General features: G+C 35.0%; 5 protein-coding genes across 5 annotated transcripts; all 5 read left to right on the top strand.

Moving 5' to 3' along the window:
• Positions 1–2357: 2357 nt before the first annotated feature.
• LOC101955360 (olfactory receptor 4A47) lies at positions 2358–3296 on the top strand. Its single transcript, XM_005341525.3, has one exon. The coding sequence runs from the start codon at positions 2367–2369 to the stop codon at positions 3294–3296; it is 930 nt and encodes a 309-aa protein (XP_005341582.1). The 5' UTR covers positions 2358–2366.
• Positions 3297–12742: 9446 nt separating this feature from the next.
• On the top strand, positions 12743–13666 carry LOC101957983 (olfactory receptor 4A47). Its single transcript, XM_005341534.2, has one exon. It carries the CDS (start codon positions 12746–12748, stop codon positions 13664–13666), a length of 921 nt encoding a protein of 306 aa, XP_005341591.2. The 5' UTR covers positions 12743–12745.
• A 16865-nt stretch (positions 13667–30531) lies between these two features.
• Positions 30532–31479, top strand: LOC101957695 (olfactory receptor 4A16). Its single transcript, XM_005341533.2, has one exon. It carries the CDS (start codon positions 30532–30534, stop codon positions 31477–31479), a length of 948 nt encoding a protein of 315 aa, XP_005341590.2.
• A 12140-nt stretch (positions 31480–43619) lies between these two features.
• LOC144376643 (olfactory receptor 4C3D-like) lies at positions 43620–50040 on the top strand. The gene is made up of 2 exons (XM_078044900.1): positions 43620–43688; positions 49165–50040. Exons 1-2 carry the CDS (start codon positions 43620–43622, stop codon positions 50038–50040), a joined length of 945 nt encoding a protein of 314 aa, XP_077901026.1.
• A 6783-nt stretch (positions 50041–56823) lies between these two features.
• Positions 56824–57732, top strand: LOC101966724 (olfactory receptor 4C6). The gene has a single exon (XM_005329950.2). It carries the CDS (start codon positions 56824–56826, stop codon positions 57730–57732), a length of 909 nt encoding a protein of 302 aa, XP_005330007.2.
• Positions 57733–72089: the final 14357 nt, after the last annotated feature.

Raw genomic sequence — 72089 nt, forward strand, 5'->3', positions numbered from 1 at the left:
CTCCATCCATTGAATACATAACCCTGGTGCAGACTCAGCTTTAATGAGAATGTGACACTCTGTGATGCCTGGAAGTTTACTTAATTTGGCTGATGTTACAGAAGGTAGGTGCTATGTACACACTAGTTGGTTGAATAAAAATAAATAAATAAAAGAATAAATGCAGAACATACCTTTTTTCAATATTTCCTTTTATTTTAGAGATTGTGGTAATCACTCTAGTCTCTGAAGTTAGCATCTACTAAAGAGCAGATGCAAATACAGTGGTAGAAAATCATTATGAATATTTGAGTGAAAGACTTGAGCAGATGAGCATGAATAATTGTTAAGAAATGAATTCAGGTGGTTAGCAGGACCATGTAATCTAAAGGCAGGGAAGCCATGATTATAGGTTGAGCATGTGATAAAAATCCTGTAGGAATTTGGACAAGTGAGAGATTTGATCTTAATAAGATTAAACATATAATTTGTGTTGCTTCCGGAAATTGGCTTCCTGGGTTTCAAGATGAAAACAGGTAGAACTGAAAAGTGGTTCTTGCAGTAGATCAAGGATGTACTTGGTTGCCATGAGAATTATCAGATTTATAATATATTAGAAAGGGAGGGTCCTAGAACAAGGCAAGAGAGTTTCTTAAGTGTATGAATAAATAGCATGAAAGGAATAATAGATGGATGTCCATTATGTGTCAGAATGTCAGAATAGGGACTATAAAGTTATCTAGGAGGAAATATCATTTTATTAGATAAAGAAAACCTCAGAAGGAATAGATTTATCATGAAAAATTAAAAATTCACTTTTGTAAATACTAAATGGACATCTAGTTGGAGATGTGAAGTAAATAGTTGCAGATAACTTTTTAAATTAGGGGAGAGACAGTGGTGAGGACAACAAACTTCATCATTCTTTGAGGATTTGCAGGTTCGGAAAAGGGAGAATGTTCAAGCAAAGACCCTAAAAGGAAGGTTCAGTAACTTGGTAGGATATATGCTAGTGTGATGGCTATTGGTCACACATTGTGTCACATGAAACAACAACTGTTTTTTTTTTTTAATTTTTTGTTCCTTTCCTCCATACTTACATTTTCCTCAAACATATGTTGAGATCTTAACCTCCAGTACTACATAATATGAAGTGTGTGTGTGTGTGTGTGTGTGTGTGTGTGTGTGTGTGTGTGTGTAGGATCCTTGCAGAAGTTGACAAGTTAAATTAAGTTCATTAGGGTTGTCCTTGATCTAATAGGATTGATGTCCTATTAAAAGGGAAAATTTGGATGTAGGGAAATGATACATGAACACAAAACTTGTATCTATGAATCTAAGAGAAAGGGTCTTTGCTTTTCCTCAATGTCTTGCAAAGCAAGTAATACAGCACGGATTTTGATTCTGAATTCATTGCATGATAAATTCTCAAACAACAGATGTCCTTTAAATTAAGTAGTTTGCTAATTTATTACCGAAACTCTAACAAAAGAACATGTATTTTGGTACTGGAAATTAGGGTGCAGCTACACAAAATGCCTAAAAGTGTGGAAGTATTTTTGGGATTGGGTAACAGGCAGATGGTTGGAGAAGAGTTGTGATCCATGATAGAGAGAGCCTATATGAAGAGACTGGATGCAACTATGAGCATCAAAAGGTGATTCTGGTCAGGGATCTGAAAGAGAAAAAGACAACTGCACAGAAAGCCTCACTTGTGCTAGAGAACACACACATCATCATGAGCAGAATACTCCTAGAAATATGAATGGCAAGGAACTTCTGATTGAGGTTCAGTGAAATAGAAATCAGTGGAGAGTGGAGGAAAAGCCGTCATTGTTGTTGATTTACAGTCATAGAACTATAAATGAATATACTGACTTTAGGTCTGTAGTTTTACATTTTATTTTTGCCACTCTGAATATGAAAATGACCTTAAGTGATACTTTGGTATTACACCTTATAACTTTATGTTTGGTGCATTTTCTCATGAAATTCACTTTTCATTCCTTCTTGTTGTTTCACATCTCCTTTAATCACATAAAGTATGGTTTCCTGTGAGAAGTTTTCCCACAGTCCAGTGTATTTATGAATTCCAACACTGTGAATTGATAGCATGACATACATAAGACACTTATTATGACAATGATCATGTTGACCTTTAAATCCTGATCCCATCACTGCGTATGGAATCACTTAGGGCAGAAAATGCTGTCTTATTTCACTATTCCTGATATGTGCAGTAGATAGCTTGACACAGGTTGATGCTTCTTATACACAATTCAGAGAATGAATGGATTAAGATTGAGATTATAATACTTGTAATAATTTTTCATTGTTTTGTAGGTGAACTGCTTTATTATCTGAAATCAGCACCCATAAAAGACTAGATGGATCATAGGAACAATGTAACTTACTTTGTCCTCTTGGGCCTCACGCAGAACCCACAGGAGCAGAAAGTACTTTTTGTTATGTTCTTGCTTTTCTACATCTTGACGATGGTGGGAAATCTGCTCATTGTGATGACCATAACCTTCAGTAAGACCCTGGGCTCACCAATGTACTTCTTTCTTGCTAGCTTATCTTTTATGGATGCCATTTATTCTACAGTTATTTCCCCCAAAATGATTTCAAACTTATTCTTAAGGGAAAACATCATATCCTTTGAGTTTTGTATGACCCAGCTTTTTACAGGACACTTTTTTGCTGGGGCAGAGGTTTTTCTTCTCTTAGTGATGGCCTATGACCGCTATGTGGCCATCTGTAAGCCCCTGCACTATTTGGTTATCATGAGGCCGTGGGTATGTGTTTTACTGCTGGTAGTTTCCTGGGTTGGAGGTTTTTTGCACTCAGTAATTCAGTTGGGCACTATTTATGGACTCCCATTCTGTGGCCCCAATGTCATTGATCATTTCATATGTGACATGTACCCCTTACTGAAACTTGTCTGTGTTGACACCTATGTCACTGGCCTCTTAGTGATGGCCAATGGTGGACTCATCTGCACAACTGTGTTTCTGCTCTTACTCGTGTCTTATGGGGTCATCTTCCACTCTCTGAAGAACCTGAGTCAGGAGGGGAGGCGGAAAGCTCTCTCCACCTGTGGCTCCCACATCACTGTGGTTGTCCTCTTCTTTGTCCCCTGTATTTTCATGTATGTACGACCAGCCAAGACTTTCCCCATTGACAAATCATTGAGTGTGTTTTACACAGTCATAACCCCCATGCTGAACCCCTTCATCTACACTCTGAGAAACTCAGAGATGACAAATGCTATGAAGAAACTCTGGGGAGGAAAAGTCATATCAGCTAGTAAATGAGTGAGTTGCCCACTATAAGGCAGGATATTTTATCACAAATCTGTGTTTTTAGGAAGCATAACATTTGTGAAACTTGAATTCTAACTTCCTTTCCCTCAAAAGTATCCCTGGGAAATACAACTGAAGGATCAACTATGCATTTGTGCCACTAATAGTTTCCCTACTGTAATGTAAACTCTATAATGTCTGTTTATCACTACTAGAAAGTTCTAACGCCCATGTAGTAGAAAGTCTATCAAAACATGTACTAACTTAATGAATAAATTTTTGGAATCATTACACTGATGTTACTTAATTTTTGTATTTGTCCTTATTACTTACTTTGTTGTTCCTTATCTTATTTTTATACTTCTTTTTATGATGCTTCTTTTTATTAGATTTAAATATTTAAGTGCTATGTAAACTTACCTTCATTTTATTTTAGTTGTATATATAAATTTTAATCCAGTAATTTTATTTTGTAAAATAAAAAATGGAATGTTTAACAGATAGTAATATTAAAAGTAGAACCCACACAACTTGGTAAATTGTAGAGTGGGGCACAGTGGTGCACTCCTGAAATTCAGGGGCTTGGGAGGCTGAGTCAAGAGAATATATGGTTCAGAGCCATTCTCAGGAAAAGTGAGGCACTAAGCAAACTCATTAAGACAGTGTTTCTAAATAAAATATAAAATAGGGCTGGGGTTGTGTACCTTAGTATGCCCCGCATAAAATTTTATAGAAATCTACCCCTCCATTATAAGGGTCTCTCAGTGCTAGTCTCAGATGAAGGCAGTAAATTCTTTTTCTGTTTCTTCAGATAAAGAGTCTTATCATTTGTGACAACTTGGGAGAAATTAGAAGACATTATGTTAAGTGATGTAGGCTAGACACAGTAAGACAAATACTGCATAATATCATTTATATATAGAATCAAAAGTAGCCACAGTGCTGGGGCAGAGAGTAGAATGTTGGTTGTCACAGGCTAGAAGGAGAGGAAACAGTGATGATTTTTAAAAATTGTAAAATACATTAGACTGGAAAATGTCTTCTGTTATCTATGTTATTTCTGGTGTAGTATTAACTATAGCTATCATGCATGATAATGATAGTACTATAAATATAGTTAATAATACTGTATAGTTAATAATATTATATACTTGACTCTTGATAAGAGCATAGATAAGTGTTCTCATCATAAAAATATCATATAACTATAGGCACTAATGAAAGGATTGAAGACAATTAAAAAGGGTGTTAAAGGAAGTCATTCATATGGATGGAAAATTATACCAGTTAGAAATATGAGTTTATGAACAGAAAACAGATTACCAGAAATAATAAGTGCATGAGCAAACATGAGTTTTCTGATTTCAATTGCTTTAAAATATGATTATTAAAATAATAGTAATGTAACCATATTGTGGAATTTTAACCCACCCCCAAAACTTAAATAAATAATTATGTTTAATAGGTGATCAAAGGAAATAAAAAGGAAAAGAGACATAAATAATCCAAAATAAGTATAAAAAAGGAAAATAATAAAGAACATGCAGAACTCTTAAAAAATGATGATGTTTGAATTAAACATACCAATAGTTACATCAATGTAAATGGTCTAAATATTACATTAAAATGTAGAGATTACAGACTGCAAGAAAACTAAGACTTTCTTACATGCTGCCTCCATAAACACATCTTACATATAAAGTAAGGAATAGATTTAAAATTTTGGTAGTTTCCAATTTCCTGGGGAATCATTCATATAATTCAGATTATAATTTATTTTACTTAATCCAGATTCCTATAATTTTAGAGTTGGTAAAATTGCTAAATGTTTAAAAAAATCTTTTTTGTGTTCTTTGTGTCAAATTTATGTCAAATTTGAAATTTGTTCCTCCATTATTTTTTGTAATTAGAATTGAGAGTAATTTATTCATTTTCTCATATTTTTTCTTATATTTATCCAACCAATAAAACCATAGGTATTGTTGTATTTTGAATATGGAGTGCTCTCCACATGCTTATTTGTTAAAGACTTGGTCTTCAGCAGTGTGCTAATGGAAGGTGGTTAAAACTTTTAGAGGTGACCTAGGTTTTAGGTCATTGGGAGGCAAGTTCTAAAAGAGGATTGTGGAAACTGATCTCTTAATTTCTCTCCTTTTCTTTTTTTTTTTTTTAATGAACTGAACAGTTTGCTCCAGCACATGGTCTCCACAGGCCCAAAGCAAAAGGACCACTCAGTCATGGCCTAAAACATTAAAACTGTGGTCCAAAATAAAATTTTGGTATTTGTCACAGTAATGGAAAACAGACTAGCGAACATATAATAGTTTTGATTATATTTTCTAATGGAGGAAACCTATTTTATCTCTATTTCTAACAGTTTTAATTGAAATGATATTTAATCTTTTATTTCTTTTTAAACAAAATAAACTCTTCTAAGTTTACTTAGAGCACTGAGCTAAAACCCCATTGTTTTAAATAATCTTTCATTTGAATCATTTTACATAGTTTAGATTTTAATTTCTATTACTCTTTTACCAAAGAACTTTTAAAAACAGGACTTTGAGAAGTAGCAAATAGAAAGTAATAATTTGTTTCTACCAGAAATCTCACTCAAGACATATTTAATTTATCTTAAAACATTTAGGCATGGTTAATACTCTCATTATAAAAACAAACTAAAAAGCCTATTATACATTACTATGGATCTGACAGATGCTGTGTGAATAGTTTATACATTATGCTGTGTTATCAAAACTTCTTGATTTATAAATTATTCCACTTAAGGCAGAAAAAGAAGAGGATTCTGTATATTTAAAGTAGCTTTCTCCAAGTTACAAAATCATACATAAGAAGTCTAACCCTAGTCACCTCTCTTGCAACTATGTGTGATCTTGCTTAAAATCCACATTAGGCTACATTGACAACGTTTTGATCATTTAATCTCACCTCGTATCTCTATCTGTTTGTAGACCTCATCACCATCTATATGGCTCTGGGTCATCTAGTTTCCTAATGCTGAATGTCTCACATGGTTTTTAAAAATAGGAAATTTATTGATTTTTTTAAAGTAGTTTTAGGTTCACTGAAATTTTAGCAGAAATTACAATCTTTTTATGAAATCTCATCTTCTCCAGTTTCTCCCTTGGTCCATTTTCTGGTGTTCTAATGGAATAACTGAGACTAATTTTATCATGGTTCTGGGAGCTGGGAAGCACAAGTATTGTGGGGTGTCCAGCATCCTGCCAGGGTAAGTTCCTGATCAGGAAGTGTGAGATGCCTGAGAAATAATAAAAAGTCAGAACCAATTAGTAAGAAATGGAGACAGCCAGAAATTAGATGTAAAAATTGGAGCACCTGTAGGTCTTCCAACCCTGATAGGAGCTGAAACTGAACAATTGAAAAAGGGTCTCAATTCTTTATTTAAGTGGTGTACATCAAAGGCAGAGAGAATGTTTCAGAAGGAGAGGTCTTGCTTTTCTATGTGCTAGGGGTCTTGCAGTAAAAGGTTGATTGGCATATTGGCAAATCACACCCATCTCCTAGAGTCTGTGTGGCTCCAGTAGGTCACCCCATCTCCAATGCTGTGCTGAACTTGCGATGGAGCTGGGTAGAGAGCTACAAGGACCAAGCATTCTCAAACCAGCAGGGTTGCTGCTAGGAGTTCTCCATACCAGGTTTTTCTGCCTAATGGCTTAAACATTGTTTTAGTTCACACACAGTTCATGGATGGGTTCCCACACCCAAGAACATGGCACTGACATATGGAGATCGTCTGTATAGAATGAGACAGCAAGAGAGGACTCAGCTCACCTTTTTCAGAATCTTTTCCCTAAGATAACCCACTCACTCTAGGACAACAACATTAATCCAGATTAATCAAGACTCTTTTAAGAATCTCACCTCTCAACACTTCTGCATTATTTCTACCACCTGCCATTTAGGAGACACATTTAAACCATAATACACACTTTCAATTTCCCACACCATATTGCTTCCCTTTACAATGCATTAATCAACAATGAATGACATCATCCAAGATTTTCCAGTTTATATTTTTCTGTCTTGGCTTTCAGTGTTGTACTTTCTAAAGTTTTGGAAGAAGATGTAATGATGTTCTTGCAGCATCTTACAGACTAAATTGACTGAATTAAAAATCCTGTATGCTTCACAACTACTAAAATGTTTACTTTTTTCACAACTTTGGACTTCTCTGAAAGTCATACAGTTGCAAACACACAACTTTTCAGACCAGTTTCTTCACTTGGTAAGATACTTTTGAATTTTCTCTAGGTTTTTCCATGGCTCAGTATTTCAATTCTTTTTAGTTACAAATAATATTTTATTCTGTAATGGTCCTTACCTTATTGTTGAGCCTCTAAATGCCATCTTTATTGCTTCTGAGTTCTGGCAGTTACAAACAAAGAAGACAAAACACGTGTGCAGTTTTCTGTGTGAGCATAAGCTTTTGGTTCATTTGGATGAACACCAGGGATCCCAATTGCTTGATTGCAAGGTAAGAGCATTTTAGTACATGAGAAACTGTCAACCTGTCCTCTAAAATGGGCAATATATTTGTCTCCTCTGAGATCACCTTCTATTCTCTTTCACCAACACTGAATGTCTTGATTACATAGCTTTGTGGCAAATCTTGATGTCAGGTAGTGTTCATTGTCTAATTTTTTTTCTTCAAAAAACACCACCCTTGGCGTGGTGCTACCCCTTTGGTGTGTTTGCCTCAGAATGTAAAATTCATAATTAGTTTGTCAACATCTATAAAATAAGGTCATATGATTTTGATTGTAGAAAAGATCAATCCTGGGATAACTTACCTTGACAATGTGCATGAGCAGGAGATGTGTTTTCACATAGCATTGTAATTGCCCTCATAGAGGTCTTGTACATATTTTATTAGGGCTATACCTAAGCATTTAATTTTGCAGAGTACTAGAGTGTTACAGTGTTTTTAATTCAACTTTCACTTCTGCATTGTTGGTATATGGGAAAGTCATTGATATTTGCACATTATCCTTTTGTATTTCAGCTTTACACTAATTATTTATAGAATTATTTGGGATTTTCTGCTTAGATGATGTCAACTGCAAACAAGGAAAGTTTTATTCTTTTAATTAGCATAACTAATTTCCCCTGTCTTTTTGTGTTGACTGGGACTTGAGTATAATGTTGAAAAGCAGTTAAGAGGATCATCCTTCCCTTGTTCCCGATTGCTATGGTTTAGATATGAGGTGTCCTGCCCAATCTCCTGTGTAAGACAAGGCAAGAATGTTAGGAGGTGCAAAGATTAGCTCATGAGAGTCTTGATATAATCAGTGGAATAATCCGTTGACATGGAGTAACTGGGCAATAGCTGTAGGCCAGGTAGGGTGTGTCAGGAAGACATAAATTTGGTGATAGCAACACAAAAGCTGACTAAAACTGACCTCACCAGGAAAGCTCCTAGACTCTCACTATTAAAGATGATGCCAGTTTTTCTTTGCTTTGAAATTGCTCTTTTTTGAACTTTGGAAACTTTTCTTCTATCCATAGTTTACAGAATGTCCTTATAGTGAAGGTGTGTAGAATTTTATTAAATATCTTTTCTGTAAATATTGATATAATCCTGTGATTTTTCTTTTTTTTTTATCCTATGATATGATGGAATAGGTTAATTGATTTTTGAATGTTGAACCAGGCTTGTTTATCTGAAATAATTTCAGTTAGTCATGATGTGCAATTCTTCTTCCACTTTGCTGGATTTGGTTTGCTGATTGTTGAGAATTTTTGTTGAACAGGAAGTTCTCTTTACTCTCATTTGAAAAGAGCTTTAAAAGTAGTCCAGATTCCTTAATGAGACCTGTGATGTCACTCCAGGCTTTGGCTCTTGCTCATATCTTAAAAACTTCACATTGTTCTGTCCTCTCCCTGTCTTCCTCCCTTCAGGTTAAATGACAGCACAGCATTGAAATCGCCCAGCTCTCTTCCACATTGCATCTTCCCACAAGTGACCACGTACCCATAGGGGCAACTGACTTCTCATCCTTGGACTTTAGTTTAAATATCACATTTAAAAAGGCCTTATCCAATCACTTTATTCAAAATTGTGTCATTCACTTTTTTTCTGTCACAATAACCTATTATCCAATCAGAGATTGAAGCTCCTATTTTTAGTTACTATTATTTTGTGGCTCTACTAGAAGATGTAAAGCTGATGCAATTAGGATTACATTTGTATTCTTTCTTATGTTTTATTAACTATTTTATCATCATCTAATGTCAGGTTATCTGAAACCAAATAGTCAAATAGATGCTCTTTAATTTTGTAGAAAAACAAAGAATAAATAGAATAAGTGTATAAATAACTAGTTGCTACAGCTGCGTAAATCTTTTAAATACATTTAATCTCAAACTCATAGGGAGACAAATGAAAATTCAATAAAGAAAAATTAAAAATTTTGCTCTGGCACAGAAAAGGAATAAGTGATAAATTCAATCTCATTGAAATAAACTAATGGGAATGATATTTTATCTTAATTATCCTTGCCATAATGTTTCTGAAACTCTTTTTCCTGGTTATATCCTTGTTACTCTAGTTAGGTGTTTTCTGTATTGCATCTTGACACATAAATGTTATTTTAAGAGTATATGGAGATCCCCAGGGAGTGTAATTAAGCAAGAATCAGCTTGGACATGTTCCAGTTTCAGGGATTCATAATTAACGTGTCTATGGTATAATATCTTTAGTGATCTTCGTCCCTGCTAGGTGAAAGCAACGTTCTCTTAGTAACAGTTATAATTTAAAAAAAAAAAAAACATGGCTCATTATTCTTAAGCATTTGAAAAGGCTCAAGAATACTCCATCCATATATGAAGCACAAGTGTTTGGCATTACCAGGACAAGAGGAGACAGATTAAAAAGCTGAATGGTATTTATTAAAGTTACCAGAAAAGACCTATAAAACTTTTTTTAAATTCTAGATATGATATTCCTATGTTGAAATTATTTGTTTGCATTTTTAAGTTAAGCATCTTAATATGAAAATTTTAATTTAATTCCTTTGAACACTACCACAATTGCTCATTATTTTCACTGGAGAGAAAATGCATAAACATGATTGTGTGATTTTAAGTGTATTTTCCAAGAATAAGAAAGCTTTTATTTTTCTGTGTTCATGCTGGATGGAAGAGGGACTACTCAATATTTCTGAGTGAGACAAAATTTCCTCCTTCAAATTGTAGACAAACTCCCAAAGGTAAAACTTTATAGTGAGTAGCAGAAATCAAACTTGGAGATTGTGTGAATATTTCATTACACAGGAAATATATCTCTTGAGTATGTAAGAAAATGTGGATAAAAACCTCTAGAGGCAGAAAGTGGCTATTCAGATTGTATAAGATCACCACAAATATATTCAAAAAATGAAAATTTATGTTAGAAGCCATGTTATATTTTCAATACTTTTGCTTCCATTTGGGAAAGTAGAAGGCCCAAGGCAAAAAGCTGATTCCTCATTCAGCATGGACATTTCATGCTGTAATGACATGAATCTAGTGTAGACCCTGAGCCTTATTGAGCTAGTGGACACTGAGTGATGGCTGGAAGTTCACCTCATGTGAACAGTGTGACTGGATATAGCGTTCTATGAAAAATGAAAAGACAGAATGTATCACACACTTTTGTACAATAATCACTGTTACTTCCAAATTTGTGATGTCTGCTTCTGGTCTCTGAGATTCGAGTCTGTCCAAGAGCAAATGGTAGATGTGGCAGGTGGCTCTTGCAGTTGACAGGGGATGTAAAGGGATGGAATGAGAATGTTCACATTTAGAAGATGTTATAAATACAAAGCCAAGAGGACTTAATAAATGTATGAATAAGCAATGTAAGAAGAATAAAGGAAGGTTGAACACTGTCAGAATTTGACCTAAAGGATAAGACAGAAAGAAGTACCCTTTAATTAGCAAAATCTAGAATTTAATCTCAACAAAATCTAGAATTATTGTGAAAAATAAAATATTTACTTTTATAAATACTAAAAGGATATCTAAGTGAACAAGTCAATGAAATAGTTGCAGATACCAGCTTGAAAACTAGGAGATGTGATAATGTTGAAGATATACAAAGTGTTTTAGGTATTTATAGGTTAGGATAACATGGAATATTCAACCAAAGACTCCAGATTTCAAGGATTTGGCAAGCTGAGAATGTGGTAATTACTGTTTTTTTTCAGTTTCTCATATGAAATTATCATGGTTTTATTTTGTCCTACCATATAATTTATATGGTGAGGTCCTACCTACTTAAAGTACCACAGCTTTGTTTGGAAATAGGGAGTTTATAAAGGTCATCAGTTATAAAATTGTATTAGGTTGTGTTTCAATCCCATGTAACTGGTATTCTATTGGAAGAGATAATTTGGATGCAGGGAGAATGACACATGAACACAAGCTGGACATCTTCAAGCCAAGGACAGAGCTGGACTTTCCCTCATGGTCTTCTGAGGGATCCACCTCTGTCCATACCTTTATTTTGAATGTCTAGCAGCAAGGCTCTGAGACAACACATTCATCTTCAAAAACACAGTAGCTCTAGCAGATGAAGATAGTTTTGGTGCCAGGAAGTGGGTGCTCCTGCAATAAATGTCTAATATAAAAAAACTCAGCTTTGTGTGATTAATGGATACATGTTTGGAGATGTTTGAGAATCATCATAGAAAGAGCCCAGATGGTCTGGAAGAGTAGGTGGGTAGAAACGTGAACACAGATAGGTGATGCTGGAGAGGGCTCAACAAGGAAAGAGGAGAGCAGTGGAGATGGGATGTCCTTTGAAGAACAGAGACATCACTGTGAGCACAATGTTCCTGGAAATATGAATGGAAAGATGCTTAGGGGTGACATTTCCAGTGGACCTGAGGGCCAAGGAAAGTGTAGGAAGGGCAGCATTTTCTAAAGTCTCAGTACCAATATTGATACAGTGATGGTGGTTTATAGTCTTCCATTAGTAACTGATTTTATCTATTCTTCATATGAAAATTACTGAGAGTCTTCACTATTACACTCTATAACTTTTATACATAATGCAACTTTCGATCCTTCTACTTATTTCACACTTTAAAACACATCTGAATAGTAACTTTCTCTGCAACAATTTTCCAAATCTCAACAGGTTTAGAATTGAAGCACTGTGAATCTATAGCATGGAATCAATAAATATTTTATCAGCACATTTCTCAATTTGATCTTTAAAAGTTGAATCACATAGTTACATATCAAATCACTTAGGGAAGTAAACCTTGTATTATTTTACTTGGTAATCCACGTATCTACTACAGGTAGTCTGACACTAGTGGAGCCTTAGAACATATATGGTAGATGAATAAAAGTGCTATTATGTGTCTGAGGATTTTTTTCATTATTTTACAGGTAAACTACTTTATTCTCTGAAATCTGCATCAATGAAAGAACAGATGGAACATAGGAACAATGTAACTTACTTTGTCCTCTTGGGCCTCACACAAAATCCAAAGGAACAGAAAGTACTTTTTGTTATATTCCTGTTATTTTACATTTTGACCATGCTAGGGAACCTGCTCATTGTCCTAACTGTAACCTTCAGTAAGACCCTGGACTCTCCATTGTACTTCTTTCTTGCTAACTTATCATTTTTGGATATCATTTATTCATCAATTATTTCCCCAAAATTGATTTCAAATTTGTTCTTAGGAGAAGTTATCATATCTTTCAAGTTTTGCATGTTACAGCTCTTTGCAGAACACCTTCTAGGTGGGTCAGAGATCTGTCTTCTTTTGGTGATGGCTTATGATCGTTATGTGGCCATCTGTAAGCCCTTGCATTATTTGGTTATCATGAAGCCATGGGTGTGTGTTATGCTGCTGGTAGTTTCCTGGGCTGGAGGTTTTCTGCATTCAGTAATTCAGCTTGTCACTATTTATGGGCTCCCATTCTGTGGCCCCAATGTCATTGACCACTTTATGTGTGACATGTACCCCTTATTGCAACTTGTCTGTGTTGACACCTATGTCACTGGCCTCTTAGTGATTGCCAATGGGGGACTGATGTGCTCTATTGTGTTTCTGCTCTTACTCATGTCTTATGCTGTCATCTTCCACTCTCTGAAGAACCTGAGTCAAGAAGGGAGGCGGAAAGCTCTCTCCACCTGTGGCTCCCACATCACAGTGGTTGTCTTCTTCTTTGTCCCATGTATTTTCATGTATGCACGACCAGTGAAGACTTTCCCCATTGACAAGTCATTGACTGTGTTTTACACAGTCATAACCCCCATGTTGAACCCCTTTATCTACACCCTGAGAAACTCAGAAATGACAAATGCTATGAGGAAACTTTGGAAAATAAATCACATAAGGTAGGAATCATTGAGTCTCCCACTACAAAGAGAAACATTTCACTATTTAACTGTCTCTTTAGGATATATTATTCATTTCAAACTTAAAACCAATACTGATTTAATAAGGGATTTTTGTTAAACATAATTAAAGAATAAATTATGTCTGACAATAACATATTTCCCCAGTGTATTTTTCATTCTGTAGTGTCTTATTTATCAAGGGACCTAGGAATTTATGGTACACATATACTATGAAGTCAATAGAAATATGCAATCTATTTATTAATAAAATTTTTATAGTATTACAAGCATATTTAATTTTCAGTGTATCTTTAGTAATTATGTTGTCATTTCTCATTTTTAATTTTTTATACTTTTTTGAGAATTCAAGAACTTTATTAGATGACAAATTAGACAGAGTTGTACTATTAGAATATAAAGTAATTGATTTATATGTAATCTTATAAACATTATAATGATATCTAAGTTCTTCTCCCTTAAAATAGATTGTATTTCAGAACTATGTCTGAAAAGTAAAAATATAATAAAAACTTCATTCTGTCTTTTCATAAATATGGTTGAAATTTTTTTTTAATATTTGAAAGAATCCATCACTTAAAAGACAGCTGATGGTGTGGCAGGCATATACATTAAATTCATATCATCAAACTCAGAATGATCTTCTTATGTCTTCTTTTTTTAAAATTTATTTCAATTAGTTACACATGACAGTACAATGACCTTGACATATCATACATTTGAATCAGATGGGATATAATTTCTCATTTTTCTGAGTATACAGGTTGCAGAATCACATTGGTCATGCATTCACATATATACACACAGTAATAATAATGTCTGTTTCATTCTACTGTCTTTATATTAAAGTAGTTAAGTGCTGTATGTGTTTTTTTCATTTTATTACTCACATTACATTAATAATTTTAGTTCAGTAGTTTTATTTTTTAAAAAAACAAATATGAATAAATAATAAGTATGAATATTACAATGTAGCCCTTGCAAGATGATAACCTGAAAAAAAGATATGATGAATTCCTCACCAGCATCTCCCAGTCCTGTTCCCAGATGCAGGTACTGTGTTTCTATGGTTCTTCAAGTTAAGAGAGCGTATCATTTGCACAACCTGGGTCAACTTGGTGGACATTATGCTAAATGATATAAGCTGAACATAGAAGACAAATACTGCAAGATGTCATTTATATGTGAACACTAAATCTTCACATTTACAGAGACATATAAAAGAATGATGGTTGTCATGGCTGGAAAGTGGGAAACTAGATATGTTGGTCCAAGAGTAGCAAGTTTCATATGCAAGTGAAATAATTCTGGAGTTAATAGCATGGCAGCTATTATGACTTTTGATGTATTGTATACTTCTGATAAGTTTTGCCCTACCACAAAAAGATTAAAGAAAACTTAAGTCATGTGACATCATGGGTGTGTTAATTATAGTCATCATTTCACAATGTATGCATATATCAAAATATCATGTTGTAAACCCAAAACATGCATGATTCTTATTTATCAGATATCAGCAGAAGTGGAAAAAAAATTAAAAAACAAAGATGATACTACTATTACTGCTAATATATGATTACTATTCTATGTGGTTCACTATTTTTTTGCAATTCTTTTTGCCTATAAGTTCTATTTTACTAGAGATTCACAGTTGGATTGTTACGGTTCAAAATTATTAGGTTGTCCATTTCTCTTTGTTTTTATGTCATCAACTTTATAATGATTATATTCATTGGGTGGTTCCTTTTTAAACTTAGGTATTGCTTCTTTCTTCTTTCTTGGTTTTCCTGCTATATTCTTTGGTCATTTTCATAATCATAACATTTCTTTCTTTTCAAATTCTAACACTGCTAATAAATTTCTCTTGGTGAGCCCGATGGACTGCCACATCCATTAAAATGTGAAATAATGTGATGCATCACAATTTGTTTTTATTGAAATTATAAAATCAAAATTATACATTTTTCTAAACATGTTTGCATTTATTTAGAATATTAATAATTTGCAGTTATTTAGGAGATTAATAACTTTTACCTTTATACATATTAATGTGATCAATTGTTATGTAGGATTTTATTGTACTTAACTATCTTAGCATTTGTAGAATAAATTATGTTAAGGTTACAAACATTGTTTTCCAATATCAAAGGATTATTATGGCTCTTTTCAAAGTTTTTTACATTGATTTTTATAATTCAAGATAATATATATATATATTTTTTTTCAACACTATTTTGGAATATTATATACCATAATTTTGATCATATTTCAAAAATTCACCCCAATATTTCTGATTCCTGTCACACTTAATGTTCAAGTAGAACATTTAAGGTTAGCACCATTGACTCACTTTTCTATATATTTTACTTTTAATTTTTATTATTTGTTTCTCTCTAGAATATAATATATGGATTAATCCTTGGAACCTATAATTGTGCAGCCCACAGTAAATAATTGTTGAAAGAGATTCTTTTATCATTTAAAATAATTTATAGTCCTTTACAAAATATTAATTTTTTAGGTGGACACAATATATTTTATTTTTATGTGGTGCTGAGAATTGGAACCCAGTGCCTTACTCATGCTAGGCGAGTGCACTACCACTTGAGCCACGTCCCCAGCCCTAAAATAATTTATATTCTGAGACAACTTAAGTAGCATTCAGATGATATTCTCTTTGAAGTTTATGAATAACAATGACACCCAGCATTTATAAATTGCTTTCCCTTTTCATGGCTTGGTCTGTGCATCTTCTGTGGGTTTCTTTATGTAACATTCCAAGTATTAATTCCTCCAATAATATCATGAGGTGGGAACTCTTGTTGGACCCATTTTACAGTTCCACAAGCAAGGGCTCATGGTGGCTGAAAATCCTGTGAAAGGTTATGACCATAGACTGATTAGACCAAATATAAGAAGTCTGGTCTGTGCCCAGATGTGGCAAGTTTTGTAATCTGGTAATGACAAAGTCTTCAGACCTATTTTCATATATTGGGTAAGCATCCATTGATTCTGTTATTTTTCGTGGTGTTTTAGTTCTGTATTTTTCATATATAGTTGTTTGTTTAAAAATATCTTAAGTGTGACATATTTTCAAACTCAGATAAAAGTTGGAAGACATCCTGGGACACTTCCCCCAGATTCCCCAAGTACTGAAATTACTTCACATCTGCTTGTTACTTTCTTTACTATCTTTTTGTATCACTATATATATATATATATATATATATATATATATATATATATATATATATATCTCATTATATGTGTACATATATCATTATAGACAAAAATAAAGACAGATATTGAATCACCACATCACAGTGGAAAATTAAGAGACAATACAATTATACAATCCACACAGCTTATTGCCACTTCACCACCTGTCCCAACTATAAACTCCTTGTGGCAAAAGAGAATACAAGCTCACACATTGCATTGTTTTAATTTTTTTTATTTTTATGTATTCTGATTAGTTATACATGACAGTAAAATGAATTTTGACACATTATACATAAATGGAGTATAACTTCTCACTCTTATGATTATACATAATGTTGAATCCCACCTGTCGTGCTACCATATATGTACATAGGATAATGATATCCAATTCATTCTACTAACCTTCACACCCCACCTCCTCTTCTCCCTTTACTCCCCTCTGCATAGTCCAAAATACAGCTCTTATTCCCCAACCTCCACTCCTATTGTGAATTAGCATCTGTATATCAGAGAAAATATTGGGCCTTTGGCTTTTGGAATTGGCTTATTTCTCTTCACATGATATTCTGCACTTCCATCCATCTCCCAGCAAATGCCATAATTTCATTCTTCTTTATGTCTGAGTAATATTCTGTTATGTATATGTACCACATTGTTTTTATCCATTCATTTGTTGAAGGGCATCTAGGTTGGTTCCATAGTTTGTCTCTGTGAATTGAGCTTCTATAAACATTGTTGTGGCTATGTCACTGTAGTATTCTGATTTTAAGACCTTTGAGTATAAACTGAGGAGTGGGATAGCTGTGTCAAATGATAGGTTCATTCCAAGTTTTCTGAGAAATTTCCATACTGCTTTCCAGAGTGGTTGCACCAATTTACAGTCTCAGTAGCAATGTAGGAGTGAGTGTACCCTTTCCCCCACAGTATTACCAACATTTATTGTTGTCTGTATTCTTTATAATTTTTTAAAAAATATTTATTTTTTAGTTGTAGTTAGACACAGTACTTTTATTTCATTTATTTATTTAATTTCATGTGGTGCTGAGGATTGAACCCAGGGTCTTGAACATGCTAAATAAGCACTCTGCCACTGAGCCATAATCCCAGCTACATATTCTTTATAATTGCCATTCTGAGATGAAATCCTAGAGTAATTTTGATTTGCATTTCTCTAATTGCTAGAGATGTTAAGTATTTTTTTTCATAAATTTGTTGATGAATTCTATTTCTTATTTTGTGAAGTGTCTGTTCAGTTTCTTAGCCCATTTATTGATTGTGGTTTATTTATTTATTTATTTATTTATTTATTTATTTTTGGTGTTGAGTTTTTGAGTTCTTTATATATGCTGGAGATTAATTCTCTATATTAGGTGCATGTGGTAAAGATTTCCTCCCACTCTGTAAGCTTTCTCTTCATGTCATTGATTGTTTTCTTTGCTGGGAAGAAGCTTTTTAGTTTGAATCCATTTAATTTATTAATTCTTGATTTTACTTCTTGTGCTTTAGGAGTCTGGTTAAGGAAATCATATCTTAGGCAGACATGGTGAAGATTTGTGCCTATTTATTTTTATATTGGGCACAGAGTTTCTATTGTAACTCCTAAGTCTTTGGTCCACTTTGACTGGAGTTTTGTGCAAGGTGAGAGATAATAGTTTAATTTCATTTTGTTACATATGGATTTTCAGTTTTCCCAGCATTATTTGTTGAAGAGGCTATCTTCTCTCCAATGAATCTTTTTCGCGCCTTTGTCTAGTATGAGAATACTGTATTTATGTCAGCTGGTCTCTGTGTCTTCTATTCTGTATCATTGGTCAACCTGTCTATTTTAGTGCCAATACCATGCCACTTTTGTATCAATGGCTCTGTATTATAGTTTAAGGTATTGTGATGCCTTCTGGTTCACTTTTCTTGCTAAGGATTGCTTTTCCTATTCTGGGTCTCTTATTTTTCAAATTAATTTCATGATTACTTGTTCTAGTTCTAAGAAGGATGTCATTGGGATTTTAATAGAAAGCATATTAAAGCTATATAATGCTTTTGGGAGTGTGGCCATTTTGACAACATTAATTCTGCCTATCCAAGGGCATGGGAGATCTTTCCATCTTCTAAGGTCTTCTCCAATTTCTTTCTTTAGTATCTTATAGTTATCATTGTAGAGGTCTTTCACCTCTTTTGTTAAATTGATTTCCAAGTATTTTATTTTGTGAATTGTGTAGTTTTCCTAGTTTTTAAAGTTCTCCACCTTTAGTGGATTCATCTCTGATATATAGGAATATATTTTATTTATGAGTGTTGATTTTATATCCTACCATATTGCTGAATTCATCTATTAGTTTTAGAAATTTTCTGGTGGGATTTTTTGGAATTTTAAATATAGAATCATGATATCAGCAAATAGTGATAATTTGAATTCATCTTTTTCTATTCATATTTCTTTAATTTCTTTCACCTAATAGCTGTAGCCAGAGTTTCCAAGTCTCTGTTGAATAGAAGTAGTGATAGAGGGCATCTTCTTGTTCTAGTTTTAGAGGGAATGCTTTTATTTTTTCTTCATTTAGAATAATGATGGCCTTGGGTTTAGCCTAGATAGCTTTTACAATGTTGAGGTATATTCCAACTATCTAATTTTTCTAGTATTTTCAACATGAAGGGGTGCTGTATTTTGTCAAAGATTCTTGTCTTTAAGTCTGTTGATGTGATGAATTATGTTTATTGATGTCCATATGGTAAACCAAACTTGCATACCTGAGATCAACCCACTTGATCATGGTGCACCTTATTAATATTTTTATGTGATTTGTCAGAATTTTATAGAGAATTTTTTCATCTATGTTCATCATGAATATTGGTATGAACTTCTCATTCCTTGATGCGTCTTTGTCTGGTGTTGGTATCTGGGTGATACTAGACTCAGAATGAGTTTGGAAGGGTTCCCTCCTTTCCTATATCATGGAACACTTTGAGAAGTATTGGTGTGAATTTTTCTTTAAAGATCTTGCTGAACTTGTCTGAGAATTCATGTGGTCCTGGGCTTGTCTTTATTGGTAGGCTCTTGATGGTATCTTCTATTTAATTGCTTGAAATTGATCTGTTTAAATTGTGCATGTCTTCCTGATTCAGTTTGGGTAGTTCATATGTCTCTAGAAATATGTTGATGTCTTCAAGATTTTCTGTTTTGTTAGAGTGATTTTCAAAATAGTTTCTAACTAAATTTTCAAAATAGTTTCTAACTATCTTCTGTATTTCTGTACTGTCCATTGTGATATGTCCTTTTTCATCACAAATTTTAATAAATGTGAGTCTTCTCTTTCTCCTTATTAGCTTAGCTAAGGGTTTATCAATTTTATTTAAATTTTCCAAAGAACCAACTTTTGTTTTGTCAATTGTTTGAATTGTTTCTTTTGTTTCAATTTTATTGATTTCCATTTTGATTTTAATTATTTCTTGTCTTCTGCTTTGGTGTTGATTTGTTACTCTTTTTTTAGGGCTTTGAGATGTAATGTTAGGTCATTTATTTGTTGCCCTTTCTTCTATTAATGAACGAGCTCAATGCAATGAATTTTCCTCTTAGCACTGCCTTCATGGTGTACCAGAGATTTTAATATGTTGTATTACTATTCCCATTTTTCCTGTAAGTATTTTTTGTTTCATCCTGCTTTTTTTCTGCTACCCATCCATTATTCAATAGCACATTATTTAGTCTTCAGGTGTTGGTATATCTTCTATTTTTTATTTTATTATTGATATCTAATTTCATTTTATTATGATCTAATAGAATGTAATGGCATTTCTATATTTTTTTATTTGCTAACAGCAGGTCTGTGGCATAATATATGGTCTATTTTAGAGAAGTATCCATGTGCTGCTGAGAAGAAAATTTATTCACTCATTTATTAATAAAATATTCTATATGTGTTCATTAAGTCTAAATTATTGATTGCATTATTTAGTACCATAGTTTCTTTGTTTAGTTTTCATTTGGAAGCTCTATCAAATAGTGAGCGAGATTTGTTAAAGTCACCCAGTATGATTGTGTCATGGTCTATTTGATTCTTGAAATTAAGAAGGGTTTGTTTGATACACATCGATACTTTACTGTTCAGGACATAAATATTTATGATTGTTATGTCTTTTTGATGTGAAATTTCCTTAAGAAGTATGAAACATCCTTCTTTATCTTTTCTGACTAACTTTAGCTTCAAGTTCACTTTCTCTGTTATGAGGATGGAAACCACTTCTTGTTTACATGGCCCATGTGAGTGATATGTTTTTTCCCATCTTTTCACCTTTGGTCTCTGGAATTTGTGGCCTATGAGGTTGGTATCTTGGAGACAGCATATTGTTGGACCTTGTCTTGTAATCCAATCTGCCGGTTTATGTCTTTTAATTGATAAGTTTAGGCCATTAACATTCAGGGTTATTATTGAGATGTGATTTGTATTACCATTAATTTTGATTTATTTCTGGTTTTTAATTTGAGTTAGTTTCTCCTTGGATTATCTTTTCCTGTAGTACAGTTCCTCCCTTTTCTGGTTTTCCCATTTATTTTTTCATTTGTTTGTTTGTTTTCTTCTCATGGAATATTTTGCTGAGGTTGTCCTGTAGTGCATGCTTTCTGGTTTTGAATTCTTTTAACTTTTGTTTATTATGGAAGATTTTTTTCTTTCATGTTTGAGTCTGAAGCTTAAACTGGTGGATATAAAATTCTTGGTTTGCATCTCTTTTAAAACTTGTTATATGTTTTTCCAATACCTCTTAGCTTTGAGGGTCTGGGTTGAGAAACCACCTGAGATCCAAATTGATTAGCCCCTTTATGTATCTTATACTTTTATCTTGTGGCTTTTAAAATTCTATCCTTATTCTGTGTTAGTCATTCTCATTATAATGTGACATGGTGTGGGTTTGTTGCAAATTTGTACATTTAGGGTCATGTAAGCTTCTTGTAGTTGATTTTCCATTTCACTCTTCAGTTGTAGGAAATTTTCTGATATTATTTCATTAAAAAGATTGTGCATTCCTGTGGTTTGTATCTCTGTGCTTTAATCTATCCTGAAAAATTTTAATTCGGCCTCCTCACGTTATCCCATAATTCTTGGAAATTATGTTCATGGTTTCTTAAGATCTTCTCTGTGTGGACAAATTTAATTTTCAAGATTATATATTTTATCTTCATTGCCTGAGGCTGTGTCTTCCAAGTTATCTAGTCTGTTGGGGATACTTTTCATTGAAGTTCTAATTTGGTTTATTAATTCCTTCCTTTTGAGAATTTTGCTTGATTTCTTTTCATAAACTCTCTTTATTGGAGTGATCTTTCTTCTTCTGAAACTTAATCTCTGACTTCACTCCTTACATCATCCTTTATGTCATGAATCAGTTTTATTGTGTACATTCTGAAGTCCTTCTCTGACATTTCTTCCAGTATGTTGTCAATAGATTCTATATTGGAGCCTCTTGGCTTGTTAGGGACATTTTGTTCCCTTGTTTTCTTGTGTTGTTCATGTATCTTCCCATCTAGCAGTGTTGAAGTGAGGTAGTATAGTTTCAACCCTATAGACTTATGGTGTACCTGAATCTTTCCAGTACCTTGTCTTTAAGGAGGGGATCAATATTAACAACACTCAATGCAAACAATATATAGCCTTAAACCAAATATTAAAATGTCAAGCATTTCTGTTCCAGATGATCCTGAGAGCTGAGCACCAGGACATGTGCGCCTGTCCCAGAAAGCTGTCCTGTATCAGGCATATCAAGACCACACACTGAGAGCTGTGGGCTGATATACAGGTGCAAGTTCTGGGCTGGATTGGTGGTTAGAGAAGTCATTGGGGAGCCACTGGGTCCTATTAGGTGCCAGACTGATGCCAGACCTGGCAGGACCAGGGTATCAATGGATTCCAGACTGGGGAGGGAGGATGGTACCAGGGACTGGGTTGGTGCTGGGACCAGGCTGGTGACTAGGCCCAGCAAGTACTGACTTTTGTGGGCCCTCGGAACCCACTGGGGGCTGGACTAGCTGACTGGTGAACCAAGACCAAGATGCTATCACACCTTCCTCCAACCCTCTCACCAGCTGTGGCCAGCACCATCCAACCTAGCATTCAGGATCCACAGAGCTGTGGAAAGTCTGGCTCTTTGTCACCTCTGTAGCAAGATGGTGGCCAACAGCACACCCAGCAGGAAATCCCCAGGGGCAATCCCCTGATAATGACCTCCAGGAGCTGACCATTGTCCCAAGATAGAGGTAGCTACATTCAGAAAAGGAGGAGCGGCAGCAGGCCCACACATTGCGTTTTCCTGCCAAATGTAAAGCATGGATTCTTTTCATGTGAAACATCACTGAGCCTGTATTTTTTTTCTGGATCCAAGTATCTTTAAGTTGTTTTTCAGGACATGCCTCCCGGGCTCACTCAAGGTCACCTTGAAACCAGCATTTAAAAATGGACTCAGGCAACAGAAGACCACGTGGCCATATTATAAACCTTTCTGGGTGTGTGATAAGCTCATAAACTTCCACATGGCTCATGATAAAAACCTTACCTGGAAAAGTATCATATCATGCCACCTGTGAAGAGGCTAGATGACTATACAGGCCTGCACAAAAGAACCCTAAAACTTCCCTACCTACTCTTCAAAGACTTGCAAAGTACTTGGCAGTGTTTGATGAAAGGTCCTTTGTGCTCTTGTTTAGGTTTCATACTGTTTCTTCAGGTTGAGTTTCAGGTTACGCCTTTGGCAGGAGGTTTTGCATGTGATTCTGTACCACACCTGTGATCAACACTGTGGTCTGTGCAGTTACTTGTAATGCCACGTTTATTCACTGGGCTATGATGGCATCTTCATTTGTGAATGCTTACTCTTGAAAGGCCAGTTTTGAGCTAACTTTGAGTAGGCTCTAAAGGCACTTCCTTAAAATAACTTGCAGATAATTTGTTTTTCAGGAGATAGCTGAGCACAGTGGTGCACACCTGTAATCCCAGTAGCTCAGGAGGTGAAGGCAGGAGGATTATAAATTTAAAACCAGCCTCAGCAATTTAGAACCTCAACAAGGTAGAAAAACCCATCTCAAATTAAATAATAATAATAATAATTTTAAAAAGGGTTTGAGACGTGTGTCTTAGCATTAGCTGGTTTAGTTGATTCTCCAGTTGTTAACAAGATTCTCTTCTTGCTTTTTGATATTACACTATGAGAGAGAGAGACAGAGAGAGAGAGAGAGAGAGAGAGAGAGATAGAGAGAGAGAGAGAGAGAGAGAGAGAGAGAAGGAAGTAGATTTATGTAACTCTGTTCCTTCTAAAAATATGAACAAATAATTTTTAAGGGATGGATCTACCCATATATGAGCAGCCCAGGTTTTATCTTTGTATGTAGTTTCTACTGGTGATTGCCTGCAAAAGCATCAAAGGGTCTCCTCCAACAGAAAAAGCAGAAGGCGAAACTTATATGTAGGGAGTTTGTGGTGGGTGCTGAAGGCTGCAGAGTGAGGTACTGGAGGCATTGGGAGAGGCTGAAGGCAGGAGGACCCATCTGATGATGTCCTCTTCCCTCAGCTCACATGGTACAGGATGCCACTCTTCTCACTGCCTGCTCTCAGAATATTAAGAACATCCTTAATGACAAGAATTCCATTTGTGTCCCCAGGTATTTTTGTTCTGGCATGAAGACTCACATAAAGAGGAGAAATATTCCCTTTTAAAATGACTTGGAGAAAAAAATCATTGAGTTTAGCGTTTTGCTACTGAACATGGTATTGAATTTGAGTATAAAATTCATTCTTTCACTTTATAAATACATATAAATGTTTTTCAGAAAATTATATAGCAGTAACCAATTATACTTAATAATTTATTAAAATTAACTTATGATTTCTCTTTTGGACTTACTTATGAGTATAATTAAAATTTCCAACATTCAATCATACTTATTTTGGCATGTTAATTTGGACCATGATGGGAAAACACAGAGAAATTTACACTCATATCTATGACAAGCTAATAAGCCAGAGACAAATAAACAATTATTTTGAACACATTTAATAATAGAATAGAAAACAATTAATGGGAAACATTGAGAGATGGATACAAACAATTTATTTATTGGATACTCCCTGCTTCTGTTTACAACTGTAAATACATATGCACCCAATTCTTGACTACCTAAATATGCAAAAGAAATATTAGATATGAAGGGAGAAACAAACTCTAATCAAATAATACATGAGGACTTTCATTGCCCACTTTTCATTAATGGATAGATGATATAGACAGAAAATCAACCAAGAAACCTCAGACAAACTACACTATAGATGAAGTAGAGCTAACAGATATTTGCAGAGCATTTCATGCAAGAGCTACAGAATATGTGTTATTTTCATCAGCACACAGAACATTTTCCAGGATAGATAATGTGTCAGGCCACAAAATAAGTATCCACAGATTTTTAAAATATCAACATTATGTCATATATCTTCTCTGAGTATAACAAAATAAGAAGTCAACAACAAACAGAACCATGGAAGTTGTGCAAACACATGGATATTAATCAACCATACCCTGACACAACAAACAGATTAATGAAACATAAAAAGGGAGGGAAAAACTTCTTGAAACCCCAAAATTGACAGAGAACATATGCAAACATACAACATGGAAAAAAAGCAGCTCTAAGAGGAAAGTTAGAGCAGCTCAGTGTAAGAACACTTGCCTGGGATGTGCAAGGCCCTGGGTTGGATCCCCAGCCATGAAAACAAAAACAGAACAAGGAAAGTTATATCAATGAAAAATTGAATTATGTCAAATAATAAAAATTACAGTACGAAAAATTATATTAAGTATTTTTTTAAAGTCTGACAAAATAAAATTTTTAAAAGTTAAAAAAAAACTAACACAATTTTACTAGCCAAAGTAAAAACAAAGAAGACTCAGATAAACAATATCATAGATGAAAAAGTAAGCATTACTACTGACACCATGGGAATATGAAATATCAGTAGTGATTCTTATAAAAAAGTACACACCAACAAATTGCAAACAAGTAGAAGATATAAATAAATTCCTGTGCACGGGTAATACCAAGATTGAAATGTGAAGAAACAGATCTAACTAAAAAAAACGTGGAGTACCAAAATTCAATCATTAATAAAAGTCACACAAGAAAGAAAATTAAATCCCAGGGCTGGATAGCTCAATTGTATAATTCTACCAAACCTTTTTTGAGGGGAAGGTGGGTTACTGAGGGTTGAACCCAGGGATGCTTAATCACTGAGCTATATCCCCAGCCATTTTTATTTTATTTTTTTAAATTTTGAGACAGGCCTGCACCAAGTTACTTAGGACCTCACTAAGTTGCTCAAGTTGACCTTGAATTTGCAATCCTTCTGCCTCAGCCTCCTGAGTGATTGGGATTACAGGTATGTGCATTGAACCTGGCTTTACCAATCTTTTAAGGAAGTACAAATGTCAACTGCTCTCTATTCCAAAAATGTAAAAGGAAGATAATTCTTCAGACTCATTCTGTGAGACCAGCATTACCCTAGAATTTGTATTTTTTTTCTCTTCAAATTAGATGTGTTTTCAGAGCCCTTGACAGTCCGCTACTCTTTTGTGGAAAGATCCGAGTCCTTGTCCTCTAGGGATTGTTCAAGGGAAGCAACCTGTTCAGGAGAGATTTTCATTTGAATTCATTCCAAATATGCTAACAAGCTAATCTATTAGAAATAGAGAGGGTATAAAAAGGTCATAGCTGCTTTCTGCACATTTAAGTGGAAGAATTATTTTCCTCTTAGAATGATCCAAGAGATTTCTGAAAACTCATTTTCCTCAAGCTGGAAACATATCTTTCATTATCATCTAGCCCTTTGTATCTCATTTTCTTGTTATAGTCATGGTTGCTTAAAGAAGTTTCCAGAAGGTCTCTGTTTTCTGGGATGAGATTTTGCTGATATGGAGACCTGTTTTAATTAGGAAGGTAGAACCCTTAGGAAGATGCTTTTGATCTTCACCAAGAGACTGAGGAGTTCAGCCTCTACCTATGAGAAAACTCCATCATGGGCTTTTTAATGAGGTTACATCTCAGTCTTTGCTCTGGTAGGTAAAGTGCTGATAACTAGGCATGAATTATCTTAAACACTCTGACTCAAGTCCTTTTGTTTTCTTAACAATAATTCTCTAAAATAGATAAAAATACATAAAATGAATTTTAGTGTTGTTTGACTTTTTGTTTAATTGTGTCATCAAATAATGAATTCAGCCAAGTTAATTTTCACTAATTAGATCATTTTTTGTGGATACTTTATGATTATACATAATAGTGAGATTGAAACATATTTGTTTATGCATATAACATAATTTGAGCAATTTCATTTCCCAGTACTGTCCTTTTCCTCCCTTTTTCCTTCCCCCACATTCCTCAATTGTACCAGTCTCCCTTTTATTTTCATGAGATCCCTTTTCTTAAAAATATGGGTTTTTTTTGTTTTTTGTTTTTTTGTTTTTTTTTTTGGCCAGCTTCTACATATGAGAGACAACATATGACCCTTGACCCTTGAGTTTGGCTTATATTGCTCAACATATGCTCTCCAATTCCATTCCTTTTGCTGCAAATGTAATTTGTTCATGTTTTCAAGTAGTTTTGTAAACATAGCATATTAATTTTTATGAAGCCTTTTTCCCAAGAGGTGAGAATATTGAACTACATTTTTTTTTGCAGTAAATACTGATATTTTAAAATGTTTTTGTATTTAAGGTATTCACTTGGATACATTCACATTTCTCTGAGAGACTGAGATAATGGAGATCTCTGGAAACACTTTTGCTGTAGCCACTTGGTACTATTCATGGATCCACTGATCACCATATATTATCATGTGTTCTAGAAAGAAGCATGGGTACATGAGGTACTGCAGGCACCTTCAGTGAACAAAGCATTCATTTTAAGAGGAAGTATATTTGGTTTAATGTTACAGACTGATTAATATTTATTTTTCATTTGCCAAACAACAATTGACATGTGTTACAAGTACAAAATATAATTCAATGTATTTATTACTTTAATTTATGGGATATTACATTTTACATGATATGTAAATAAAAAAGTATAATTATTTTTTTAGAACATTTGGATTAATAAATTTAAAATTGTCCATCATACCAAGCATATTAGAATGTAAGGGAACAAATGTCTTTTATTTCCTGGAAGATCATAGGGGCTTTTTATGTTTTATGTATTTATTGAAATTATTCTAGCAAACATGGCAGTACATGTAAGTGAAGAAATCCATGCTCATGGAAGTACCTCATCTCCTGTCACCTGGATTTTAAAATTGTTATAGTAAATAATTATACACAGTGATTTTAAATTATAAGAGTATACTTTTAAAGAGCCATTTCTTTAAAATGCATCAAAATATTTTTATGGTAGAGTGTTAATTTCAAGGTTTAAGTGGAAAATATAGTAATGTTAGTTTTTCAATTTTTATAGTATATAATCTTTTACAACTTAAACTATACCTTGATTTATAATGCATAGTTTTATCATTTACATAATATATATTGCATAGTTTGGGCACTCTGCTTTTACTGTATGGTCTATAATTTATCCTGGTAAAATCTTATATTGACAATGAATAAGAGTAAATGCACCTAACATTCAATAAATAAGATGTGAAAAAATAAAATTAAACATAGACTATTTTATTCCCTGTGTTCTTCAACAGATATGCCTTTTCAGTCTGTAGCTTTAATATCCATAGAACTCTTGAATCAAAAAGAAGCAGGAATGTGAATAAAAAGTGTAGAAGGCTCATCACAGCTGGATTCTAGAAAGCTCATCTGCACACGTTCTCCCCACTACCAAATCCATGTGAGCAGCATCCTCTCACTTGCTTTCTGTCTAAATATGTTTCTGCACAGGTAAATATTTCTAGTGCTTACATATAATGAAATAGGTAATTTCTTAGACATGCAGTTTTATCTTTTGTCCTTGTATGTGTAGGAATACTGTTCTTTAAATCCTGGACTCTGTCAATAATTTTTATTCAGTTGATACAGATTCTAATTTGTTTTGATGTAATGCTCACAGTGAAATTTTGAGAAATGTTATAATGGTGCCCAACAACACTGACTTTAAGTACTTGCATGTAATAAAAACACCCCAAAAGGTATATTTATGGGTATCCCTATGCTAAAAAAGATGAAACAGAGGCTCAGGGATGTGTATTAGGTGCCATGCACACATGGATAGCAAGTGGATGCAACTGGGATTGCTCCAGAATCTATATTATTCATCATGGTGCTCTGCTTTCTCTCCATGAGTGTCTTGGGTCCTATGTTGATAACCATTGAATGAGAAATCTAGAGTCATTGTTTAGTCACAGTAGTTATCAGATCCTATTTACCACTGGCTAGCACTTTTGAACAGTGATATCCTTGGGGATTTTTTTTTTCATTATGCAAATCTTAAAATGGAAAATATGTAAAAATAATAGAAAAGATAGAGTCAAAACATTTTTAGTGTTGTAGTTGGATGGGAAAAAAATTCTGATTTCATGTAGTTCAGTCTTTTCATTTTTCAATGAGAAATGGAGACGTATTTGTAATTGCATTAATAAAATGACAAAAACTCACGCTTTCTCATGCTAAGTATGGACTTTTCCCTTGAGTGTGCTGTCTTTTGGAATCAACACAATGAAGTTATATTTGTGAGCACCTCTGTATTAATAAACACTAGATATGAACCAGTGTCCCACTGTTCTCCTACTTTTCAGTTTCCCTTTTCTTCCTTCCTTAACACCCAGCTCACTCTCAAAGAGTACCGGAAACAATATATTTTTAAATGATGGATTAGTTAGTGATGGTGACACTAAAGGGTTAGTTCAGTAAAATTAAAAATGTCTTTTTGAAAATCAGGGTAGTGTATGTAAATGTATTAAGAATTTAGCAGAGGCCAGGATAAAAGGGATGGAATTACAGCTCCTGAAAACGTTGACATTCAAAGCCCAATGATGTCATTGGTACAGGGGGAAATGTGCTATAATTTTTGTAGTTATTTGATACAGTTCAAGTCCAATTTTCAAAATCAGAGTTTTGAGCTAGATTCTCCAGAAAAGGTAATATTTTTGGAGCTACACAGATTATATTGTAAAGGTATTCCCCATAAATATGATCAACTTAAAGAACTGACTCTACATCACTTTGTATATTTAGGGTTTATGCCACAACTACAAAATCAGAAACTTGAAAGCAGAAAGTCTTTTCCTGTTCATTTTTGCTGATTTCTATGCCAAGAAGAAAGGTGATTGAAAAAGATATTAAATGTATGAATAACAGTGGTGCTTTTGTCTGCTGTTCTCCATAGAAACCCACTGAGATCTTAAGATGGAACCTCTAACTTGTGAGTCCAGCAAAATCATCCAAAGGGAAATTTAATTGTCAAGGGAAGGTATATTGGGCTTCTTGAAAGAAGACCTCAACAGATGCTTGCTAAATGTGGACAGTGTGTTCGCCACTGCAGAAGACAGAAAGATGAAGATGTGCTCTATGACAGAGGGCATTCATGGTCCTGTTCACAGTTTCAGAAAGGTTCTCTTCTCCTGAGCTCTCATCTCTGAGAGAAGCTTCATGGTAAAGTAAATGGGACAGAGTAACAATGTCACTGAATTTGTCCTCCTGGGCCTCACCCAGGATCCTGATGGACAAAAGGCATTATTTGCCATGTTTTTACTCATCTACATTGTGACAATGGTGGGCAACCTGCTCATTGTGGTGACTGTCATTGCCAGTCCTTCCTTGCATTCTCCGATGTACATCTTCCTTGCCTATCTGTCACTCATGGATGCTCTTTATTCCAGTGCTATCTCGCCCAAGATGATTACAGATTTACTCTGTGATAAAAAGACGATTTCCTTTCCGGCGTGCATGGGCCAGCTCTTCACAGATCACCTATTTGGGGGTGCTGAGGTCTTCCTTCTGGTGGTGATGGCCTATGATCGCTATGTGGCCATCTGTAAGCCACTGCACTACTTGAGCATCATGAACTGGCAGGTTTGCATCCTCCTGTTGGTGGTGGCCTGGGCGGGAGGTTTTGTACACTCTGTGGTTCAGCTTGCCTTTGTGTACAATCTCCCCTTCTGTGGTCCAAATGTCATTGACCACTTCATCTGTGACATGTACCCATTATTGGAACTTGCATGCACTGACACCTACTTTATAGGTCTCACTGTGGTTGCCAATGGTGGAGCAATCTGTATGGTCATTTTTATCCTTCTCCTGATCTCCTATGGGTTCATCCTAAACTCCCTTAAAACCTACAGTCTGGAAGGGAGGCGCAAAGCCCTGTCCACCTGCATTTCCCACATCACAGTGGTCATCCTCTTTTTTGCTCCCTGTATTTTCATTTATGTTAGACCTGTTTCCACCTTTCCTATTGATAAACCCGTAAGTGTGGTGTTTACAGTTATCACTCCCATGTTGAATCCTCTAATATATACCTTGAGAAATGCAGAGATGAAAAATGCTATGAAAAAACTCTGGTGTAAGAGGTTAACCACAGGTAAAATAAGAATGGATCACTCACACTGAATCCTTTAGATAACTCATTCTGAAACAAGACATAGGTGGTGAATTCTAACAAAAGTTGGTGTGCTCAACTCAATGTATTCTCTAGAGATACTTCTTTAAATGTATAATCATCAGAGAGTAGAATAAATAATATTTGGATGTAGGATCAAATTTGAAAAGATTAGGGATGATGAATAAAAGGTATGGATGTTTGTTCCATTGTAAGTAAAAATAAAATGAAGCTAACCTTAAAACTCATTTTTTTCAATTTATATTGAAAGAAGACTTTAAATAAAATGTTTCTTTTTTAATTTAAAAACTTTATCATCCAAATTAAAGAGATAGCAATTCATTTAATACATAAATTTCTGGAGTCAAAAGAGTAATTTTTAAATTTTAATATTGATTATTATATCCATATGACATATTTCTGTAGCTGCATATATATATATATATATATATATATATATATATATATATATATATTCTTTTAAGATTAATTTCCTCTGGGGGTCAATGTCTATGAATTTTTAGTTTATAATATTGGATGGCAATTTTATTTATTAAAGACATTAGCAGTGAATTATTTTGTCAGTGGGGATGTCAGTGATGAAAACATATTGAGTTCTTGATTATAAAGCAGGTATTTTGTTTTAGAAAAACTTACAATCCAGGTTGTAAACATTTTTTCTCATTCTCTGTACTAATGATCATGTTCAGTTTTACCACTCTTCAAAAAACAGGGAAAGCTTCTTATTTTGTCTTCATGATATTATTATTAAATAAATGATGCTTTGCATAAGCCTCTGTCCCTTAAAACTTGTATTCAACTTAAATATTTATAGGTTTAAATTTATTTGTTATTGTATAAATGAAATTTTAATTACAATTTTGTGCAAAAACCCAGCTTTCCTCTTGGAACATCACAAAGAAGATAGGATTGCTTTCATTGCAATTTAGATCATCATGTATGCTCCATAAGAGATTTCTAATTGAAAGAAATCCTTTAATTTTCTAAAGGATGTTCATGCACTGAGTTTCACAGGTAATTGTGAGGTTTTCCCCCCCTAATGCTGCATTTTAAGTTGTACGCCTACCTCAGTGTATGACAGTTGCACTGTTCTTGATCCTCAACAATTGTACCTGGTGATGTGAATTGTTTGGGTTTAAGACTGTGAGCTCTTTGTGATTCTAGTTTGCAATCCATATTGTTACTGAAGCTGAACATATTCACATTTGGAGAATATCCATTTTTTCTAGTGTTCTATGAAATGTGTATCCATGTTTTTGCTAAATTTGTGCATTGTTTTTCCATTATTTTTAAATTGTTGAAGCCCTTTAGAAATCCTATGTACAAAGTGCATTTAATATTTCTTTACCCACAGATTCATCCACTGATATACACTTTGCTTCATTGCATGTGTTTTTTTATTTTCATTAATGTTGCAGTGAAAATAGATGGGGGTGGAGAGTGGTGACAGTGTCTAGGAGACCAGTGTCTAAGACTGGGGTCACTCATAACTTCATAGCTTTAGCATACTTGGTGACTGGGAAAGTTTCTGTGCAAAGACATAGGATGTCCAGTGGCTATGGAGATATCCTCCTTGCTGGAGAGTCTTATCAGCTTCTACCTTATTCGCAGGCACTGAAGCTCCTGGGAATGAAGGAACTTCCTTTCTAAGATAACCACAATGTTTTACCAGTTCTGCTGCTCCTGAATCTGCCCAATTTTAGTAACTGTAAACTATGGACTTTCTTGAGAGCTGCACAACGCTCCTATCGTTGCACATTGCAACGTAGAATGTAACTGAGGAAATAGCTGCATACTGTTGCTAACTCTATAACTTTCATGACTACAAAGAACCATGCTTGCATAGTCTTAAATCTGATTTAGAGACTTACATATTAAAGATCGCTGGTGTAATTCTTTAGACCTGCTTCTCCATCAGAGAGCGTCACTCCATCTGACCCCAGCTTTATCTTCAAGATCTGCGTGTTTTGATTCTTTATTTCTTACAATCTCCCATCACCCCTCTCTGAAACCTGCTAGTTTGGCCACACTGGTGGTGGCAGATGTGCAGATGTCTTTTAGAGATACTGATTTCATGAAGTGTAGGTGCATATAACTGTGAGGTGGTATCTCCTTGTGGTTTTAATTTCCATTTCTGTGGTGATTAGTGATTTTGACTCTTTTCCCATAAATCTTCTGGTCTTGATAAATGATTATTCAGATATTATTTTCATCTTAAAATAAGTTTGTTTCTTTTCTTACCATTACTACTCTCATATTAATAATCTTTTATCGTAAAACCATTTGTAACACATTCCTTTTAAAAATCCTCTTGTGTTCATTATACACAGTGCTTAATATTTATGCATTTCTATACTACCTTCTTGAGATTGACTATTCCTATGCCAATATCCTTTTACATTATTTCATGTAGATAAAAGTTTCACCACTCTACACTCTTATTAGAACAACATATTTCAACATTATTATTAGAATTTCATAAAGTTGCATCAATCTACTAGGATTTTTGACCTGCAATGTATGTAATGTATCATTAACTTGGAAAAGAATTGACATCTTGATCACATTCAAAAACTCTATTTGGAAACATGAACTGTCTATTCTCTAAATCTTTGAGATTCTTCAGTAATTCAGTTTGTTTGTTTGTTTCTATAATTTAAATCTTTCCCTTTTTTGTTTGAGTTTATATTTTGTAATTTGGGTTGCTTTAATTTAAGATTCCTTTCTATATTTTGTTTTCCACATCATTGTGAATGGTATTCAAGAAAGTTTAACCTTGAGTTCATTCACTTTACTCATCTCCCTTACTTTATATGACAGATTTTCAGTTTACTCTTTTGGAGTTGCTAGATTAAAAAATGATACCATTTTAGCTGTGCATGGTAGCATACACCAGTAATCCCAGCAGCTCTGGATATTGAGACAGGAGGATCACAAGTTCAAAACCAGCATATTTGAAATGCATGCTACATCATGGCTCATCTTTGGCTGAATCTAGTTACTGGTTGAATTAAGGGTATAGAAGTTCAACCTAGTTAACCTGTGCTAGATATCTCTGAGGCCATCTCTACTGCAGAATTTTCTATTATTTGTCATTAAACATGTCCACATTCATATGAATCTCTCCCTCTGTATACTCCAGTTTCTTACAGGTGTTATGCCCTTAGGGCATACACCAATAAATCACATGCACCTGAATTTCTACAAGAAACAATTACTCTGGGGAATGCACTTTACACATTTTTGTAAAGTTTCCTTTGCTTCTTGGTTCTTTGGAAAGGGTCATGAGTTGAATTGTTTTATTTTAGCTTTCTGGTTTCTTATTACTATTGCTGTGGTTGGAGTTTCAGTCATTTTTGTCTTGGCTTCAATTTTAGGTCCCTAAGCATGACTTCTATGTGGATAGAGTATTGCCATTGTACTTATTCTAGTAACATATTAAGAAATAAAAAAGGCTGGACCAAGGAGAACAGCAGGCTCAGCTGACCCCTCCCTAGGCAGAGCAGACACCTCTCTTCTGCACAGGACTGCCTCTTCCAACCAGCAGGCTATTGTGGGAGAGCAAGCCCAGTGGCCCAGATCTACCCATGCAAACTTGCACAGGAGCCAGGTCAAGGATGCAGTAGCATAATTGAGGAAAACAGAAGTGTCTGGAAGCCTAATATCAAGGTGAGGTACAGACAATCTTCATGGGTACTACAAGAATATAAGGAAAGATCTGTAATATCTCAGATCCACACTTCAAGAAAGAAAGAAACATAGACAGCATGAAACAGCAAGGGAAGAAAGTGCCCCAAATAAACCAGGACATTATAATAACAGAACCCATGGATAGCAAAATTGATGAAATATCATAGAAGGAGTTCAGAAGGTCCATAATTAAAATAATCTGTGAATTAAAGAATGACCTAAATGAGAAAATACAGGCAAAAATTGATCATTCCAACAATGAGATAAGATAGCAAATACAGGTAGCAAAAGATTACTTTGAGAGACTTGAGGTGGGGAGGAGAACAGTCAGAAATCCTTAAAATGAAGGATACAATAAATCAAATAAAAAACTCAATAGAAAGAATAGCCAAAAGACTAGATCACTTGGAAGAAAGAACCTCAGATATTGAAGACAAAGTGTTCAATCTAGAAAATAAAGTTGATCACACAGTGAAGAAAGTTAGAAACCATGAACAGAACATCCAAGAATTATGGAAGAGCATCAAAAGACCCAAACTGAGTTACTGGGATAGAGTAAGTCACAGAGTTTCAAAGGAATGCACAATCTCTTCAATGAGGTAATATCAGAAAATTTCCCAAACATGAAGAACAAATTGGAAAACCAAATACAAGAGGCTTACAGGACACCAAATGTACAAAATTACAACAGATCTACACCAAGGGACATTATAATGAAAATGCCTAGCATAAAGAATAAGGATAGAATCATAAAAGCTATAAGAGAAAGGAATCAGATCCCTTTCAGGAGGAGACAAATTCAAATCTCAACAGATTTTTAAACCCAGACCCTCAAAGCCAGGATATCACGGAACAACATATACCAAGCTCTGAAAGAAAACAGATGCTAACCAAGAATCTTACATCAAACAAAACTAAGTTTTAGATTTGATCAAATCTAAAATAACCTTCCATGATAAACAAAAGTTAAAAGAATTTAAAACTACAAAGGCTTCATTACAGCAAGAATGGTAGAATGTGATAGACATCATTATTTAAAGTACATGTATGAAGACACGAGTAGGTGACAACATATTTTATATACAACCAGAGGTATGAAAACTTGAGATGTATATTGTAATAAGAATTGTAATTCATTCTGCTGTCACTTAAAACAAAAAGTCAATTTAAAAAAAGCATGCACTACAGAACATCCTCAGCAAAATATTCTAAGAAGAGTGTCGCAACCCCTCGCCAGCAAGGGAAACACGACACAGGATTCTTCTTTCAGCAGTTTATTCAGGACCCTTGAAGCATGATGAGAAAACAGGAACAAGAGAGCGAGCGGTCGGTCTGCCCTAGCTTAAGTACCCAGCCCCGCCAATGAACTAGCACCACGTGGAAAAGTCTAATAGGTACAGCGCAGTGGAAGCAGGCCAGAGCCCAGCCCCACAGCCTTACAAGGAGTTGTTTACTTCTAACAACTCTAACCGCTTAACGAAGCGGAAGCAGAGACCAGCGCCATATTCAGGGTGCGGTCGCTGGCTCCCAACAGAAGAGGAAATGAAAAACAATGATGAAAATCAGCATAGCGAGGGATTACACTAAAGGAAAATCTAATCAGAGGAAAAAACAAGTCACATTAAATACCAAAAATACACAAATATCTGGCAATATAAATAATGTCTCAATAATAACCCTGAATGTTAATGAACTAAACTCCCCCCAAAATCAAAACATATAAACTAGTAAACTGGATAAAACAAAAGACTCACCAATATGCTGCTGCCTCCAAGAGACTCATCTTGTAGAAAAAGACACTCACAGACTGAAGCTGAAAGGGTTGGGAAAAATCATACCACTCATATGGACAGTGAAAACAAGCAGGGGTTTCCATCCTTATGTCAAATAAAGAAGACTTCAAACTAAATTCAATCAAAAAGGATAAAGAAGGATACTACATACTGCTCAAGGGAACCATACACCAACAAGACTTAACAATTATAAATATGTATGCCTTAAACAGGAGAGCAAATATGTTCATCAAACAAAGTCTCTCAAGTTCAAGAGTCAAGTAGACCACAATACAACAATTTTGGATGACTTTAACACATCTCTAGATAGATCTTACAAACAAAAGGTGAACAAAGAAATTATAGAACTCAATAATACAATCAGTAACTTAGACTTAACTGACATATATAGAATATTCCAATGTTCAACAAGAGAATATACTTTCTTCTCAGGAGCACACAATTTCTTCTCTAAAATAGACCATATACTATGCCAGGAAGAAACTCTTATCAAATATTTAACAAGTAGAGATACTACCCTGTATTCTATCAGATTAAAATGGAATGAAATTAGAAATTAATGATAAAATAAGAAATAAAAGCCACTTCAGCACCCGAAGAGTAAATAATATGTCACTGAATGAACAATGGGTTGCAGGAGACATCAAGGAGGAGATTAAAGAATTTTTAGAGGCGAATGAGAACACAGAAACAATATATCAAAATCTCTAGGGCACTATGAAAATAGTTCTAAGAGGAAAGTTTATTGCATGAAGTTCATTCCTTAAAAGAAGAAAAAGTCAACAAATAAATTATTTAATACTACATCTCAAAGCCCTAGGAAAAAAATAACAAATCTACACCAAAAGCAGCAGAAAATAGGAAATAATTAAAATCAGAGCTGAAATCAATGAAATTGAAACAAAATAAACAAGAAAAAATTGACAGAACAAAAGTTGGTTCTTTGAAAAAAACAAATAAAATTGACAAATATCAGCCACGCTAATGAAGAGGAGAGAGAAAGCTCAAATTTCTAACATATGAAAGGATTATGTGATGAGAAAGGAAATATCACAACAAACACTACAGAAATACAGAAGCTACTTAGAAATTATTTTGAAAACCTTTACTCCAATAAAATAGAAAATATTGAAAGCATCAGCACATTTCTGATTTATATGATTAGCTAAATTGAATCAGGATGATATACACAATTTAAACGGATCAATTTCAAGTGAAGAAATAGCAGATGCCATCAAAAGTCTACCAACCAAGAAAAACCCAGGATCAGATGGATACACAGCCAAGTTCTACAAGACCTTTAAAGAAGTACTAATACCAATACTCTCCAATTTATTTTAGGAAATAGAAAAAGAGGCAGCACTTCCAAACTCATTCTATATAATATCACTCTGAATTCAAAACCAGGCAAAGACACATCAAAAAAAGAAAACTTCAGACCAATATCTCTAATGAAAATAGATGCAAAAATTCTCAACAAAATTCTGGTAAATTTAATACAAAAACATATCAACAAGATTGTGAAACATGACCCAGTGGGATTCATCCCAGGGATGCAAGTTTGGTTCAACATATGGAAACCAATAAATATAATTCATCACATCAATAGACTTAAAGATAAGAACAGTATGATCATCTCAATAGATGCAGACAAAGCATTTGTCAAAATACAGCACTGCTTTATTTTCAAAACCTTAGAAAAACTTGGGATAACAGGAACACATCTCACATCATAAAGGCTATCTCTGCTAAGCCTCAAGCCAACATCATTCTAAATGGAGAAAAATTGAATACATTCCCTCTAAATACTGGGACAAGACAGGAATGCCCTCTTTCACCACTTCTATTTAACATAGTTTTTGAAACACTGGCCAGAGAAATTAGACAGATGAAAGAAATTAAAGGGATACACATAGGAAAAGAAGAACTCAAATTGGCACTATTTGTTGACGATATGATTCTATGCCTGGAAGACCCTAAAAGTTCCATTAGAAAACTTCTAGAACTAGTAAATGAATTCAGCAAAGTGACAGGATATAAAATCAACACCAGTAAACCAAGGGCATTTCTGTATATCAGTGACAAATCCTCTGAGAGAGAAATGAGAAAAACTACCCCATTCTCTATAGCCTCAAAAAAATAAATAAATACATAAATAAATAAAATACTTGGGAATCAACTTAATGAAAGAGGTGAGAGATCTATATAATGAAAATTACAGAACCCTAAAGAAAGAAATCAAAGAAGACCTTAGAACATGGAAAGATCTACCTTGCTCTTGTATAGTCAGAATTAATATTATCAAACTGATCATACTACCAAAAACACTATACAGATTCAATAAAATTCTAATCAAAATTCCAATGACATTTCTCATAGAAATAGAAAAAGCTATCATGAAATTCATCAGGAAAAATAAGAGACCCAGAATAGCTAAAGCAATCCTTAGAAGGAATAATGAAGCAGGTGGCATCACTATACCAGACCTTAAACTACACTACAGAGCAATAGTAACAAAAACAGCATGGTATTGGCACCAAAATAGACTGGTAGAACAATGGTACAGAATAGAGGACACAAAGACTAACCCACAAACTTAGAATTACTTTATATTAGACAAAGATGCCAAGAACATGCATTGGAGAAAAGATAGCCTCTTCAACAAACAGTGCTTGGAAAACTGGAAAATCATATGCAATAAAATAAAATTAAACCCCTATCTCTCACCATGCATAAAACTCAACTCAAAAAGGATTAAGAATTTAAGAATACAACCAGAGACCCCATATCTAATAGAAGAAAAAGTAGGCCCTAATCTTCACCATGTGGAAATAGGCCCCAACTTCCTTAACTAGACTCCTGTGGCGCAAGAGTTAAAATTAATGATCAATAAATGTGACTCAAACTAAAAAGTTTCTTCACAACAAAAGAAACAATCTTTGAGGTGAATAGAAAGCCTACATCTTGGAAGCAAATCTTTACCCCTCACACATCAGATAGAGCACTAATTACAAGGGTATATAAAGAACTCAAAAAGTAAACCTCCAAAAAACAAATAACCCAATCAATAAATTGGCCAAGGACCTGAACAGACACTTCTCAAAAGATGATGTACAATCAATCAATCAACAAATTTATGAAAAAAATGTTCAACATCTCTAGTAATTAGAGAAATGCAAATCAAAACCACTCTAAGATTTCATCTTACTCCAGTCAGAATGGCAACTATTATGAAGACAAACAACAATAAGTGCTGGCAAAGATATAGGAAACACTTATACACACTGCTGGTGGGATTGCAGATTGTTGAAGCCAATATGGAAAGCAGTATGAAGATTTCTGGGAAAATTAGGAATGGAAACACCATTTGACCCAGCTATTCCTCTCCTTGGTCTATACCCAAAGGATTTTAAAACAGCATACTAAAAGAACACAGCCACATCAATGTTTATAGTAGCACAATTCACAATAGCTAAACTGTGGAACCAACCTAGATTCCCTTCACTAGATGAGTAGATAAAAAATGTGGCATATATACACAATGGAATATCACTCAGCAATAAAAGAGAATAAAATTATGACATTTGTAGGTAAATGGATGGAGTTAGAGAAGTTAATTCTAAGTGAAGTTAGCCAATCCCCCAAAACCAAATCTGAATGTTTTCTTTGATATAAGGAGGCTGATTCATAGTGGTATAGGTAGAGGGAGCATGGGAGTAAGAGACAAACTATAGATAGGGCAGAGGGGTTGGAGGAGAAGGGAGGGGGCATGGAGTTAGAAATGATGGTGGAATGTGATGATTATTATTATCCAAAGTACAAGTATAAAGACATGAATTGATGTGTATATATTATGTATACAACCAGAGATATGAAAAATGTGTTCTATATATGTAATAAGAATTGTAATGCATTTTGCTGTCATTTAAAAAAAATATTTGAAAAAAAAATTCTGAGGCTCAAATTCCAAACCAGAATTTAGAATCTGATATTTCAAAAGCTACACTAATGAAGACATCCCAGGCTAGCCATGCAAAATAACAAAGCAAAGCAAATAATAACTATCAAACACTCCATATGGGACAGGAAGCCCTACCTTTGATTATTAATCTTTTCTATTGGTTTAAAAGTCCATCCAACTTCATGCAGGTTTTACATCCAGCAATTTAAAATTCTATGAAAAAGTTGACTAGAGAAAAAATGTGGTATTTCTTTAAAAATTATTTTTTAAAAGATACCTATTGATCTGATTTGATTTTTACTAGGACCTGGAATTTTAGCTATATTATTTATATTATTGTTCAATCTTTAAAAAACCTATTGCTTACAACAATTTTTATCACCACAATGATAAATTATAGAATTTTGTGACATTCAGACTAATCAATGATTTTCAACAGTCCAGATTAATAATGTCCTTAAGAATATTTTTAATTCTGAAATATTTGTGGAGCAGTTACAATGCTATATATAAAGAAGTGTTGTTAAGGGTTTGTAAGGTCAATAGGAGAGAACATCCAACCGTAAGTCATCTCTAAATGCTCAGAAGTTCCTGTGATTGGTCTTTACTTTCCATTATAAATATAGATATCGAATAATAACTTTGAATGAAGATACCTAGTTTTGTATATATGGAGTATAAGAAACCACAAAATTGAAACTTTTTCTTTAGGCAGCTAGTCTTTTCTGTTGATATATCCCTATGTTTAGAATCTGATTTTTCCATTTTTCTTTGACTTGTAAGTATAAGAATTTCCAGAAACAAATGCTCATATTAATGATCCTTTTAGGGCACCTCCTGATTGACAACCCAGGAGATGTAGGGCATCTCTATTATGAATTCATTCAGTTTGCCATCACCCAAAAAAATGGTTTACAAATTTTAAAGAGTATTTCCTTCATTTAGCTTATGCTCTTTGATGATCTCTCTGCTTTCTATGGGTTATCTCTTATTTTCTTGATGCCTACACTTTTACTCTCCCTTTAGTGTAGCTTTGCTTGCCTAGAAACACAAAAGATAGAATATTCTCCAGCTTTCACAAATAATTATCCAGAAATGTAGCACTGAAAAGGAGCATATTAAAAAAATAATCCTGCCAACAAGAAATTGTACATATTATACATAAGACTAGCCCAGGATTAGGTCTGAAAAGTCTGATACAGGATTTATTTTCCTCAAGTAAGAATGAATATCTTTAATTCAACATGAACTCAGAGAGTAAAGAATTACTAATATGAACAAAATGCTTCCTGAAATGATGACTTCTCATCAAATAATCTTTAGAGTAAGCTAAGTAAACTAGATTAATATAAAAATGACCTACTGTAAAAAAAAAATGTGAACCTATCACTTCATTAAAAAAAAATTGTCAATGATAATCATCCAGAAAATCATACATGTTAAAAGACGACAACATTTACAATAAGGAATAAAGGTAGGACACAATTTTCCCAGAATGACTTAACTAAAATCAACAAATATTTCCAAATTTTTAGTATAGAGTTCTTTCTACTCTCCCATGATTCTGCTTTAAATCTTTAACTTCTGGATTGATTCATGGTTAGCCATTATCAAATGTGAATAAACGGGGAAAATATCTATTCAGTTTCTGTTCACTTTGATGTGCATAGTGAGTTTTTCCCCATGATTCCACTTCAAATTTTTGACATCTGGAATTAATTCATGGTTAGCTGAAGTCATTCTTCTAGTGGTGAGTGACTATCATTGATATGTGGCCATCTGCAAACCTGCAAGAGGTTTACAATAAATGTCAGTTCAGTTTTTTGTTTATTTGTGTGTGTGTGTGTGTGTGTGTGTGTGTGTGTGTGTGTGTGTGTGTGTATTAACAAAATCCATTGCTTTAACTGGATTTTCAGAGTGGGGAATAAGTCAATTCATTATTTTGCTCAGTTGATTTCTGGTGAGCTTTGAAATTCACTTTAATTAAAATCTAATCAACATTCAGGAAGCACTCATGGTGTTCCTGATACTTTAATTGCTATGAGTTATTCCTAGATTGCTGAAATTTATAGAAAAGTAGTTGGTAGGCAAATATGTAAATATTGGCTTATAAATTTATGTTCTATTTAATAGGTATTATTTTACATAGGTAAGGTATGAGATTATTACCCATGAGCTTGTTTTCATGATAGGTCCTGGAGGACCAAAATATTATCAGGAAAATAAAAAACTCTATACTGCAGTCTTCCTGAGAGAGATTCTGGAGAAAGTGACTTTAAGGATATTCAGTAAATCCTGTTGCATATAAATTCCCTCATATATATCTGCCAGCTAGAAACTTGAAGTCTCATCTTTTATTTGAAGGAAGAAATTTATGGAAATAAGTACAATAATTGTGGGAAGAAATCCCAAAAGCTCCTTTTCTAGTGAGTTCCTCATTGTGAGGCGCAGGGAGAAAATACTGTTGGGAAAGCCATCCCATTTTTCTTTTTATAAGTATTGTTTTTTTTATTAGTGCATTGTGATTGCACTGAATCGTGAGTTTCATTGTGGCCTCTTCCTACCTTAACACTAATGTTCTGATTATTTCCATTTCTGAAGAAGAACTTGGGATCATCTCAAATTCATTATTGGCCTTCTACTTTGCAGGCTTTGCCACCTAAGGTTACCGGCTTCAGAAGATCACATGGAAGACAGCAACAATGTGACTGAATTTATCCTCCTGGGCCTCACCCAGAATCCTGAAGGGCAAAAAGTTATGTTTGTCACATTCTACATGATGTTCATTATTTCTAAGCAGCAAAGAATACTTTCACTTTCCATGATTCCATTTGTATTGCCATTCTCTTCTGGTCATTTAGTGTATGTATTCTGTATCAGCCACATAAATTAATCTTTAAGTGCAAGTGTTATGCCCTTTAGAGACCAAGAAAATTGCATGGGGTTTAATGTTTTATATGTGTAATCATATTATCTTAAGATTATTTGATGGACAATAGTATCTTTTAATTTCAAGTTCTTTTAATTTTCTTTCTTTTTTTGTATTTGTTAGTTTATTTTCAATTGACATATGATAATTGTACATGTTTATGAAATACAGTATGGTGCTTAAATCCATGTACACATTATAAAAGTTTCAGTCGAGCTAATTAACGTCAATTTTCTCACTAACTTATCATTCCTTTTTTGGTGAGAATAGTGAAATCTGTTCTTGTGTGGGGATTATGCTGCCTCCTTTCACACAAAACATGTGAAAAATTCTCTTTGGTTCAAGAGAAGTATAGTTTAAATTCAAATATTCTGAATGCTTAAAAAAAAAACTCTTAATCTAGAGGTTGAGGATATAACTCATTGGGTAGTGCTTGTCTAGAAAACATGAGGCCTTGAGGTCAATCCTCAGTATTGAAAACAAAAACAACAGTAGAATCCTGTCAGTCTAACAGGTCTTGGTCAACTGGATGAATTTCAAATTTCAAACTATGTATTCAAAGATCAAGAGAAATTCATAAGAAATTAAATTAGTTAACTTTGTACTATGAGGAGGTAAGATGCTCATGGAGCAACTGGTTGAATTTGTAATTCCTGACCAACTTTTAGAGGTTCTGTTCAACACCATTGTATATATGCAGATCAACTGGGTTCTTCCAATAGAAGAAAAGCCTATTTTAAGTCTCTCAAACCACAGAGTAACTACCAGACCTGCCTACATTAAATCCAACTCTTTGGGAGCACTTATTTATGCTTTAATGCAGTGAATGCTAAATGATTCGGGAACAGATTGTTATATTTTACACAATAAATTCCCTTTTGATTTTCTATAAACTGTATGTTCTTGTTGCCTTGCATGGTAAATCAAAGATGTTTCTCTGTCTTTGCTCTGTAGTACATTTGGAGATCTAACATGGTGTTTCAAAGACCATTTTTCAGATAGCTCTGGCATTACAGGTTAGGGCTTGTTGAAAAGTCCACGTATAACATGTACAATGAAAAACTGACATTTCTTTCTTAATCTTTTTCTCAACTTATAATGGATTTATTTGAGGTACTTAGCAATATTAACACCTCCAGTTATTCAGCATATGTGCAGTAAAAGCCAGTGTGAAACTTCGTTTCTTATTTAATGGATAAAATAAAAAATACTCTGGTTATTTTCATGAGAAAGGAATCCAATACAGAGAATAAAAAACTTCGTAATTATTGGAGTTAGAGAATTTGGCACCTGGATACAGATGTGAAGACAGTTGAGTTCTCAGACCCAAAGGGCTCATGGTGCAGAGATGAAGAAGTTGGACTCAGAAGAAAACCCTCGCGTCTGCTTCTTGAAGTTCTTCCTTGCTGTGGGTCATATATAATGTTAAATTTCTCTAAAAGTTTGAAATTTTGCTTTTGAAATTTAATCCTTGTAGCATTCGAATTTTTAAATATAATATGAGATGAAATACACTTTGCTTTCTTTGAAAAAATGCATTCAACATGTCTAAATATAATTCGAGAAGATAATTATTTTCTTTATGATGTTAATGTAGTTCTAGAATTAGCATGAGAAACAACTGCTTTGAAGAAGTACTGTGAATTGTTCCTGAGTTGAAGTGCTGTTCTTATAAGGAGGATTATGGTCTAGGAATATAGCTCAGAGATAGAGAGCTTGTCTAGCATGCTCAAGGTCTGGGGTTCCATCCCCAGTACTGCATAAACAACAACAAAAAGTATAAGAATGAAGGATGGGTTGATAAAGAAAATATTATAATAAAATTTAAGAAATAAGATAGTTACCTACTCAAATGTTCAGTTTATACCTTACCAAATATTCAAACTCCATGCTAATATACTAAATTCCTCTATTATCAAATATCCAAATTCAGTAATGGCAGACTCATTTTTGCTTTGTTTTCTTTTTTATTTATTTATTTATTTTTTATTGGTTGTTCAAATCATTACAAGGCTCTTGACATATCATATTTCAAACATTAGTTTCAAGTGAGTTATGAACTCCCATTTTTACCCCAAATACAGATTGCAGAATCACATCGGTTACACATACACATTTTACATAATGCCATACTAGTAACTGTTGTATTCTGCTATCTTTCCTATCCTCTACTATCCCCCCTCCCCCCATTTCTCTTTTTATCCCGTCTACTGTAATTCGTTTCTCTCCTTGTTTTTTTTTCCCCCTTTCCCCTCACAACCTCTTATATGTAGTTTTTTATAACAATGAGAGTCTCTTTCCATTTCCATGCAATTCCCCTTTTCTCTCCCTTTCCCTCCCACCTCGTGTCTCTGTTTAATGTTAATATTTTCTTCCTGCTCTTCCTCCCTACTCTATTCTTAGTTGCTCTCATTATATCAAAGAAGACATCTGGTATTTGTTTTTTAGGGATTGGCTAGCTTCACTAAGCATAATCTGTTCTAGTGCCATCCATTTCCCTGCGAATTCCATGATTTTGTCATTTTTTAATGCAGAATAATACTCCATGGTGTATTAATGCCACATTTTTTTGACAGAATGATTTGAGTTTGTGTGGACTTAAAGGAAAAAGTTAACAATTAAATATGAGTGTGTGAACGTTCTCTAATATTCAGTTAAGGTAAAATAATTGGCTTCTGGCAAGGTCTGCTGACAATGAAACACCCCTGAGATCTAATTAGCCACAGCTAAAATAGTTGAGAGAAATTGACTGCAAACAGGATATGTGGCAGCTCTTGCTAAGGCTCCAGAGGAAGGCATCTTCCAATGATGCACTTATAAATCAACAAGACTCATTGTCTCTGAGCTACATGACATTTTTACCCTAACTTTATCTCTTCATGAACTAGAAGCTGCTTGGGGCCCTGACCATGGAGCTATGTCAGACAAGTTAATAGGTGAGAAATCATGTAATTACAAATTTTCAGGATTAAATGCACCCTAAAAATCATATAATGATGACTATCCTCACCAAACTGCTAAGGTTTCAATCTTTCTTTAGCATGTCAGCCACAAGAAAAATTGAATCAACTATAATCCCATCAATTTAGGAATAAAAATATTTTGGGTCTTTTTTTCACTTTAGAAATAATGATTTAAACCCATCATAATTATATTATTCATTAAAATTTACATTCTGAATTTTATCCACATTATTACAACATAAAAATTGCATATTTTAAAAATCTCTGTTAACAGCTATTCATTACCAATGGGAGGCACTATAGTATACTCATAAACTGCTCTAATGTTGAACCTTCTACTCAATTTCCTGTCTTCCAAGGTTCTTTATAATTTTGCTGAAAACATTTTTACCTAAGAATTCTCCTCTTGTGAATATATTTTCCTTAGGGTTCAATTCCAGAAAGAGTATTGTAAAGTCAAAGACATAAGACAAAATGATGGTCCACTTCATCATAATTATTTCTTAATCATTTTTGTTAATTGCTTCTTTTTATTTTATGTTAACCCTACTCTTTGAGATCTACTAAATAAACCTCAAAATAACGGAATATAATGAAGCTTCTCTACTTCTTTTTCACTTATGTAAAAGCTTTTGAAAATTAAGAATGAAAACCCTTTGTCTTTTTAAACTTTGAAAGGGAAAGAAATGATGTCTTTTTTTGTTTGTTTGTTTTTGCAGAATACATTTGGTTATATGTATTTTTTGCTGTTCATTTCATTGGGGGAATTTATGTCTTCAAATTGGGATGATTTTTCCCCATTCCATTCATAGTGAAATATTCCTTAACCAAGAGTTATGCATGATGGATGCTATGGAAAGACAAAGAAAGGAGAATGTGCATTGCGGAAGTATGGAGAAGTAAAGGTGACCATCCAGCTCATGAATGGATGAGATGCTGCTGTGCAGTAACAAAATACCAGGGAGGAATCACTCAAGGTTTTTGGCAGATATATTTATACAACTTGTATGAACAAAAATACATTAATATGCATAATTAGTGTCCAATGTATATTTGTGGAGTGAGTGAAAGTGTAATGGTCACTTGCAATTATTAAGGGTAATATATGCATTTGTATTGATATGTGTGTGTTTCGGAATAGGACCTTACTTATCGTGTGTGACACTGTCTTTCTATTCTCCACATTGAATTTCTATTTTAAAAACCTTGTAATTAGGTTTTCTTTTTTTTAAAAAATAGATCTCCATGAACTGAAATCCTATTCAAGAGGCTTTTTTGTTCCACTCTATGGGAACTATAGTGAATGGGACTATATTAAATTATATGTAGAATATCATTTTGAAGAATAAGCACTATTAATTAACTAATATTATAATTATCTTGAAAGACAAATTACACAATAACACACCCTAAATATGCTAGAAATTGAACTGAAGTTTATGTTTCAGAAGTTTATGTCTTTCATAAAGTAGATGGTGTGGAGAAGCAGATTGGGAAGACAAGGGTACTTGTGTTCTTGGTTTATGGCCAGGGAAGCATGTTTATGCTCAATCATGGAAATGTAGGGAGTGAGGGAGTTCATCATGCATTTATTCATCACCTCACAGGTGCCAGATGCTGAAGACACTGTGCCAGACTCTGTACTAAGTACACCAAGGAAAGAGGCAGCAGCATATTGCTATGGTAGGTGTCAGAGAAGGTGAATCCCCTGTTATTTCTATATATTTCCTATCTGCCTGCTCACTGTAGATATGTCCTGGCCAAGTTCTTTCACAGGTAAAGTCTGGGTTCAAATGTAAATTTTGGAAGAGGGAATAACCTTTACTCGTGTGCAGCACTTTACAGCTTGTACATTACATCTCAGAGCTATAATTTGCGAATTCACAGATGTAGGGGCTCAAAGGCAGAGACTGATGGGATTACTTAGCAGGATGACATGGATTGGAAACAGGAGAACTGAGATCTCATGTACAGAGCCTAGTGTTTATCAGTAAATTACACAATAACTGTCAACTCACAGAGGGCTTTATAGTTGACAGGCAGTACTAGGTACCTGAGGAGAGGAGAGCACCATGGAGGAAAATGAAAAAAAATGACTGAGACAATCACTGGGCAGGGGTGGGCAAGGACATGCTCCACAGTAGCCATGACTGCCCCATCTCTGTGCTGTGAACCTCAGCCTGCAACCCTCTCATGGCTAATTTGCTATCTTTCTTTATCTTTTTTGTAGGTAATTCAGTCCCCAGGAAGGTGCCACTTCCTGAAAGGATCACCTCATGCCTCCCAGTAATGTGACTGAATTTGTTCTCTTGGGGCTCACACGGAATCCACACCTGCAGAGACTCTTCTTCATCGTGTTTTTGTTCATTTTTCTCTTTACCGTGCTGGCCAACCTGTTCGTCGCCATCACCATCTCCCTCAGCCCCACGCTTTCAGCTCCTATGTACTTCTTCCTAACTTACCTGTCCTTCATAGATGCCTCGTACACCTCTGTCACCACCCCCAAAATGATGATCGACCTGCTCTATCAGAGGAGAACTATCACTTTGGGTAGCTGTCTGACTCAGCTTTTTATGGAGCACTTCCTGGGAGGCTCAGAGATCATCCTCCTCATCGTCATGGCCTATGACCGCTACGTGGCCATCTGCAAGCCCTTGCACTACATGACCATCATGAGGCAGGGACTCTGCCGCCTCCTGGTGGTGGTAGCCTGGATTGGAGGGATCCTGCATGCCACTGTGCAAATTCTCTTCATGATCAGCCTGCCCTTCTGCGGTCCCAATGTCATTGACCACTTCATGTGCGATCTCTTCCCATTATTGAAGCTGGCCTGCAGAGACACCTACCTGCTTGGAATGGTGGTGGCAGCCAACAGTGGAGCCATGTGCTTGCTCATTTTCTCCATGCTACTCGTCTCCTACATCGTCATCCTGAGCTCCCTGAAATCTCACGGCTCTGAAGGACGGCAAAAAGCTCTCTCCACATGTGGCTGCCACTTCACCGTTGTCGTCCTCTTCTTTGTGCCTTGCATATTCACCTACATGCGTCCTGTGGCCACCTACCCTGTGGACAAGTTGGTGACTGTGTTCTTTGCCATCCTCGCTCCCATGTTGAACCCTATAATTTACACAGTGAGAAACGCAGAGGTGAAAAGTGCCATGAGGAGCTTGTGGAAGAGAAGAGTAACTGGTCAGTTCACAGTGCCAAGACAGTGATGGTGTCCATAACTATGGAGGATGCTATTTGCCGCACACATACCGTGAGAGAAGTAACACATTCTACAGATCATTGGTGAAAAAAAAAAAAAAAAGCTAACATTTATTGGGCACTTATAGTGTTTAGACTTTTGCTAAGCACTTTTGATAATGTTTAATGTGTTTTACCAAAGCTGCAATGTTCACATAAGAATTGTAAATCTCTGGTTTGATAATTTTGATTTTGCATTACTCAACATTTCAGTGAGACTTTACTAAATTTTTCATATGTGGTTTATTTGGGTGAAATTGGCTTTCTACTTACAGAACCTTGGTCTTAGAATTAAAAAAAAATTGCTTGGCCTTTTGTGATGAAGGAAATCCTTAGATGAACATATGGAGGTTGAAAGTTGAGGAGTGAAAGAATCATTGTTGATTTTCATTATTTTACATTGTTTTTGGCAACCTAAATATATAAAAAGAGAGGAATTCAGAAAAGGATGAAAGAAGCAATTCATAACCTCAGAAGAAATGATTCCTGACCTATCTATATTTTTTCCTGTCATAAAAATAAGTCAGAAAATTTGAAATTACCTGTTAATTTCTTATTTTCTTAGATCTCCTCATTGCTCACAGTTTTTCTTGAACATAAAGGATGTTATTTTTTTCTTACCAATACTTTAGGAGCCATTTTCAGAAACAAGTATAAACATTTTTTTTAATTTAATCTCAACAAAAAGGCATAAGATCCTAAAACTGTTGGGTGTGATATGTGTTATACCTATATTTATTTTAAATGAATATATATTTTTTATATATCGAATACATTCAGTTTATTTAGGTAATTTAATGTTTGTACTACACTGGTAGTTTCAAGATAACTGTTCCCACTTTACAAAGAAACAAAGTAGAGCTCAGAAACTTTGTCTAATATACTTTTCTCAGATCATGCATCCAAGAGTTTCAGCTATGAAATTAGAATCTGGGTCTTCCGACAGTCAGTTCTACTTTCTTCAATAAAACACAGTTGTTTGTCATATGTAAATGTGTATACATACGTACTTCATATATAGTCTAAAGATTCACTTTATCCTTGGAGAACAATGATGCCAAATTTGTCGTATCCTTTTCTGACTTGTAGCAACATATTTCAGCAGCAATGCTTCTCTATGAGTTCAGAAAATATCAGGTCAGTCTGTTAGTGCAAATGTCTTTGTGAATCAAACTTCTCTTATTACAACTGTCCCAATCCTGCTTCTTCTCACAAATGTTCCCTTTCTCATACTCACTGGTCACTTGGAGCTGTTTCTCCCATAATTTGACCATGTAGTAAAATCAGATATGTAACACCTCCTTTTTTTGGGGGGGGAGGTGTGACTGTATATTCTGACTTATGCATGAATGTCTCGAAATCATAAGAAATAGAACATTTTATTCATAAAGTTTACACCTGGAAGGTGATGTAGTCAGCCCTTGATCTAGTAAGAATGATTAAGTTTTCATTGCTGATAAAATAAATAAATAAACATTTCTACAGACTCCAGAGTAAATAATTTGTGATTCACTTTGCCTTATGATAGACACGAGACACAAGTAATTCAGGAATAAGGATGGGGGAGCAGCATTGAGAAAGCTGTCATTTCTAGGCCAAGATAAAAGAGAGTTTAAAGGAGGAAACTCAGGCCAATGATTCTGTCTTTGAGGTTACACCAACTGCTCATTGGAGGGATGAGATCAATGAGATTATAAATTGTCAACATCAATCTTGGAAGGTGTAAGAACTAAAGGAAGAGATGCAAGTAAACCTGACATCTTCAGTAGACAGTCTTACTGGTTTGCAAACATTTTAGGGATTGTTAAGATGATCCTTGGCATTCATCATTAAAAATCTCTCATGAAGACACTGCATCTGATTTTTTTTTTCTAGTGCTTAAAAATAAAATAACCTAAAAGGAAAACTGTATGTTTTCTTCTAAAAGCTCTTAAGATGAACAAAAAAATAATTAAATATATAAGGATACTTGGTTTAATCTGGACACTCAATTCAATGAAAATATTAGACACTACTTAATAAGGAAAGTAAGTGAACTATAGATAGATAGATAGATAGATAGATAGATAGATCGATAGATAGTTAAGGCTAATTATGAGGCATATATATTGTTAGATCCTTTATATATTTTACCTCTCTTAAGATAGTTAAGGCTAATTATGAGGCATATATATTGTTAGATCCTTTATATATTTTACCTCTCTTAATGCAGCAAATTGTATCCTTGAATGCCATTTTCTACAAAAGGAAAGTGAGACTCAGGCTAAGCGAGGTTTTAAATCTTTGGGATTCTACCCTCTCTGCCATTCTGGCCACAACACTTCTTGGTCCTGTCATGCAAAACATCAAAACACAGACCTGGTCACTAGCTGTGTCATGAAGATTGTTCTCAGGTTTATCTCTTTGTTTATTTGGGGGGTATCTTCCTGCCTTCAGCTCTGCTTGGCCTCCACTTCCCAGGTTTCCCACACTCTCTTTATTCCTCCTGTCAGGTAAAAGCCATCCGACAATCTCATTCCACACAGGTATGAGCATCATCCAATGTGGAAAGTCCAGGGCTCCAAGACTGAATAGTTAGTGATAGAGGTTCAATTTCAAGGAAACTGACACATGGTGAGAGAGATGCTTAGAAGAAGAATAAGCGACGCAGTCAGGGAATTGGCTTGACGCCCCTTATGGATATAAGGTTAGGAACCTGCAGAGACAAATGATGCTTCTACAGGGATTTCCCCAGACTCTTCCATAGCATTAATATGGTTACTTGAAAGTGCCTATATGGAGTGTTACTATCAGGAAATTTTCACTTTTCAAAATGTCATTTGGTGTTTAGAGTCAGTCAGATAATTTCATGAAATAGACATACGATGTGTCACAATATGAATAAGAATGGTGTTCAAACTTAATTTCCAAGAAATATGTGTATAACAAACAAACATATCATACATAATATAATTTCATTAGTACAATAGTAAACATGTTGAAGAGAATAGTTTTAAGAGTGTGATGCAGAATTTAAGAACTAGACACAGACTTGTGGATTTGGATTTTAAGAATACAAATGCAGAGTTTAGCCTGTCAGTTCTGAGGATCATATTTCCTAAAATGGAGTCACTTTATTCTCTCAGAAGATTCCCTGGGATTTATAGATAAATATGTTAAAGAACTATGTGTAACCTGAAAAATATGTTGTGAATGTAGTATATTAGTATGCTTTAATATTAAAGTTTCAAAAAAAGAATTCAGGCTGTAAGTCCAAATATTTCCACATGGAAAGTGTATTATTTGAGAATGCTATTATGGCATAAGAATTTTTCTGACTGAGGTATTTAATTTTTTTTTAAACAATGGCAGCTATCCTACAGGTAGATATGACCTAGTTTCAATAGATGGAGTAGCAGACAAAGTGAAAAAAAAAATGATTCTGGTATTGCAAGGTAGCCAAAATAAGTCATTCAGTTTTAAAGAATTTATATGGTGAGCCAAGACTTGTGGCACATGCCTGTAATTACAGTGACTCTGGAGGCTGAGGCAGGAGGATATCTAGTTCAAAGCCAGCCTCAGCAACTTAAAGAGGTTCTCAGCAATTTAATAAGACCCTGTCTCAAAATAGAAATTTAAAAAGAAGAAGAAGAAGAAGAAGAAGAAGAAGAAGAAGAAGAAGAAGAAGAAGAAGAAGAAGAAGAAGGAGGAGGAGGAAGAGGAGGAGGAGGAGGAAGAGGAGGAGGACTGGGGATGTGGCTTAGTGGTTAAGCAACCCTGGGTTCAGTCATAGGTATTAAAAAAAAAAATGAACAGATTGTCACAGAGTGGCCATTCTGTATTGAAGAAAGTTTAGTTGTGGAACAAATAACTGAATGGTTAATACCATGATCTGTTTTTTTGCTTGTAAATCATCAGCTTGGCCTGGCTCTAGTGAGGCTCTGACTCTGGGGAAGCACCAATCACTGCAAGGGCAGATGGGAATTGCTGTTGCAGTGATTAGCTCTCAGTCAGAGGAGAAAAGGCCACAAAGGGATCCAATTGGAATGATGCAAATATGCACATTTGGAATTCTGCACCACTTGGAACTGGCACTCAGTAGTTTTTACCCCATGTCTATTATCGGAAGGATTATTGATGGTGTATCTTCTAAAACTTGGGTTGGAGATTGTTTATAAATTAAGCTCAAAAATTTATTAGAGATCCACTCCTCTCTTCCCCCCCCCCTTTTGGCAACTTATCCTATTTAGAGGAAACATAGTCTTGTGCCAACTACAGTGGTTGTTCTTATTTAAGTGTGTGGATACTTTGAGTGCCTCTTATAATCTTTCTTTTCATTAGAAAGTCTATTTCTATTGAAATGATTCCCCTTTGAATGATTGCTTTGTTTATTCTCTGTACAGGTCCTTACTTATTTTGGACCTCTACTTTGCTATGATTCCTAATTCTGGAGAAGAAAGTTCATGTGAGTACATCTGGCTGGGGCTACATCTTTTGTCTCCTCTATGTAATCATAGACATTTTACTTACACAGTTTTTGACTTCTACTTATTTGCTTCACCAGACCAAACTTTTTGAAGGTAACCTTGAAAGTTTACTTGAATATTAAACATATTTCTATTAATTTGAGGAACTAGCTTGAAGTTGTGGAGATAATTGAAATCACCTAAGAGGAACACAATTATGTTTTAAACACGTCAGTATTTCATCTATTTGTTTTATTTATAAGCACAAATTGGTCTCAGGATGAAGAACCTTGAGCTATCAACAATTTGCAGCTGGCTGTACTTTAATCTCTTTTGGCAAGTTGTCAAAAATTAACATCACAAGGAGGATTTTATGGCAATGATTCAATACTGAATGAAGAGTGAAAGGTACAGTGCAGCTTCTGATTGTGGTTAAAGCATGTCTAAGAAAGGAAATGCTACAGATGTAAAATGGTAAATAGGATATTTGAACCAGGATGCCAGAATAATAGCAGCCATGCCCAGAAGATGATGCTGTCGTTTCTGCAGGCAAGAACTGATAGCGGCAATGCTTGGGCTTCATGGTATAATGCAGTTTCCCATGCAGGAACTCCATTGTATTTATTTAATTAAACTTAATTAAATGACTAGTGTTTACTAGTATAGCACATTACTAGAAATATGATTAAAATATAACAAATTAGCCATCCTTAAGCATATCCATAAAGTGATAAAGCCAACATGCAATTTTAATTGAAATTTGAGTGAAGAAGATAATTGAATTGTTGCTAATATGATCTATATAGGTGCATGTAATAAAGATCAGGATGACAACGATGAAGCTGGTAGAGGGGAATAAGTAAGGGATGGAGAAGGAACAGTGATAGATTTGCTAATGGAGGGCATAGGCAATAGTAATAGAAAGCTGGGAGGTTACAGTGATTTGCCAACTCAGACTGTGTAAGGATGGTATTAGCTAGAACGTAGATCTGGGTTTCTGGAGCTGATAAAAAAGCTTAAGGCTTAATTTTCTTTAATAAGCACATGTGAAAAATTATTAGAATTTTATTAATTATTAGTTAATAGTTGTAACCAAGTTTTAGAATTGAAATAGATAGATGATAGGTAGAAATACAGATATTAAGCACTTGAAATTTTTATAAGATGAAACTATATGACCCAGGTACAGTGGTGCCTCCTGTAATCCCAGCAGTTTGGGAGGCTGAGACAGGAGGATCACAGCTCAAAGCCAGTCTCAGCAAAAGCGAGTTGCTAAGCAACTGAGACCCTGTCTCTAAATAAAATACAAAATAGGACTAGGAATGTGGCATAGTGGTTGAGAGGCCCTGAGTTCAATCCTCGGTACTCCCTTAAAAAAACAATATGGAGTGTTACTAGCATTCATTTTGGAACCTGGAAATCTGAATTAGAATTCAGCTTCAGTAATTACTAGCTGTAAGAATTCAGTGTCATTATTTTTCACCTCTTTAAGTCTTATTATCTTATCTCTAAAAAAAAAAAGAAAATATTTGCTGGGATATTAAGACACAGTAGGAACTAGTTGAATAGCAGTACTATACAATAATAATTATTATTATCACAATTCAATTTTAGAACGTAGACATGTAGAGGGGAAGAGTATAATGCACAATAAATACAGAGTCTTTCAGATAGGACCCATTTCACAGTTCTTCAACTAGCACATTCTATGTATTCAGTGAATTGATGGGAAAAAAAATCAATGGAAACATATATTTTCTAAGTTCTTGAGTGTGAGGAATGAAGGTTAGCAACCTAGCCTGACATTCTATAAAAGACAACCAAACCAATGGGAGATGAAAGAAAGGTTTGCCGTGTAGGTAGTTTATTTTGGAAAACAGAATGGAAATATTGGAGAAAATGAGAGAGGGAAAAAAATTTTAAGCCATTTATTCATTTATCCATTGGGTCCTCTTCACTAGTGCTCAAGGGTTTTCCCAAGGGTGTTAATTTCTTCATGTTTCCAGGCGTAGATATGCACTGCTGCCATGCAGCAGGGTTCTTAAGTATCACAAGCAACAACCAGAGAGCAGAAGTTGTACCAGAGGGAGGAAGAGCTGTTGTGTGGATCAGTAGGATCAAGCTGCTGTTAGGCTTTTGTTGTTAGCTGATTTCTGTAGCAACGAAAAGATAGGAAAAGATAGGTTAAGAGGGTATGGGACAGCATGCAAAAAATGCCCAGTGCACTTAGTGATTGCTAATCAAAACTGATATTCCTTTTGCAGATATTCCAGTGCAGAGTGACATGCTGTCTTCAGCCCACATTCAATGGAGACTCCAAACAACGTGACTGTATTCATCCTTTTGGGCATTACAAAGAACCCAGAGTTGAGGGGAATACTCTCTGGCTTGTTTCTAGTCATGTATGTGGTCACAGTACTGGGAAACCTCCTCATTGTGGTAACCATAAGTGCAAGTCAGAGTCTGAAGTCTCCCATGTATTTTTTCCTTACTTCCTTGTCGCTCATGGATGTCACCTACTCTTCCGTCATTGCCCCCAAGTTGATTGTGGACTCCCTCTCTGAGAGCACCACCATCTCCCTCAAAGGCTGCTTGACCCAGCTCTTTGCAGAGCATTTCTTTGGCGGTGTGGGGATCATCCTGCTCACCGTGATGGCCTGTGACCGCTACGTGGCCATCTGTAAGCCCCTGCACTACACCAGCATCATGAGTCCCCGAGTGTGCTGCCTGCTGGTGGGAGGGGCCTGGCTGGGCGGGTCCATGCACGCAACCATACAGCTTCTTTTCATGTATAAAATACCTTTCTGTGGCCCCAATATCATCGACCACTTTATGTGTGACTTGTTTCCATTGTTGAAACTGGCCTGCATGGACACCCACGTCCTGGGTCTCTTGGTCATCCTCAACAGTGGGGTGATGTGTATGACCATCTTCCTTCTCCTACTGGCCTCCTGCGTGGCCATCCTCTGCTCCCTGAAGTCTTATAGCTCTGAAGGGAGGCACAAAGCCCTCTCCACATGTAGCTCCCACCTCACTGTGGTGGTGTTATTCTTTGTGCCGTGTATTTTCTTATATGTGAGGCCTGTGGTCACTTACCCCATTGACAAGGCAATGGCTGTGTCCTTTACCGTTGTTGAACCCATGTTAAATCCCTTGATCTACACCTTGAGGAATGCAGAGGTGAAACATGCCATGAGGAAACTATGGGTAAAATGAGGGACCCTGGGTGGTCACTGAATTACAGACCAAGGAACAAATTTGCCTTACAATGCCAGGGGAGTGGTAGCCTCCCCATAACTCCAGTGCATTGGGCACCAGCAACCAGATGCATCATTTTATTTTATTTGTTTTCTTTAGTTACACACCACAGCAGAATCCATTAAAAAATAAAAATTAAAAAAAAAAAGTCAAGATACTGCAGTGTCTTGTCTAACCAGGACTTGTCTCTAGGACCTCACACAGGTACATTCTGTACTACCTCACCTTCCCCACAAGCCTCTAGGCACACTTTTAAATTAAATTCTATTTTGAACAATCCTAGTCTTCCCAAGTTTAGGGGTTTTTTGTTTGTTTGTTTGTTTGTTTGTTTGTTTTGTTTCTCTCTTAGAAATGGTCTTTTCCAAGGACTTTGCTTAGCTAGTGTCCTGATTTTTTTTAATTTTTATTTTGTTATTTTTTTTATTTTTAAATGAACTTCTATCTGAAAGAAAGAGAGAGAGAGAGAGAGAGAGAGAGAGAGAGAGAGAGAGAGAGAGAGAGAATTTCCTGATGTCTTTTCTTAGTCTTCTCCTTCAGCAGTCCTCCACTTCTACACCCAGGTTATATCCTCAACATCTACAATCACAAATTATAGCTGGAAATACTTCATGAGTTCCAATTTTCTGTTTTCTGCTCCCCAAATTATAATCATTGTCAATGCAGGGATTATTTTTATTCCTTTCTGCTGTAGCCCCAGGGGTGAGAACACTCCTGGTTACCCAATATATGCGCTTAATAAATATTATTGGATGACTCCTAGTATAAAAAAGACTTAAAGGTTTAAACTATTTGCAAATAAACATAAAGAAATGGGGAAGACAAATATGTATAATAACTTTAGGGAGTTAGAATCCGCACAGTTGGCATACTGCCAAGTGTCCCATTTGGACACACTTTTTATTTGTTAGTGTGTTATTTAATGCAAAGGGCAGAAGTATGCCAAAATTCTCAACTAACTCTTACTATTCTTCACAGAAACAAAACAAGTTTTACTCATGGTCAAGTCAAGATGTTTTCAAATCAATTGTCTGTGTCTTGAAGTTATATATTCTTTATGGGATTAAAGCAAGTATATAAGCCTATTTACTTATTTCATTGGTTCTTTTTAATTATGCACACCTAGACCTATTTTATTAATTATGGGGAAAATGATTTTGCTGTTAACTTCAAAATGCATATATTCAAATCCAAAAGATGTTTTTTTGCTACAAGATTCTGCTGTGGAAAAGACTAAAAGACTCTGAGAGTGTTTTAAGATACCACCCTTGTTGGAGTATGTGGGAGCCTAAGGTCCTAGCATGATTTAGCAAATTGTTTCCTTATTAAAACAAATATGCATGATATATGTGAAGACAATAATTTCAGCATGAGTTGTGTCTTCAAATAAGGCAATATTTAAATCAAATATTTGTATCTTGAAATAAAATATGCATGTGCAATAAGCATCTAGCTGTAATAATCCCCAACTGTATTTGTAACTTCAAGATTCATTTGTTCATTAAAAGATATTTGCTGAGTTTGTATAAAGTTTGGATACTTTGCTAGGAGTTGGGTTACAGCAATGAATAAGAAAATTCATCATCTTTACATCTCAGATCCTATATGTTAGTGAAGATAGACAACTTATGAAAATGAAAATTTAAAAAAATCATAGAGCAATCACATGTTCAGAAATCATACAGAGTAGAACAAAAGTGACTGGGGAACTGTCGAGAAGTGGGCTAGAGAACTTTCTGAGAGAAATTTTTAAGCTGAAATCTGAATGAGAAGAAAAAAACATTCTCAAACATATCTATGGGAAGAGAAAATGTTGAAGAGAGAGAAGCCAGAAGTGGAGTAATCAGTGCATTGCAGTTGGAGTGGGGCTGGAGGACAAGGTGAGACAGGAAAAGCAGATCAGACCAGGCCCTGGTAGACAATGCTATTAGTTTTTCATTCTTAAGTTAAAACAGAGAAGTAACATCAAAGTGACTCTAATATTAGACTACAATTAAAAATCAGATCAGACATGGATTTATAGATGAATTTAGAAATAGCATAAAAATAGCTGCACACAGCTTTCACTTTCCCTTTGCTGTATCATTAGTAGAAGATAATATTTACTGCATGATGGGACTATTTTGGAATTAATACATAGATTCATTTTATATTTTGTTACCTTCTCAAAGAAGTATGATAATTGATGTACATAAGACAGTGTAGAGAAGTTTCTTAGTTTGATTACAAAATTAAAGTGGAAGGTTCAAAATGAGATCCCTAATCTTAAATGTTTATAATTTGCTTGATAATTTTTAAGTGTCAAAGTTAGGACCAGAATCTATATCTTTCTATTACCATGCAAAAACCCATTCTGGTAATTCCTGCTGAAATTATTGCTGGCCTCTTAACTTCCAAAAATTTCTTGTCCTCTGTGTTTTATAGATCCCTCATATTAATTCACATTTAATAGTTTTGCACAGTAAACACATTACTTAGCAGCTCAACACTTTACTTTTTCTAACACATTCACATCTAAAACAAATCTTAATTTTTTATAGTAACTAGCTCTTACCAATAATAGCTATTAAACCATATGATTATCTGCATATTATAATTTGAAAAAATTAATACTATTTATGATATAAATGCATAGAAAAGTAGGAATAGAAGGACACTTTAATTGGAAGAATAATATTTATCAAAAACAAGGGACACACATCAAACTTAATGGTAATTGTTCTATTTTGGATATGAGGTGTCCCCCAAAAGCTCATATGGGAGACAATTCATGGCGGTTCAGAAGTGAAATGATCAGATTATGAGAGTTGTAACATAAACAGTGGATTCATTCATTGATATGGTTTAACTTGGTGGTAAGTGGGAAGATAGGGTGTAACTGGAGTAAATAGGTCCCTAGGGGCATGCCTTTGGGGTTTATATTTTTCCCTGGTGTGAGGAAACATCTGCTTCCTGATTGCCATGTCCTGAACTGCTCTCCTCCACCATGCCCATTCACCATGATGATGTGCTTCACCTCTAGCCCAGAGGTATGGAGTCAGCCATCTATGGACTGAGACCTCTGAAACCATGAGCCCCAAATTAACTTTTTATCCTCTTTGTTGTTTTTATTCACAGTGACCAAAAAAAAAATGACTAAAACATTAACCTTATCTATACTTGCCTCATACTTCCTGAGAAAATCTAAGCCCTCAGGAAAGAACTCCACACACCAACAGGTGCTTCTATTTATCTGCTAGCATCTGTCCACTTAGGTCCTACTTGCAACCAAACAGGCATCATCTGCAGCCCACTTCAAAGCCAGAGAAGCCATTTGACCTATGCTCTGGACTTAGGTCTCCCCTTGTTGCTTACAAAAGGGCACTGATCTAAAAATAGCTTTAATTTCTTCTTTTATTTTAATTTCTCTTTCATTGGATCATTTAAGTTAGCAAAGAATCAATCTCTTATCTTAAAAAAATCTTCCCATGAACCCACTTCTTTCATCAGTTACTGCCATATGTCTTCTCCTTTGCAGAAAAACCAAAGAGATCTCTATAATTCTGTCTTTCATCTCTTTCCTTTTATTTTTCTACAAGTCCTTGTCAGCTTGTAAAGCACTTTGCCATGCTTATTTCTTCTGTTGAATATCAAATGACCCCTATGTTCATTTCTCACCTTATAAAATAAAATCCATTAACAACTTTTAGCCTGGTTGTTCTTGACATACTATCTTAATAAGACTAAGATTCTTGAATTAGTATCTCCAGCCTAGACTTACTTCTTTATGCTCTACTGTGGAAATCCAATTTTCTCAACGGCATTCTCACCGGAACAGATAATTTCTCAAACTGAAGATGCCCAAGTCTGTCCTCCTAGTTCTACCATTATCCTCCAGTCTATTCTACCTAAAACACTTTGTGTCAGTTGATGGCACATTTAGTCTGTCTATGTCATATATAAAATCCAGTGCATCACAAAATCCTGTGGACTCAACTTGCAACATATATCCCAAATTCAACAACTTCTAATGACTTTTCCGAGCTATCACCTAAATCCAAGCCACCACCAATGTTCACCTGAACTGTTGCTTACTCTCCCTACTTTTATCTCTGTATCCCTTGATCTTATATTTGATCCTCAGCACAGTACTCAGAGTTGTCTTTAAAACTTACAAGTCAGGTTACATCACACTTTATGCCACTGAGGTTAAAAGCCTTACAATCATTCAAGTCTGACAGCCAAAATACAGCTAACCCTCTCTCTTTGACTAGTCTCTTACAAGTGATTTCTTGACATTTCATTAATAACTCTGATAATGTTCTGGTTCCTTCTACTGCTAAGGTTATTTTTTTAATTTTGGTAATGGAGAGTTGAGCTCAGGAGTTCTTTACCACTGAGTCACCTCCCTGTCCCTTTGTATTTTCTATGTTGAGACAGGCTATCACCAAGTTGCTTAGGGGCTCACAAAGTTGCTGGAACTGGCTTCAGAATTGTGATCTTTGTGTTTTACCCACCCATATCACTGGAGTTACAGGTGTGTGCCACTGTGAATTTATGTTCTTGAGGTAAGGCTTTTACATAGACCATTCTGTAATCTGCCTACAATACATCCTCCCACTACCTTCATGACTAACTCACTAATTGCTAATTGACTGGAAGAGAAAATACTTCAGGCAATTCTTCCCTTAGACCTAGGCCAATGGGGCATGATTCCATATCCTGTAGTAACTTTGTTGAAATTTTCAAAATTCTTATTAAACATCTGGAATTGGTCAGTAACTTCTCAAGAAGTATCTCAGATGAGAATCAAGTGCCTGGGCTGTATCCTGGTTCTTCCATTTTGGAGTGTGCTATTCAGCTTGTAATCGCTTTGACCAAAATACTTGACAATAACAAAGAAGGGAAATTTCACTTTGGCTCATGGTTTCAGAGGTTTTGGTCCATGGTTAAACTAGCTCGATTGCTTTGGGCCTGAATCTCATGGAAGGATGCAGAACAACCTCATGGAAGGAGGTTCCATGGAAGGGCATAGTGGGGAACACTGCTCACCTCACAGTAGCAAGGAAGCACAGAGAGAGAGAAAGCAAGGAAGGTGCTACAGACAAGATATATTTACAAAGGGCATGTCTTTAGTGACTTACTTTCTCCAACCATGCCACAGTTACCTACAGTTTCCACTTTCTCCCAGTAGTCCACACAAATTATCAATCCATCAAAAGAATAATCCACTAATGAGGTCAGAGCTTTCATAATCCAATCACTTCCCTTAAGCCCCACCCTAATATTGCTGTATTAGGGAACAAGTATTTAATATGTGAGCATTTGGGGACATTTTGGATCCAAACCATGCAGGGTGTTCTCCAACATTATACCCATGTGGTTTATCAGATGTCTTCAGAAGCTCTTGCTATTGCACCTATGAAGTTATCCCAGGTCAAATGACATCATACAAGGAGAGTTCATTATTTCTTGATCTGAATACACTACATTGATTGATAGACTGGTGTTGATATACAGATTTTGGGACACATAGGACAAATTCAAGGTTGTAGGCTACAAATTGTCCCTTATTCTCTTAACATTGGTCATGTGTTTGTGAACCCTTAGGAACTTTTGCCTTTTATTCTTTGACCTAATTGTCAACATCTACACCATGGCAGGTGGTGGGAGTGTGACAGGCATTATTCATCCTGTGTGTCCCAGCCATAATCACTGAGGGAAGTCACCCAGTTCTTTCATAGTCCCTATGGCAAGTATCAGGCACTTCTGTAGGGACATTTGTGCTTATCAGTTTCAAATTCAGGAATTTTGTTCTGTATTGCTGACTTGCTCATCTCTCTTCATCATAAATTGATGTGCTCTTTGGTTTTCATTGGATATTATGTGCTACATATTATGTGTTCCTGTGTTCTTCAGTCATGGTAATCAGGGACATGACTTACATGAATTGGACCACTTTTCTTTATTGGTAGTCTGGTCTTTTCTCTATTCTACCTGCTGGTGGCAGTGCTTGGAAGGGAGGTATGTGGACAAAGTAAAAAAAAAAAAAAAAAAATGCATTCTAGGAATCTTATTATGACCTAACAAGTTCAATGGAAGACAAGGACAGAAAATGTGTAGTTCTATACTTACATAACAAAACTCCTTTAAATTTGATATGGCCTAGAAAATAATCATTAGAAAGGAATTCACATTCTTTTTTGCCTTATCATTAGATTTATGTCTATAATCAATATCAAGAAAGTATCTTTGAAGGGAATTGGAAGATGGCATCATAGAAGTAGTTAGCATGTCCCAGCTCCTTTGCAGGTGAGAATCAAAACAGCTGAGCAATAACTACTCAGCGAGGTGGGTGATTGAGGGGATATACTGAAGTTAAATATTGACCAAAGACTTTGAGAGACTCAGAGCCTCAGGTTACTGGAATAAAGAGTGAGACATTCTTAATCAGGTCTTAACTGGCACCCCTGCCAGTGCTAGGGTAGGTTAGAGGAAGAATCACACAAAGAAAGAGAGAGACACGTTTCGCAAAATTGTGACAGAGGGCTGGGGATGTGGCTCAAGCGGTAGCGCGCTCGCCTGACATGCGTGCGGCCCGGGTTCGATCCTCAGCACCACATACCAACAAAGATGTTGTGTCCGCCGAGAACTAAACAATAAAACAATAAAAATTCTCTCTCTCTCTCTCTCTCTCTCTCTCTCTCTCTCTCTCTCTCTCTCTCCCTCCTCTCTCACTCTCTCTTTAAAAAAAAAAATTGTGACAGAAAGAGTGGCAGAGGGAAAAAATCAGTCTGGATTCAGTTGAACACAGCACTGCATAGCACTGTGTGAGAAATACTCCACTTTTCCTAATCATACATGGAAAACTGTGGCATGGAGCAATCTTTTTCTTTTTTTACTTGTAGTTGGACACAATACCTTTATTTTATTTATTTTGTGGTGCTGAGGATCGAAACCAGGGCCTTTCACATGCTAAGCAAGTGTTCTATCACTGAGCCACAATCCCAGCCCCAGCAAGGAACAATATTGTTGGGAATATCTAAGCCTTCATCTTAGGAAAATATAATTCCCTTCAACTTCATCTCTCCTATAGATAGCAGCAAATAATATTATGGAGAAATGGACTGTTATCAAGATATCTGAATAATTTATATGGTGAAATCACTGCCAGCCTAAAGTCTGCAAAAATCGCTGCCCAACAGGGAATAGAGCAAAGGCCACTCTGTTGCTCAGGAGCACAGTGCTTCTCCTAACACACTGAAGACTCCAAAGTGCATAAAATGTGTCCTTTCCATGTCTGACTAGGTTCAGTCTGCTGCTTAGGGGATTCCCTGACACCAACCCTTCCTCAATACAAGTGGGCCCATGGGTTTCCAGACCAGTCACTGCATTTCTGAGCCACCTAAATTCTCCTTTGGTACAGACTCAGAGGTGTTGCTCTTTTTATCAATTTGAGTTTGTAGGAATTCTTTCTACTAACCAAGAAATCCAAGAGCATACAAAACTACTCCTTGTGCCAGTGTGGTCATGATTAAACTAAAGACTGCAAAACACAATGCCCAGCAGGGAGAAGAGATATAGACCTGATCCACTCCCCGTGGTTAGTCCTCACACAGTGATGGATTCTGAATGCATAGAAAGCACTACCAACACATACATCAAAGAGTATTCCACTAAGCAGGGGATATATTTGCACCAGCTCCTTTGCAATAAGTGAGGACCCACAGGTTCCCAGAGAAGCTCTGGATCCTTTGGAGTCATCTAGATCCACACCAGAGGAGCATTGGGTGAAGTCTTTGTGATCAACCCAGTTCTTGGTGCTCCTCACTACACACCAAGGAAATGCAAGAGACAAAATTACCTATTTTCACTACAGATAAGAGGAAGTTGAGGTGAAGACTAGATTATAGTCTACAGTGCCTGAGCTTTGCAAATTGTTGAAGCACATCCCTGATCCTGAAAAAAACAAACAAACAAACAAACAACAACAACAACAACAAAAAAAAACCAAGTACAGAACGACCCACGTCAATGCTGAACCCAGTGGTTGGGATGCTGTCTCCCGTTTCCTCCAGAGCCATTCAGAGGGTATGTAACCAAGTCTGGACACATTTTTCATGCTCTGATACATTGTTCATTTCAACTCTGGAAGAATCTGAAAGAATATAGTTAAACACTTTGGCAAAGAAAACATTTGGTATTTTTTAAATATGTTTTTATTTCACCTTTTAAGATATGGGTTCTTGGGCTGGGGATGTGGCTCAAGCGGTAGCGCACTCCCCTGGCATGTGTGCGGCCCAGGTTCGATCCTCAGCACCACATACAAACAAAGATATTGTATCCGCCAAGAACTGAAAAATAAATATTAAAATTCTCTCTCTCTCTCTCTCTCTCTCTCTCTCTCTCTCTCTCTCTCTCTCTCTCTTTAAAAAAAATATGGGTTCTAGAACAAATTTTCTAGTTAGTTGTATCACCCTGGACCAGCCATTTTAGATTTGTTCTAGAACCCATATCTTAAGTTAGTTTTATGTTCAGATCGAAACTGGAAAAAAGTGTAAACATCTTATTGTTATAAATAATTGAATGCAAATGTGTGTGAAAAATAATTTTTGAGTAAACTGATTAATTTCAAAGATAGCTATTAAATTTATAAATAGATATTTCAAAAATTTAATTCAATGAGAATTAGTATGAGCTTAGGCATTATGACACTGTCAAATTTGATGTCCATTCTGACTAAACCAGGGGAATACAAAAAGAATTACAGAACTTGAAGCAAGAAAAGACACAGACTAATGGCATAGAACACTTATTCAGTAAAATAATAGCAGAAAATTTCCCTAATCTTGGGAAGGAAATGTGCATACCATTACTGGTGGCTTTCGAACTTCATATAGGACAAGAAAAAAACTTCTCCATGACACATAATAGTTAAAATGCCAAGAATTCAGAAGAAATAAATAGTCTCAAAAGCTGCAAGTGAAAAATACCAAATCTCCTGTAGAGACAAACCTATAAGAAAAATAGTACTTTTCTCAGAAGAAACTCCAAAGAATAAGAGGACATGGAATGATGTTAAATCAGGAATAAGACAAAAATATCTGCTCTCACCACCCCTATTCCATACAGTACTTGAAATTTTAGCCAGAGCAATTAGCTACAGAAATAAATGAAAGAGATACAAATAGAAAGTGAAAATGTCAACTTATTCTTATTTGCAGATGATATGGTCAATCCTAAAAGCTCCAGCTAACACTGAAGTGGACAGACTGATTCAACAATGTAACAGGATATGAAATCAACATAAAAAATCAAGAAGTATTCAATATAGCAATCAGGAATCTGCTGAACAGTAAATCAGGAAAACAATTCTATTCACAACAACTAAAAAGCAAACAAACAACAATGACAACAAGAACACCTAGGTATAAACCTAACCAAAGAAAAAGGTAAAAGACCTCTATAGTGAAAATTATAGAATTCTGAAGAAAGAAGACACTAAAGGATGGAAAGACTACCCATGTTCTTGGAGATGTAGAATTAACATTCAAATGGCTGTATTTCCAAAAGAGGTCAACAGATTCAATGCAATTTCTGTCAAATTACCAATGGTGTTTTTCACAGAAACAGAATAAAAAATCATAAAATATATGTGGAGAAACAAAGACCCTAAATATCCAAAGAAAACACAAGCCAAAAGAGTGATTCTGAAGGCATCACAATACCCAGTATAAAATTCTGCAGCCATAGCAATTAAAACAGCATGGTATTAGCAAAGAATAGGCATGTACATCAATAGAATAGAATGGAGGCTCAAATATAAGCCCACACTGATACAGTCATCTGATTATGGATGAAAGTGCCAAAAACATACACTGGAGAAGACAGCCTTTTAAATAAGTTGTCCTTGGAAAACTGGATAATCATTTGTAGGAGAATGAAAGCAGATCCCTACCTTGCATCCTATACAAATATAAACTCAAAAGGGATCAAAGATCTAAGACCAGAAACTTTGCAACAGTTAGAATAAAAAATAAGGAAAATTCTTCAACATGTAGGCTCAGACAAACTTCCTGAATAAGACCTCTATAGCTCAAGAAATAAGAGAAATAATTAATAAATTGGGTGACATCAAATTTAAAAACTTCTGTGCAGCAAAGGAAAAAGCATAGTGAAGAGATAACTGGGAGAATGAGAGAAAATCTTTACTAACTTCGCCTCTGACAGAAGACTAATATCAAAAATACATAAAGAACTCAAAACACTCAACAGGAGCTGGGGTTGTGGCTCAGTGGTAGAGCACATGCCTAGCTTTGTGAGGCTCTGGGTTCTAGTCTTAGCACCACATCCAAATAAATAAATGAAGGTCCATTAACACCGTATATATATAAAATAAGGAAGAAAAAACTCAGCATTAAAAAAATAATAATAATAACCCAATCACTACATGGGTAAATGAACCAAACTGGCACTTCTGAAGAGAATTACAAGTGGCCAATATACATATGAAAAAAACTTGAACTAGTTTAGTGAATAGGGAAAGGTGTTTTAAAAATATAGTGAGATTTTATTTAACTCCAGTTAGAATGACAAACATAAAGAATGCAAACAATAAATCCTAGCATAGATGCAGGGAACAAAGAACTCTAATACGCCACAGGTAGGAATGTAAATTAATGCACTGAATACAAAAAGAGCTTCCTGCAAGAAATAAAAAGTATTCTGCTGCCTCCATTCCCTTCATAATAACAAACTAGTTTTTTTTTTTCCAGAGAAATTGATAAGACAATGCTAACACTTGTATGGCCAGGTTTGAATATCAGGCTTGTTTGTACAACAATATGAGAATAACAAAGAGTACTCAATCTGTTAGACATTGAACATACAGTAAACCTCTGGTTGTAAAATGTTTTCGGTAGGCTGAGTAATAAAGAATTCCAAAGAACAGAAAAATTGCTAAGATGTTGAGCCATCTCTCTGGAAACTTACTAGATATTTTCTGATTTATGTATAATACAATGTTTGCAGACTATGTTAATCACCAGATTATTTGTTATGAAATGTAAATAATAACCGATGCTGGTGCAAAAACAGTGCTCTCATTGATACATTGTTGGTGGGACTGTAAATCAGTATAATCACTATGGAAAGCAGTATGGAGATTCCTCAAAAAAATCAGAATGGGACCACCATATGACTCAACTATCCCATTCCTTAGTATTTATTAAAAATAATTGAAATCAGCACACTATGGTGACACAGCTACATCAACGTTTAAGCAGCACAATTCACAATAGCTGAGTTGTGGAACAGTGCAGGTAACCATCAACAATTGAATGGATAAATAAAATGAGCTATATACACAATGAATTTTACTCAACCCAAAGAAGAATGGAATTATGGTATTTGTTGTTAAATGGATGGAACTGTAGAATATCATGCTAAGTGAAATAAGCTTGAATGAAAATCAAGGGTCTGACATTTTCTCTCATATGTGGAAGCTAGAGCAGCATAAGGGGAAAGGTGTAGGGTATGGATAATGTAAAGGCAGTGAAGATCAGAGGAGTAAGAGATTGAGGAAAGGAAAGGAGTGAAAAGGAACTCGAGGAAATGCAGAATGAATTTGACAAAATCACATTATGTACATGTACAAAAATACCACTGTGAATTCCATCTTTATGTACATCTATACCATAAATTAAAAATATATAGATGAGTGAAAGGTAGACCAAGAGATTAGAAGAAGGAAAATACAGGGAGGGAAGGGGGAAGGGAAATGGGGGCTGAAATGAAGTAAATTTCACTCATGTGTGATTATGCGAAAATTAACTCAACTACTGTATACAGCCATAGCATACCAATAGAAGCAAAAAACAAGAAAAATGAAAAGTGAAAATTAATCTCTAGTATCTGTGTTCTAAATTTTAAAATCATGGAATCTCAAAATCAATTTCTGAGAAAAAAATATATTTTGATTAACACATAAACTTTTCATATACATATGTGTTATTCTTTAATAAGCCCTCTTTACTACCCCAGTCAAAATACCATACAAGTTGTTGAATGAGTTCTTTCAGAACTCAGATCTTATTTCAGATCTTAAATTTAATAAGAACACAGGGATGATGCAAAGGGACACTTCTCCATCCCATTATATGCATTGTTTTATTCCAGAACAGGACAAGACATGAAAAAATCTACAAATGGAAATACAGACATTTTAAAAAGAAAAAAAAACAATATTTGTGGTGCAAGAGATTTATGAACACTTAAGCAAGTGTAAAACCACTCAAAATTTTGTGATGGAAAATCATGATGATGGAAAAGTTCCAAGTCCCATGGGCTTTTGTGAGGCAAGTACACAGGTTCATAAGCTCTCAGGGAAACCTCTTTATATTTTAGGAGGAATAAGCTTTGCTTCTTCATTTCTTTTCCTGAGACATGTTGAAGGCAGCACTCAAGCAGTAGTAATAATACTGCCCCTTTCATCTGTCAGGGATGTTCTTTCTCTCTCCCTTAAATGCAGAATGAAGAGTTGGAAACAATCTTTTCATTTGTGCCATCACTGAATGGACTGTTCTTCATAGACAAGTAGAAAATTATCATGAGGATTATCAAGGAACTGATATGTGGTGAGATTCTTAATTCACAAATTTGCAATTTCAGGGAGAATTTTAAACTATGATGTAGAGCTTAAAAGTGTGGGTGTTGTGACCAGGTGCGGTGGTTAATTCTATGCATGGGCCTAACAAGAAGTGTGTGTACTTGAGCTAGCTTACTCATTATTCTGGCTCTCAGACCCCTCATCTTTAATGGGGTCTGCATTTCCAAGTTAAAAGGATGTGTATGCAAGTGAAACATTACGTGAGGAGCCCACAGAACAGCACTTGATACATGAAAGATGCCCAATAAACAACAACAGCTCACAATAGCAGCTCTTTTAAATGAATCAAATCTTTGTACACCTGGAGTATGTGGTTAGGAGAACCTATTTTTTCAAAACTAATGAGATTGAAACTATATTTAGATTTCATCTTCAAGTTAAATCCAAGTGACCTAGAATTGTTACAAGTGCACATTTTTGTCCTATCTCCAACAGCATGTTCTGTGTTTTTTCTAAATATAATTTTATTGATACCTCATCTTTTAATGTTTTTCCGATCCTTATATTTCAGATTAAAATATGGAATTTTCTGAAGCTATATAAAGAATGCTAATGTGGGTGTGTGATAAATTCAAGTGTTATTAGACCTTCCACAGTTATTGATTCAGAATGTGGCATTTATTATATCAACAACCACACACTGGAAGAGGGAATGGGGAAGGACACTAAGGTAAGAAAGAGGTACTAAAGTCACAGATGAGAGCCTTCTGATTTAATTCTGTCCATTCAATCTTACTTCAGTGCATATGATGTTAGGAGTAGCATTAGGTTCCTCCCTGAGAATTGTTTAGAAAGCTCACAGTGGGAAAAAAAAAGGTGGAAACAGAGAGATGGATTTCTTCTTCCAAAATCCCAAAAGAGGAAGAGTATAAACATTGAGACATTTGGGAAAACCAATAGAGTTACATTGAAAGGAACAAAAGTTATTAAAATCTGAAATGAATATGTTTTCTTGGTAGTCATGAGAAGGAATATGCTTTTAGAGACACATGATAAATAAACCTTTATTGGTAAATAATAATCTTGAATAAAAATAATCTTGAATTATATATATATATATATATATATATATATATATATATATATATATATATATAGTAAATTGAATGAACTTTCAGGTTGGCTAATCACAAATAGGATTTTAAATTATTCTTCTATTTTGTAATAATATTTAGTTATAAATCATTTATTGAGACTAAAGATGTAAATGTGACTTATACACTCACATATACACATGTAAATGCATCTGAACTTTACTGGTTGAGTAGAGTTACAAAGCACTACTTATAATAATGGACTTACTACTAATCTCCCTTTTAGGTTTGAATGTTATATGTACTTCAACTTGAAACAGAAATTCTGTTTTTTGTTTTTTGTTTTTTTGTTTTCCAGAGAGATGGATGGTAGAATGAGTTTTGACTAAAATGAATGAGAAGGAAACAGTGAGCAATGTGGGCAGTGAATAACAGACAGGCAAACTTCCCCAGGTCACCTCCCCAGGAGATGGCCCAGAGCCCACAGTTCAGCTGCCAGGGGCCCCTGAGCAATCTCAGGAAGCTCCAGGATATCCAAGGGTATGGGTTTTCAGAAAAAAAAAAAAGCCATGAAATATTCAAGGAGAAAAAATGACAGAATGTAACAGAATGTGAGTTTAAAATTTATAACAAAATAA

This window comes from Ictidomys tridecemlineatus, chromosome 4 (genome assembly GCF_052094955.1).
Source record: "Ictidomys tridecemlineatus isolate mIctTri1 chromosome 4, mIctTri1.hap1, whole genome shotgun sequence".
NCBI classification, from domain to species: domain Eukaryota; kingdom Metazoa; phylum Chordata; class Mammalia; order Rodentia; family Sciuridae; genus Ictidomys; species Ictidomys tridecemlineatus.

What these genes read in the sequence shown, in the direction of transcription:
- LOC144376643 (XM_078044900.1), top strand. Translation starts at nt 43,620, where the DNA reads ATGGAAGACAGCAACAATGTGACTGAATTTATCCTCCTGGGCCTCACC. An exon ending in AGAATCCTGAAGGGCAAAAA is followed by an intron (nt 43,689 to 49,164) that starts GTTATGTTTGTC and finishes CCACACCTGCAG; the next exon opens with AGACTCTTCTTCATCGTGTT.
- LOC101957695 (XM_005341533.2), top strand. Translation starts at nt 30,532, where the DNA reads ATGGGACAGAGTAACAATGTCACTGAATTTGTCCTCCTGGGCCTCACC.
- LOC101966724 (XM_005329950.2), top strand. Translation starts at nt 56,824, where the DNA reads ATGGAGACTCCAAACAACGTGACTGTATTCATCCTTTTGGGCATTACA.
- LOC101957983 (XM_005341534.2), top strand. Translation starts at nt 12,746, where the DNA reads ATGGAACATAGGAACAATGTAACTTACTTTGTCCTCTTGGGCCTCACA.
- LOC101955360 (XM_005341525.3), top strand. Translation starts at nt 2,367, where the DNA reads ATGGATCATAGGAACAATGTAACTTACTTTGTCCTCTTGGGCCTCACG.